This window comes from Hyla sarda, chromosome 7 (genome assembly GCF_029499605.1).
Source record: "Hyla sarda isolate aHylSar1 chromosome 7, aHylSar1.hap1, whole genome shotgun sequence".
NCBI lineage: Eukaryota > Metazoa > Chordata > Amphibia > Anura > Hylidae > Hyla > Hyla sarda.
In genome coordinates this window covers 139,463,077-139,535,165 of record NC_079195.1, presented here as the reverse complement: position 1 = coordinate 139,535,165, position 72,089 = coordinate 139,463,077, and the positions used below count along the sequence as shown (strand labels likewise).

The following is a 72,089-nucleotide window of genomic DNA, read 5'->3' as shown; positions in this document are numbered from 1 at the left end:
AGTACAAAAAAGCGTATTTTGGTCACTTTTTATACCATAAAAAAATGAATAAAAAGTGATCAAAAACTCAGATCAAAACAAAAATCATACCAATAAAAACTTCAGATCACGGCACAAAAAATGAGTCCCTGTACGTGGAAAAATAAAAAAGTTATAGGGGTAAGAAGATGACATTTTTAAACGTATAAATTTTCCTGCATGTAGTTATGATTTTTTCCAGAAGTGCGACAAAATCAAACCTATATAAGTAGGGTATCATTTTAACCGTATGGACCTACAGAATAATGATAAGGTGTAATTTTTACCAAAATATGCACTGCGTAGAAACGGAAGCCCCCGAAAGTTACAAAAGGGCATTTTTTTTCCAATTTTGTCGCACAATGATTTTTTTTTCCGTTTCGCCGTTCATTTTTGGGTAAAATGACTAATGTCACTGCAAAGTAGAATTGGCGACGCAAAAAATAAGCCATAATATGGATTTTTAGGTGGAAAATTTAAAGGGTTATGATTTTTAAATGGTAAGGTGGAAAAAACGAAAGTGCAAAAACGGAAAAACCCTGAGTCCTTAAGGGGTTAAAGGGGCACTCCGATGGAAAACATTATTTTTTAAATGAACTGGTGCCAGAAAGTTAAACAGATTTGTAAATTACTTAAGTAAATGGCTGTCCGGCAATACTGGGAGTTGTTGTTTTGCTACAGCTGGAAGCTCTGTTCTGGAAACAATGCCATATGAGACGTTTTTTATTTTGATTTGGGTGGGCAGGGGGTTGTAATTGTGTAGGGGAGTGTGTATATTTTGTGCTTTACTTTTTATTTTCTGTTAGTGTAGTGTAGTCTAGTGTTTTTAGGGTACTGTCACGATGCCGGCTGGCAGGTAGTGGATCCTCTGTGCCAGAGAGGGATTGGCGTGGACCGTGCTAGAGGATCGGTTCTAAGTCACTACTGGTTTTCACCAGAGCCCGCCGCAAAGCGGGATGGTCTTGCTGCGGCGGTAGTGACCAGGTCGTATCCCCTAGCAACGGCTCAACCTCTCTGGCTGCTGAAGATAGGCGCGGTACAAGGGAGTAGACAGAAGCAAGGTCGGACGTAGCAGAAGGTCGGGGCAGGCAGCAAGGATCGTAGTCAGGGGCAACGGCAGAAGGTCTGGAATCACAGGCAAGGAACACACAAGGAACGCTTTCACTGGCACTAGGGCAACAAGATCCGGCGAGGGAGTGAAGGGGAAGTGAGGTGATATAGGGAAGTGCACAGGTGTAAACACTAATTGGAACCACTGCACCAATCAGCGGTGCAGTGGCCCTTTAAATCGCAAAGACCCGGCGCGCGCGCGCCCTAGGGAGCGGGGCCGCGCGCGCCGGGACAGAACTGACGGGGAGCGAGTAAGGTACGGGAGCCGGGGTGCGCATCGCGAGCGGGCGCTACCCGCATCGCGAATCGCATCCCGGCCGGAGGTAGTAACGCAGCGCCCCGGGTCCGTGGAACCGACCGGGGCGCTGCAGTGAGGGAAGTGTAGCGAGCGCTCCGGGGAGGAGCGGGGACCCGGAGCGCTCGGCGTAACAGTACCCCCCCCCTTGGGTCTCCCCCTCTTCTTGGGGCCTGAGAACCTGAGGATCAGACTTTTGTCCAGGATATTGTCCTCAGGTTCCCAGGACCTCTCTTCTGGACCACAACCCTCCCAATCCACTAAAAAAAAAGTTCTTCCCCTGACCTTTTTAGAGGCCAAAATCTCTTTGACAGAGAAGATGTCCGAGGAGCCGGAAACAGGAGTGGGAGGAACAGATTTAGGAGAAAAACGGTTGAGGATGAGAGGTTTAAGAAGAGAGACGTGAAAGGCATTAGGGATACGAAGAGAAGGAGGAAGAAGAAGTTTGTAAGAGACAGGATTAATTTGACACAAAACTTTAAAAGGACCAAGATAGCGTGGTCCCAACTTATAGCTCGGGACACGGAAACGGACATATTTAGCGGAGAGCCATACCTTGTCTCCAGGGGAAAAAATGGGAGGAGCTCTTCTTTTCTTATCTGCGAATCTCTTCATGCGAGAAGAAGCCTGTAAGAGAGAATTTTGGGTCTCTTTCCATATGGTGGAAAGATCACGAGAAATTTCATCCACAGCGGGCAGACCAGAGGGCAAGGGGGTAGGGAGGGGGGGAAGAGGGTGACGGCCGTACACCACGAAAAACGGAGATTTGGAGGAAGATTCAGAGATTCTGAAATTATACGAGAATTCGGCCCAAGGTAGAAGATCTGCCCAGTCATCCTGGCGGGAGGAAACAAAATGTCGTAAATAGTCACCCAAGATCTGGTTAATTCTCTCTACTTGTCCATTGGATTGAGGATGGTATGCAGAAGAAAAATTTAATTTAATCTTGAGTTGTTTACAGAGAGCCCTCCAGAATTTAGACACAAATTGGACGCCTCTATCCGAGACGATCTGTGTAGGCAACCCGTGAAGACGAAAAATGTGTACAAAAAATTGTTTAGCCAACTGAGGCGCTGAAGGAAGACCAGGAAGAGGGATGAAATGTGCCATTTTGGAGAATCGATCAACGACCACCCAAATAACAGTGTTGCCATGGGATGGGGGTAAGTCAGTAATAAAATCCATACCAATCAGAGACCAAGGTTGTTCGGGGACAGGTAGAGGATGAAGAAAACCAGCGGGCTTCTGGCGAGGAGTCTTATCCCGGGCACAGATAGTGCAGGCTCGCACAAAGTCCACCACATCAGTCTCTAGAGTCGGCCACCAATAGAAGCGAGAGATGAGTTGCACAGATTTCTTGATGCCCGCATGACCTGCGAGATGGGAGGAGTGACCCCATTTGAGGATCCCAAGGCGTTGGCGTGGAGAAACAAAGGTCTTTCCTGGAGGAGTTTGCCTGATGGAGGCTGGAGAAGTGGAAATCAGGCAGTCAGGAGGAATGATGTGTTGAGGAGAGAGTTCAATTTCAGAGGCATCTGAGGAACGAGAGAGAGCATCGGCCCTAATGTTTTTATCAGCAGGCCGAAAGTGAATTTCAAAATTAAATCGGGCAAAGAACAGAGACCACCTGGCCTGACGAGGATTCAGCCGTTGGGCAGACTGGAGGTAGGAGAGGTTCTTGTGATCGGTGTAAATAATAACTGGAAATCTTGATCCCTCCAGCAGATGCCTCCATTCCTCAAGTGCTAATTTAATGGCTAGAAGCTCTCGATCCCCGATGGAGTAGTTCCTCTCCGCCGGAGAGAAGGTCCTGGAAAAAAAACCACAAGTAACAGCATGCCCGGAAGAGTTTTTTTGTAGAAGGACAGCTCCAGCTCCCACTGAGGAGGCATCAACCTCCAATAGGAAGGGTTTAGATGGGTCAGGTCTGGAGAGCACGGGAGCCGAAGAAAAGGCAGACTTGAGTCGTTTAAAGGCGTCTTCCGCTTGAGGAGGCCAAGACTTGGGATCGGCATTTTTTTTTGTTAAAGCCACAATAGGAGCCACAATGGTAGAAAAATGTGGAATAAATTGCCTGTAATAATTGGCGAACCCCAAAAAACGTTGGATGGCACGGAGTCCGGAGGGGCGTGGCCAATCTAAGACGGCAGAGAGTTTATCTGGGTCCATTTGTAGTCCCTGGCCAGAGACCAAGTATCCTAGAAAAGGAAGAGATTGGCATTCAAACAGACATTTCTCTATTTTGGCATAGAGTTGATTATCACGAAGTCTCTGAAGAACCATACGGACATGCTGGCGGTGTTCTTCAAGATTGGCAGAAAAAATCAGGATATCGTCCAGATATACAACAACACAGGAGTATAGTAGATCACGAAAAATTTCATTAACAAAGTCTTGGAAGACGGCAGGGGCGTTGCATAGACCAAAGGGCATGACCAGATACTCAAAGTGTCCATCTCTGGTGTTAAATGCCGTTTTCCATTCATCCCCCTCTCTGATGCGGATGAGATTATAAGCACCTCTTAAGTCCAGTTTGGTAAAAATATGGGCACCTTGGAGACGATCAAAGAGTTCAGAGATGAGGGGTAGGGGGTAGCGGTTCTTAACCGTGATTTTATTAAGACCGCGGTAGTCAATGCAAGGACGTAGAGAGCCATCTTTTTTGGACACAAAGAAAAATCCGGCTCCGGCAGGAGAGGAGGATTTACGGATAAAGCCCTTTTTTAAATTTTCTTGGACGTATTCAGACATGGCAAGAGTCTCTGGGACGGACAGAGGATAGATTCTGCCCCGGGGTGGAGTAGTGCCCGGGAGGAGGTCAATGGGACAATCATAAGGCCTGTGAGGAGGTAGAGTCTCAGCTTGTTTTTTGCAAAAAACGTCCGCAAAGTCCATATAGGCCTTAGGGAGACCGGTTACATGAGGAAGCACAGGGACACGGCAAGGTTTACTGGGAACCGGTTTTAAGCAGTCCTTGGAACAAGAGGGCCCCCAACTCTTGATCTCCCCAGTGGACCAATCCAGGATTGGGGAATGGAGTTGAAGCCAGGGAAGTCCAAGAAGGATTTCAGAAGTGCAATTGGGGAGGACCAACAGTTCAATCCTCTCATGATGAGATCCGATGCACATTAGAAGGGGCTCCGTGCGGAAACGTATAGTACAGTCCAATCTTTCATTGTTTACACAATTGATGTAGAGGGGTCTGGCGAGACTGGTCACCGGGATGTTGAACCTGTTGACGAGAGAGGCTAAGATGAAATTTCTTGCAGATCCAGAGTCCAAGAAGGCCACAGCAGAGAAGGAGAAGGCAGAGGCAGACATCCGCACAGGCACAGTAAGACGTGGAGAAGCAGAGTAGACATCAAGGACTGTCTCACCTTTGTGCGGAGTCAGCGGACGTCTTTCCAGGCGGGGAGGACGGATAGGACAATCCTTCAGGAAGTGTTCGGTACTAGCACAGTACAGGCAGAGATTCTCCATGCGGCGTCGTGTCCTCTCTTGGGGTGTCAGGCGAGACCGGTCGACCTGCATAGCCTCCACGGCGGGAGGCACAGGAACAGATTGCAGGGGACCAGAGGAGAGAGGAGCCGGGGAGAAGAAACGCCTCGTGCGAACAGAGTCCATATCCTGGCGGAGCTCCTGACGCCGTTCGGAAAAACGCATGTCAATGCGAGTGGCAAGATGGATGAGTTCATGTAGGTTAGCAGGGATTTCTCGTGCGGCCAGAACATCTTTAATGTTGCTGGATAGGCCTTTTTTAAAGGTCGCGCAGAGTGCCTCATTATTCCAGGATAATTCTGAAGCAAGGGTACGGAACTGTACGGCATACTCGCCAACGGAAGAATTACCCTGGACCAGGTTCAACAGGGCAGTCTCAGCAGAAGAGGCTCGGGCAGGTTCCTCAAAGACACTTCGAATTTCCGAGAAGAAGGAGTGTACAGAGGCAGTGACGGGGTCATTGCGGTCCCAGAGCGGTGTGGCCCAAGCCAGGGCTTTTCCAGACAGCAGGCTGACTACGAAAGCCACCTTAGACCTTTCAGTGGGGAACTGGTCCGACATCATCTCCAAGTGTAATGAACATTGGGAAAGAAAGCCACGGCAAAACTTAGAGTCCCCATCAAATTTATCCGGCAAGGATAGTCGTATTCCAGAAGCGGCCACTCGCTGCGGAGGAGGTACAGGAGCTGGCGGAGGAGATGATTGCTGGAGCTGTGGTAGTAACTGTTGTAGCATAACAGTCAGTTGAGACAGCTGTTGGCCTTGTTGCGCAATCTGTTGTGACTGCTGGGCGACCACCGTGGTGAGGTCAGCGACAACTGGCAGAGGAACTTCAGCGGGATCCATGGCCGGATCTACTGTCACGATGCCGGCTGGCAGGTAGTGGATCCTCTGTGCCAGAGAGGGATTGGCGTGGACCGTGCTAGAGGATCGGTTCTAAGTCACTACTGGTTTTCACCAGAGCCCGCCGCAAAGCGGGATGGTCTTGCTGCGGCGGTAGTGACCAGGTCGTATCCCCTAGCAACGGCTCAACCTCTCTGGCTGCTGAAGATAGGCGCGGTACAAGGGAGTAGACAGAAGCAAGGTCGGACGTAGCAGAAGGTCGGGGCAGGCAGCAAGGATCGTAGTCAGGGGCAACGGCAGAAGGTCTGGAATCACAGGCAAGGAACACACAAGGAACGCTTTCACTGGCACTAGGGCAACAAGATCCGGCGAGGGAGTGAAGGGGAAGTGAGGTGATATAGGGAAGTGCACAGGTGTAAACACTAATTGGAACCACTGCACCAATCAGCGGTGCAGTGGCCCTTTAAATCGCAAAGACCCGGCGCGCGCGCGCCCTAGGGAGCGGGGCCGCGCGCGCCGGGACAGAACTGACGGGGAGCGAGTAAGGTACGGGAGCCGGGGTGCGCATCGCGAGCGGGCGCTACCCGCATCGCGAATCGCATCCCGGCCGGAGGTAGTAACGCAGCGCCCCGGGTCCGTGGAACCGACCGGGGCGCTGCAGTGAGGGAAGTGTAGCGAGCGCTCCGGGGAGGAGCGGGGACCCGGAGCGCTCGGCGTAACAGGTACATTCACATGGGCGGGGGTTCACAGCGAGTTTCCCGCTGGGAGTTTGAGCTGTGGCGGAAAAATTTGCCGACTCTCAAACTTGCAGTGGGAAACTCATTGTAAACCCCCGCCTGTGTGAGTGTACCCTGTTGCAAAACACTGAGTTTGTTACTTAACTCAGTGTTTTGCAACCAGTGTGCCTCCAGCTTTGTAAAACTACAACTCCCAGCATGTACGGTCTGTCAGTGCATGCTGGGAGTTGTAGTTTGCAATGGCTGGAGGCACACTGGTTGCGAAACAGTGCGTTAAGCAACAAACTCTGTGTTTCGCAACCAGTGTGCCTTTAGCTTTTGCAAAACTAGAACTGACAGATGAAGAGCATGCTGTCAGTTGTAGTTATGCAACAGCTGGGGGCACACTAATACAACTCCCAGCATCACCTTTGGCTGTCTGTGCATGCTGGGAGTTGTAGCTTTGTAACAGCTGGAGGCACACTGGTTGCGAAACACTGAGTTAGGTAAGCAACTCTCAGGGGGAGATTTATCAATAATGGTCTTGGCTAGATCATTTTTGTAGTTTGTCTAGTTCCTTTATCATATTGTGGCAGTGACCATGATAAATTTCACGCAGATCTGCACCCAGATCATTTTCTACTCCGCTTTCAGATCATGGCTATCCTGCTTCTAGGGCTAGGATTTCACTTAAATAAATAAATAGATAAAAGGATGCATTATTGGTGGGGAAAACATTTTTGTGAAATTTTTATTTTTTATAACAAAATTTTAATTAATTGTTAATAAAGTATGTGTGTGTTTTTCACTTTTTTTCTCAATATTTTACATTTTTTAGGTAGTACCACTACTCCCAGCATGGAACATACTGTTCCATCATGGGAGTAGTAGAACCTTTACTAATAGACAGATCGCCCTGGGTGTGACACTCATGACACCCGTTGCGATCGTCCTATCTATTGCAGAGATGCGGAGCGGCTCTATAAAGCTCTCACATCTCGGCGCTGTACTCCAGCCAGCCAGTGATGTGAATAGAAATTCACATCACTCATTCTTATTTTCCACCAAGAGTGGAGATTGGCCAGATGGATGCAGCCAATCCCTGTACTCAGCGGGAAATATGAATGAGTGATGTTCTATTCATATCACTGGCCAGCCGGAGTATAGTGCAGAGATGCAAGTGCTGTACAGAGCCGCTCCGCATCTCTGCAATAGACAGGACGATTGCATCGGGTGTCAGGAGTGACACCTGCTGTGATCTGTCCTTAACTGCAGGTACTACTACTCCCAACATGGGGCACACTCTGCTCCATGCTGGGAGCTGTAGTACCTGCATTAATAGACAGATCGCAGCGACTGTAACTTCTGACACCTGTTACGATCTGTCAATTAATGCATGTACTACAACTTACAACATTGAGCATTGAGTGTGCTCCATGTTGGGAGCAGAAGTACCTGCAGTTAAGGACGATCACAGCGGGTGTCACTCCTGACACTCACTGTGATCCTCCTGTATAATATATAGATGAGTGCGGCCAGCTGCTCTTCTATGGTCCCCTGCACTGACGTATATATACACCTATTAATATATTTCCCACAGAGTTGTGATTGGCTGGAACCATCTGGCCAATCACAGCTCTCTGTGGGAAATATTAATAGGTGTATATATACGGCAGTGCAGGGGACCATATAAGAGCGGCCGGACGCATCTATACATTTTACAGAAGGATTGCAATGAACCCGGGGCGATCTGTCAATTAGTACAGGTACCACTACTCCCATCATGGAACAGTATGTTTCATGCTGGGAGTAGTAGTGTTGAAATTGATTATAATGATTCTGATTGTTGATCAATATATTAATACTTATATGCCATTGCTAATGCTGCAGAAAGATATTTGTTACCCTTAACCTATCAAAATATAACATGATGATTTTGACGTGATAACTAACTTCCCTTTTTGTCAACTGTAAAAAACAATGTAGAAAAGAAGGAGTGGTCCAGCGCAGGTAGGTGAAGAACGGAGTTACTTTATTGTAGGATCAACTGTGGTACATAAATGACATGGACAAAGGTGACACGTTTCAGCCCTGCAAACGGTCCGTAGTCATACTGACATATGACTAAGGCCCGTTTGCAGGGCCATAACGTGTCACCTTTATCCATGAAATTTATGTACCACAGTTGATCCTACAATAAAGTAACTCCGTTCTTCACCTACCTGCGCTGGACCACTCCTTCTTTTCTCCATTGAATCTGCAGGTGTAGCCCGTGCCAGTCTGAGCGCTGCAGGCTTGGGGAGTGAGCTGATTATTCTCTTGTATGCACCACTGTAAAAAAAACAATGTACTTCTGTATAATAAACAAAACTACTTGGGACAGCTCCTTAGCCAGTATGCTGAGAAGGAAATATATACCAACATTTTGTCTGGTGTTTATTTCTTGTGTCGACACTTAGCAGTATACAGCAGTCACTCACATTTTAAGGCCTAACCAGCAGACAACCTTAACATTTGATGTCAGAAGTGGGATCTGATCCCTGGACCACACTCGAGGGAAGAGCCAGGTCTGGTGGACCCACAACGCCGGCCACCCAGGGCGACCAAGAATTGTCCAAAACTAGGAGCCTGATTAGGTCCACAAGAACATGGCAAGTCTGCTGATTTCTTTATGAATCTGTAGCTTATCTGTGTCCTTTGGGCAATTTTGTGGGAGCCTGGGAGATAGCTTTTGTCGACCCTCTTGGACTAGCCCTTAGCGACAGGGAATCTCCCCGTTGTGTGGTCTCAATTCACGGAGGAGTTTTAGTCGCAGGTGACTGACTACTGCTGCTTAAATCTAAGTCCACAGTTTAGCAAATCGGGAGAAGTTGTGAGAAAACCAGTAAAATGCTCTTTTTGCCTTGATTTTTGGTTTTTGATTTTTTTATCTACCCAGTGGATACGGTCAAGGGAGTTAAAAGTGCTGTAGATTTTATATTTTAGATCTTTTGTGTGGTATGTATCCCTGATATCTTTTGTGTTTCTGTGCTTTTGTGTTCTATCAGAGTTAAAGCTAACTCGGATATCTTTTATATTGTATCAGTAAAGTATATTTTGTATTTATTCTACTGCTGGTAGCTTTTGTGTTGTATCAGAGTTATCTAATATCCTTTGTATTGAACAAGTCCAGTATCTTTCTGTATCAGAGGATGTTTTTTGTGTTTATCGTACTGCTGGTAGCTTTTGTGTTGTATCAGAGTTATCTGATATCCTTTGTATTTTACCAGTCCAGTATCTTTTTGTATCAGAGGACATCTTTGTTTTTATCGTACTGCTGGTAGCTTGTGTGCTGTATCAGAGTTATGGTAAGTGGTGAGACAGGTGAGGTAGGAGCGGATTGTTGTAAGTAGCTTGATAGGATTAGAGAGAGAAACAAAATAGAGACTAAACATTTTGATGGAAAAGCATGTGGATATTAAGGCAGTTGAAAGTTTGGAACATACTGATGGTTGATGGACAGAAGTATTCATATATAGCAGTGTTATATACAGTATTCATATACAGTTATAAGCTAAAAGGCAAAGAAACATGTAAAGGTGACTGCATGTTTAAGAGGATGAGAAACAGTATGTTACAGAAGGCGCAGAGGAAGGTAGGATTAGAAAAGGTGAGAGTGTTTATGTACGCTGCATAGTGAAAGTATTCGGCCCCCTTAAACTTTTCAACCTTTTGCCAAATTTCAGGCTTCAAATATAATGATATAAAACTGTAATTTTTTTAAAGAATCAACAACAAGTGGGACACAGTCATGAAGTTGAACGAAATTTATTGGATATTTCAAGCTTTTTTAACAAATCAAAAACTGAAAAATTGTGCATGCAAAATGATTCAGCCCCTTTAAGTTAATACTTTTTTAGTGCCACCTTTTGCTGCGATTAAAGCTATAAGTCGCTTGGGGTATGTCTCTATCAGTTTTGCACATCGAGAGACTAAAATTTTTGCCCATTCCTCCTTGCAAAACATCTCGAGCTTAGTGAGGTTGGATGGAGAGCGTTTGTGAACAGCAGTTTTCAGTTCTTTCCACAGATTCTCAATTAGATTCAGGTCTGGACTTGTAGACATTGTAGATTTTGCCTTATGTTTTGGATCATTGTCTTGTAGAAAGACAAATCTCCGTCCCAGTCTCAGGTCTTTTGCAGACTCCATCAGGTTTTCTTCCAGAATGGTCCTGTATTTGGCTCCATCCATCTTTCCATCAATTTTAACCATCTTCCCTGTCCCTGCTGAAGAAAAGCAGGCCCAAACCATGATGCTGCCACCACCATGTTTAACAGTGGGGATGGTGTGTTCAGGGTGATGAGCTGTGTTGCGTTTACGCCAAACATAACGTTTTGCATTGTTGCCAAAAAGTTTGATTTTGGTTTCATCGGACCAGAGCACCTTCTTCCACATGTTTGGTGTGTCTCCCAGGTGGCTTGTGGCAAACTTTAAACAACACTTTTTATGGATATCTTTAAGAAATGGCTTTCTTCTTGCCACTGTTCCATAAGGCCAGATTTGTGCAGTATACGACTGATTGTTGTCCTATGGACAGAGTCTCCCACCTCAGCTGTAGATCTCTGCAGTTCATCCAGAGTGATCATGGGCCTCTTGGCTACATCTCTGATCAGCCTTCTCCTTGTATGAGCTGAAAGTTTAGAGGGACGGCCAGGTCTTCGTAGATTTGCAGTGATCTGATACTCCTTTCATTTCAATGTTATCACTTGCACAGTGCTCCTTGGGATGTTTAAAGCTTGGGAAATCTTTTTGTATCCAGATCTGGCTTTAAACTTCTCCACAACAGTATCTCGGACCTGCCTGGTGTGTTCCTTGTTCTTCATGATGCTCTCTGCCCTTTAAACGGACCTCTGAGACTATCACAGTGCAGGAGCATTTATACGGAGACTTGATTACACACAAGTGGATTCTATTTATCATCATTGGTCATTTAGGTCAGTATTGGATCATTCAGAGATCCTCACTGAACTTCTGGAGAGCGTTTGCTGCACTAAAAGTATTGCCTTCAGATGATCCCAAAGATAAAAGTCTAAGGGGGTCAGATCAGGAGACCTTGGGAACCATTCAACTGGCATACGATGACCAATCCCCTTGGTGTGTTTTCCTCTTTATGCACTGAAGCTGGCACGTTCCCTGAGTTTTTCCAGCAAGATGGTGCACCACCACATTATGGGTGTCAGGTCCGAGCATTCCTAGATGAACAGTTTCCTGGAAAGTCGATTGATCGTCGTGGGCCAGTTGAATGGCCCCCAAGGTCTCCCCATCTAACCCCCTTAGACTTTTATCTTTGGGGTCATCTGAAGGCAATTGTCTATGCTGTGAAGATGCGAGATGTGAAGCACCTGAAACTATGGATACTGGAAGCCTGTTCTAGCACTTCTCCTGTGGTGTTGCTATCAGTGTGTGAAGAGTGGGAGGGGTTGCATTGACAATACAACACAATGGGCAGCACAGGGAACACATTTTTAAGTGGTCAGAAACTTGTAAATAACTCATGAAAGAATAAAGTTATGTTAAAACCAAGCACATTGTTGTTTTTCTTGTGAAATTCCCAATAAGTTAAATGTGTCACATGACCCTCTTCCTATTGAAAAAACAAAAGTTGGATTCAAAATGGCTGACTTTAAAATGGCCACCATGGTCACCACCCATCTTGAAAAGTTTCCCCCCTCACATATACTAATGTGCCACAAACAGGAAGTTAATATCACCAACCATTCCCATTTTATTAAGGTGTATCCATATAAATGGCCCACCCTGTATATATTTACAGTTTAAAGTTGAGTATGTTTATAGTACCTGCATATGCAATGTGATATACCTATATATTCTACATTGAATTTATTTGAATAATATCAATTTTGAGTGGATAACTTTATAATGATAATCTGGTGTAATCTAGGGATGCTGGAAACAAAAAAAACAAAAAAAGATAGCTTTTTTTCCATCTTCTTCCCCTTTGGTAGATTTGCTAATCTCTGATTATGATTAAATTGTTTTGAATTTATGAGGTTAAGAATTCAAGAACCATGATAAAATATCAGAGAATCCATGGTTAATGCTGAGTTATAAATGTAAGCTTGTTTCAAGTAATGCAAAGATGTAATACATAAGACAGTATATATTGTTACCCCCAGGACGAAGGTTCGCCGAAACGATCGTAGGGGTGGCATCGCTGCTGCTCTGCTGCTGGCATCATTCATTGTGCTCTCTACAAGTGGTATGCATGTTTGTATTTCTAAGTTATGTGCACTTTATAGAGGTCCTTCCTTGACCCTCAGATGTATGCACTTTATTAAATGCATCATGCACCTTTATTGAATTGTATTTCCTATGCACATGAGCAGGTAGTGTCGCCCCTTTTTGTCTAGTCTCCCCCAGTTGGTCTGCCTTTCCCTTGTTCTTATGTTTTTAATGTAACTAAGAAAAGTGATCATGTTTTAATCCTATCTAAATGACTCCGTTTTTCTTGGTGTTTTGTTACCAAATGCAGAATGAAGTTCAACTGCAATAAACCACTCGACCTGACTTTTTGGTTCTGAAAGTAGAGTTGAAGGTATTCACTGAGATGTGTAAGATATCTGAAGGTTTGACACAATGAGTAAGGGTACACTTTTGTTACCGCCCACAAGTATAGGCCTTTTGGAGTAAAGGTTTTCTTGAGTCCTTGGGCAAACCAATCTGTAGTTTGTAATTCACGTGTTTAAAGTCCTAGAGCTGCCAGAGAAGGTGGCCATCATAAAGATCAGACCCACATGAAGAAAACAACCTTAGAAGCCAAGATGACTGAATGGTGAAGGAAGCTGCCAAGGCTGCAGTGCTCCTGACCTCTCACAGTTATGGTGCAGAGTGTACAGGTTGATGTGGAGTGTGGATTTGTCTGGTTAGGTCTCTTACAGGAACCAGCAATGCATGCTGAGAGACCAAGGAAGAAGAAAGAGGTGGTACAGGGCAAAGATGGCATCTGGAGAGTTGGTAAGAAACTGTGTGGGCCAGCAGCCTTGTACCCCAGGGTAACATACATGGCCTCACACGCTAAACTGAAGGGAGCTATTTGTGTAGTAATGTTCGTATGTTGGGTGGCCTAAGGATTCAACAATGCAAAAAGAGGGTTTGTACAGACTTCATTATTTGCATCTGTTATGACCTAGGAAAAACAATAAAAGCTCCTGACCAATACACTAGAATCATCTTACCTGTTTCAGAGACTATGAGTAGACTTCATCTAACTGCTTAAGGTGGGCCAATATAAGTATGTCCTTGTCTAACTGTACTGATTACGTGACCATAGATACAATGAATATGAGAGTGTGAGGAAGGATAATAGAGGAACAATTTAAAATATATATTCTTTCTAAATAATTCCTGATAAAGTAAAAAATCTCCAATAGCAACATAATATTCAAGTTGATTACTAATTTGCTATCCAATGTTAGTGTAATCACATGTTCTTGCAAAGTTTTTTTGCATGATTCAAAGTTGCATGTAGAAGATTTGCTTATCCTCGGAAAGGGGGAGGTGTTTCTAATTTTGTCTATGTTTCAGAACCAAGTCCATAGTAGGTTCACCCATTTTAAGAACTCTCAAGCAGGTACCTGAGACCAGCCTGATAGTGTAAACAAGCGGCAGAGCTATATACTTTAACACTTAAGAGCCCTCTATAATCTAGGAAGCAAAGGAGGGGGGGGAAGGGATAGACTAAGAGCATTTTTGCAGCTTCATGTAAACATTTTCTTTTTACGCTCACTGTAAATGTCTTATCAGCATCACAGAGTAGAATGTACCAAATCAAGGTCAAATATACTTCTTAACAATAATAATTAGAATTGTAACTGAAGTGAAAAGTAGAAGCTTCCTTAACCCCTTAAGGACGGAGGGTTTTTCAGTTTTTGCATTTTCTTTTTTTCCTCATCACCTTTTAAAAATAACACTTTCAATTTTGCACCTAAAAATCCATATGATGACTTATTTTTTTGCGCCACCAATTCTACTTTCTAATGACATCAATCATTTTACCCCAAAATCTACGGCGAAACTGAAAAAAAAAATCATTGTGCGACAAAATGGAAGAAAAAACGCCATTTTGTAAAACTTCCGTTGTAAAATGCCATTTTTGGGGTCTTCCGTTTTTTTGGTAAAAATGACACATTATCTTTATTCTGTAGGTCCATACGATTAAAATTATACCCTACTTATATAGGTTTGATTTTGTATTACTTCTGAAAAAAATCATAACTACATGCAGGAAAATGTATATGTTTAAAATTGTCCTATTCTGACCCCAATAACTTTTTTATTTTTCCATTTACAGGGTGGCTTGAGAGCTCCGTGCGCCGTAATCTGAAGTTTTTATTGGGGCCATTTTTGTTTTTATCAGGCTTTTTGATCGGTTTTTATAATTTTTTTTATGGTATCAAAAGTTACCAAAAATACGCTATTTTGGAATTTGGAACTTTTTTGCGCGTACGCCATTGACTGAGCAGTTTAATTAACTATTTATTTTTATAGTTCAGACATTTACGCATGCGGCAATACTACATATGTTTATTTTTATTTATACAGTTTTTTTTACTGGGAAAAGGGGAGTGATTCAAACTTTTATTAGGAATGGGGTTAAATGATCTTTATTAACTTTTATATAAACTTTTTTTGCTTGCGCAATGTTATAGCCCCCATAGTGGACTATAACATGCAGTACATTGATTCAATACACTGATCTCTGCCATTGCATTCAATGGCAGGGATCAGTGTTATCGGCGGTTGATTGCTCAAGCCTGGATTTTAGGCTTGGAGCAATCAATCGCCGATCGGACACACAGGAGACAGGTAAGGCACCCTTCTGCTGCGTCCTAGCTGATCAGGACATCGCAATTTTACCCCGATGGTCCCGATCAGCCCGATTGAGCTGCAGGGAAGCTTTTATTTTCATTTTAGATGTGGCGATCAACTTTGATCGCCATGTCTAAAGAGTTAATGCCTGAAATCAGCCCGATCGGCGATGTCCGGCATTAGCCATGGGTCCTGGTTGCTTATAGCAACCGGGACCCACCGGGTATGATGCGCGCTCACCTGCTGAGCGGGCGTCATACCTCAGGAGACGCTTATGGAAGTTCATAAACGTCCATATGCGTTAAGGGGTTAAAATTAAATAGAGCTAAATCATACTATAGTGAGCTTATTAAATACCAAAAATGTTCCAGAGACGCGTTTCTTAAAAATCAATAAACGAGATATGTTCATCTAAATAATTGTTGCAATCATTAGCACACATATTCACTAATATCCACATTAACCCCTTCCCGCAGAATGTCATATATAAACGCCGGGTTGTGCAGTGCGTTCGCGCATCCCGGCGTTTATAAATGACATGCAGTTAACCCGGCGATGCGCAGCATCGCACGGGTTAACTGGCAGAAGTCCCGCTGTTTCCAGCAGGGGACAACTTCTGCTTCACCCCCAGGACCATCAATTGATGGTCCTGGTCAGCGATCACTGTGATTGGTCCCTGTGGACCAATCACAGTGATCTGGGGTGAAAGTTCAGATCCCCCGCACTGCCCGCCCCTGGAAGTCGGGCAGAACGGGGGACGAAGGCTGCGGGGGCTCGCGGGGACCTGCGGCACACGGGGGGGAACAGGAGGGGACCGGCGGACTTACCTGATCCAGCGGCGGGACCGAGGAGCAGCGCGGGACCGGCCACGTGGACGAGCAGCGACGGGTGAGTATATGGTCCTCAGAAGCAGCAGTGAAGATCTTCACTGCTGCTTCTAGGAGTCTGAAAACTACAACTCCCAGCATGCCTAGACAGCCTTTGGCTGTCTGGGCATGCTGGGAGTTGTAGTTTTGCAACATCTGGAGGGCCTCAGTTTGGAGACCATTGTATAATGGTCTCCAATCTGTGCTCTTCCAGCTGTTGCAAAACTACAACTCCCAGCATGCACTGACTGTCCAGGCATGCTGGGAGTTTTAGTTAAGCAACATCTGGCCCTTCAGATGTTGCCGAACTACAACTCCCAGCATGCCCTTCAGCTGTCTGGGCATGCTGGGAGTTGTAGTTTTGCAACAGCTGGAGACACACTGGTTGGGAAACATTGTTTCTAACTCAGTGTTTCCTAACCTGTGTGCCTCCAGCTGTTGCAAAACTATAACTCCCAGCATGCACTAAAGACCATGCATGCTGGGAGTTGTAGTTTTGCAACATCTGGAGGGCCCCAGTTTGGAGACCATTGTATAATGGTCTCCAATCTGTGCTCTTCCAGCTGTTGCAAAACTACAACTCCCAGTATGCACTGACTGTCCAGGCATGCTGGGAGTTTTAGTTCAGCAACATCTGGCCCTTCAGATGTTGCCGTACTACAACTCCCAGCATGCCCTTCAGCTGTCTGGGCATGCTGGGAGTTGTAGTTTTGCAACAACTGGAGACACACTGGTTGGGAAACATTGTCTGTTTCTAACTCAGTGTTTCCTAACCTGTGTGCCTCCAGCTGTTGCAAAACTATGACTCCCAGCATGCACTAACAGACCATGCATGCTGGGAGTTGTGGTTTTGCAACAGCTGATGCAAGCCCCCCCCGCCCCGCCACCCCCGTGAATGTACAGGGTACATTCACATGGGCGAGGCTTTTACAGTGGGTTTCTCGCATCTTGAGATGCAGCAAATTTTGCGCTGGGAAACTCGCTGTAATCCCCCGCCCATGTGACTGTACCCTAAAAACACTACACTACACTAACACAAAATAAAATAAAAAGTTAAAAACACTACATATACACATACCCCTACACAGCCCCCCTCCCCCAATAAGAACGTCCGGTACGCCACTGTTTCCAAAGCAGAGCCTCCAGCTGTTGAAAAACAACAACTCCCAGTATTGTCGGACAGCCGTTGACTGTCCAGGCATGCTGGGAGTTTTGCAACAGCTGGAGGCACCCTGTTTGGGAATCACTGGCGTAGAATACCCCTATGTCCACCCCTATGCAAATCCCTAATTTAGGCCTCAAATGCACATGGCGCTCTCACTTTGGAGCCCTGTCGTATTTCAGGGCAACAGTTTAGGGCGACATATGGGGTATCGCTGTACTCGGGAGAAATTGCGTTACAAGGTGTGGGGGGCTTTTTCTTCTTTAACCCTTCATGAAAAGGAAATGTTGGGGTCTACACCAGAATGTTAGTGTAAACATTTTTTATTTTTTACACTAACATGCTGATGTTGCCCTATACTTTAAATTTTCACAAGAGGTAAAAGGGAAAAAAGCCCCCCAAAATTTGTAACGCAATTTCTCCCGACTACAGAGATACCCCATATGTGAGCGCAAAGTGCTCTGGGGGCGCACAACACGGCCCAGAAGGGAGAGTGCACCATGTACATTTGAGGTGATTTGCACAGGGGTGGCTGATTGTTACAGCGGTTTTGACAAACGCAAAAAAAACAAAACCCCACATGTGACCCCATTTCGGAAACGACACCTCTCACGGAATGTAATGAGGGGTGCAGTGAGAATTTACACCCCACAGGTGTCTGACGGATCTTTGGAACAGTGGTCCATGAAAATGAAAACTTGTACAGCCCACTGTTCCAAAGATCTGTCAGACACCAGTGGGGGGTAAATGCTCACTGTACCCCTTGTTACGTTCCTCAAGGGGTCTAGTTTCCAAAATGGTATGCCATGTGTTTTTTTTTTTGCTGTTCTGGCACCTTAGGGGCTTCCTAAATGCGACATGCTCCCCGAGCAAAATTTGCTCTCAAAAAGCCAAATATGACTCCTTCTCTTCTGAGCATTGTAGTTCGCCCATAGTGCACTTCAGGTCAACTTATGGGGTACCTACATACTCAGAAGAGATGGGGTTACAGATTTTGGGGAGTATTTTCTGCTATTAACCCTTGCAAAAAGGTGAAATTAGGGGGGAAACACACATTTTAGTGGAAATTATTATTATTTTTTTTACATATGCAAAAGTCATGAAACACCTGTGGGGTAATAAGGCTCACTTTATTCCTTATTACATTCCTCAAGGGGTCTAGTTTCCAAAATGGTATGCCATGTGGGTATTTTTTGCTGTTCTGGCACCATAGGGGCTTCCTAAATGCGACATGCCCCCCGAGCAAAATTTGCTCTCAAAAAGCCAAATATGACTCCTTCTCTTCTGAGCATTGTAGTTCACCCATAGTGCACTTCAGGTCAACTTATGGGGTACCTCCATACTCAGAAGAGAAGGGGTTACAAATATTGGGGGGTATTTCCTGCTATTAACCCTTGGAAAAATGTGAAATTTGGGGGGAAACACACATTTTAGTGAAAAAAAAATATTTTTTTTTACATATGCAAAAGTCGTGAAACACCTGTGGGGTATTAAGGCTCACTTTATTCCTTTTTACGTACCTCAAGGGGTCTAGTTTCCAAAATGGTATGCCATGTGAGGGTTTTTTGCTGTTCTGGCACCATAAGGGCTTCCTAAATGCAACATGCCCCCAAAAACCATTTCAGAAAAACGTACTCTCCAAAATCCCCTTGTCGCTCTTTCCCTTCTGAGCCCTCTACTGCGCCCGCCGAACACTTTACATAGACATATGAGGTATGTGCTTACTCGAGAGAAATTGGGCTACAAATATAAGTATACATTTTCTCCTTTTACCCCTTGTAAAAATTTAAAAATTGGGTCTACAAGAACATGCGAGTGTAAAAAATGAAGATTGTGAATTTTCTCCTTCACTTTGCTTCTATTCCTGTGAAACACCTAAAGGGTTAAAATGATAACTGAATGTCATTTTGAATACTTTGGGGGGTGCAGTTTTTATAATGGGGTCTTTTGTGGGGTATTTCTAATAAGAAGACCCTTCAAATCCACTTCAAACCTGAACTGGTCCCTGAAAAATAGTGAGTTTGAAAATTTTGTGAAAAATTGGAAAATTGCTGCTGAACTTTGAAGCCCTCTGGTGTCTTCCAAAAGTAAAAACTCGTCACTTTTATGATGCAAACATAAAGTAGACATATTGTATATGTGAATAAAATTTTTTTTTTATTTGTAATATACATTTTCCTTACAAGCAGAGAGCTTCAAAGTTAGAAAAATGCAAAATTTTCAAATTTTTCATCAAATTTTAGGATTTTTCACAAGGAAAGGATGCAAGTTACCACAAAAATTTACTACCATGTTAAAGTAGAATATGTCACGAAAAAACAATCTCGGAATCAGAATGATAACTAAAAGCATTCCAGAGTTATTAATGTTTAAAGTGACAGTGGTCAGATGTGCAAAAAACGCTCTGGTCCTTAAGGCCAAAATGGGCTTGGTCCTGAAGGGGTTAATACACTGAAAGTGAAGTTGCATAACTATATTTGCACATTGGGTATGTGTTGTAAAAGTACACACAATTTGTGGTCCATTTATTTTAAATTAAAGGTATGTTCTCCAGTATATGATAATGTGGAGCACTTTACCTTTTCTTAATTTTGGTTCAGTCAACTTTCTGTTGACTCACGGAAATGAGGGGGGGGATGAATATGTAATGCATTCTGATTGGAACAGAATAAAGTGGAGAGACATGAGTCTCCATTTTGATCCTGACAGGCATGTTTAAGTAGATGCATTCAAAACTTAAACCTAAATACCAACATGATAAAGGTTATTTACCGTATTTATCGGGGTATACCACGCACCGGCCTATAACACGCACCCTCATTTTACCAAGGATATTTGGGTAAAAAAAGTTTTTTACCCAAATATCCATGGTAAAATGAGGGTGCGTGTGTGCGCGTGTATACCCCGATATACCCCCAGGAAAGGCAGGGGGAGAGAGGCCGTCGCTGCCCGCTTCTCTCCCCCTGCCTTTCCTGGGGTCTAGAGCGCTGCTGTCGGCCCTTCTCACCCCCTGGCTATCGGCGCCGCTGCCCGTTCTGTCCCCCTGACTATCGGTGCCGGCGCCGATAGCCAGGGGGAGAGAAGCGGCGCCGACAGCCAGGGGGAGAGAAGGGGCAGCGGCACCCATTGCCGGCGCCGCTGCCCCTTGCCTCCCCCCATCCCCGGTGGCATAATTACCTGAGTCGGGTCCGCGCTGCTGCAGGCCTCCGGCGTGCGTCCCCTGCGTCGTTGCTATGCACGGCGCGGCGCACTGACGTCATGCGCCGCGCCGTTCAGCGCATAGCAACGACGCCGGAGATGCACGCCGGAGGCCTGCAGCAGCGCGGACCCGACTCAGGTAATTATGCCACCGGGGATGGGGGGAGGCAACGGGGCAGCAGCGCCGGCAATGAGTGCCGCTGCCCCTTCTCTCCCCCTGGCTGTCGGCGCCGCTTCTCTCCCCCTGGCTATCGGCGCCGGCAATGGGGCGCCGGCACCGATAGTCAGGGGGACAGAACGGGCAGCGGCGCCAATAGCCAGGGGGAGAGAAGGGCCGGCAGCAGGGCTCTAGACCCCAGGAAAGGCAGGGGGAGAGAAGCCGGCAGCGACGTCCTCTCTCCCCCTGCCTTTCCTGGGGGTGTATCGGCGTATAACACGCACACAGACTTTAGGCTAAAAATTTTAGCCTAAAAAGTGCGTGTTATACGCCGATAAATACGGTAATTGGATATGAAAAAGTGCATTACACAAACATATATTTTATATTCACACTCTGTATATAAGCTGTACACTGTATCACCCATAACACATGTGATTCTAACATTTAATAGAGTTTTAGAGTTGCACACACTAGCTTCTATTCTCATAAACATTTCTTCACAACAACAAAATGTTCTCAAACACCATATCAGCTTTGTTTGGGGAATCTCTTAAGGTCCTAGCCACAATGCCTTTCATAGTCAGACATTAGCTATAAACAATATGGTGTTGTTAGTTGTTACGAGGTCAAATTATCCTCTTATTCATTCATCTCTTTCCCATTATTTAAAGTTAGAGGCCTCACATATATCTGGTGATGTACTAGTTCTTATTTGATTGTGATCATTTTAAATTGTGGATGAAAATTATTTGTAGTAAGTATGGTGAAAGATCCTTTCTAAACACCTAATGGGAGTATAGAAATAATAAATCATTGTGCATACCACCCCAGTCAGCAGGGTTTGTAGAAAGACATAATGTTATACTAAAAAGCAAACTGAGAGAAGCTATGGAAGAGACAAGGAAAAGTTGAATGTACTTTTTACTATGAGCTGCTCCGAGTATGCATATTACATCCACATCGGTGTAGCTGGACACAGGCCTTGCACTACAAGAGGGTTCCTACACCATGTTCCAAACAAAATGACAAAATAGATAATTTCATGGGTTAAAAGGTAATCAATATTTTCAGTAATACGTTTAGTAAATGTAAAATATTGCCGCACTAATGGAAATTCTGGAGTATGTAAGCCTGCTTATGTTATTTTCAAGGACATGTAATGGGGGGGGGGGGGGGGGATAAGCAGCCTATGTATATATATTATGGAATATATTATAGGGAAAGATGTCGTTTAACAAATATATTTAGGGGGGAATTGTTGAAATTGATTATAATGATTCTGATTGTTGATCAACATATTAATACTTACAGTGGGGATCAAAAGTTTGGACACCCCAGGTAAAAACTTGTATTAATGTGCATAAAGAAGCCAAGGAAAGATGGAAAAATCTCCAAAAGGCATCAAATTACAGATTAGACATTCTTATAATATGTCAACAAAAGTTAGATTTTATTTCCATCATTTACACTTTCAAAATAACAGAAAACAAAAAAACTGGTGTAGGCAAAACTTTGGGCACCCTGCTGAGTTAATATCTTGTACTGCCCCCTTTGGCAAGTATCACAACTTGAAAACACTTTTTGTAGCCAGCCAAGAGTCTTTCAATTCTTGTTCGAGGTATCTTTGCCCATTCTTCCTTACAAAAGTCTTCCAGTTCTTTGAGATTTTTGGGTTGTCTGTCACTCACTGCTCTTTTAAGATCTATCCATAGATTTTCAATTATGTTGAGGTCAGGAGATTGTGAAGGCCATGGCAAAACCTTCAGTTTATGCCAATTGATGTAATTTCGAGGTGTGTTTAGGATCATTATCCATTTGTAGAAGCCATCCTCTCTTTAACTTCAGCTTTTTCACAGATGGCATCAAGTTAGCATCCAAAATTTGCTGAAATTTTTTTGAATCCATTTTTCCTTCTAAACGTGAGAGGTTCCCTGTGCCACTGGCTGCAATACAACCCCAAAACATGATTGATTCACCCCCATGCTTAACAGTTGGACAGGGGTTCTTTTCATCAAATTCTGTTCTCCTTCTTCTCCAAACATACCTTTACTCATTTCGGCCAAAAAGTTCAATTTTAACCTCATCGGTCCACAGAACTTGTTTCCAAAATGCATCAGGCTTGTCTATTCGTTTGCAAAGTTCAAACAATGATTTTTGTGATGAGGACGTAGAAGAGGTTTTCTTCTGATGACTCTTCCATGAAGACCATATTTGTACAAGTATCTCTTTATAGTGGAATAGTGTACCACAAATCCAGTGTCTGCCAGATCTTTTTGGAGGGATTGTGCAGTCAAACGTGGGTTTTGAATTGTTTTTCTCACAATCCTGCAAGCTGTTCTGTCTGATATTTTTCTTGGTCTTCCAGATCTTGCTTTAACTTCCAATGTTCCTGATGACTGCCATTTCTTAATTACATTCTCAATAGAGGATATTGACATCTGAAAATGTTTTGCTATCTTCTTATAGCCTTCTCCAGCTTTGTGAGCGTCAACTATTTTCAGTTTCAGATTTCTAGACAACTGCTTAGAAGAACCCATGATGCTGATTGTTGGGGAAAGATCAGATGAGTCTGGGAATTTAAAACCTTTGAGAGTGACATCACCTGGTCTTCCCAGATGATGATTGAGAACAATCCATGACACTGGCAGGTCTCAGCTTTCCAAATGGGGCAGTGCATGCTTTAAATTCTGCAGGGTGCACAAACTTTTGCAGATGCCATTTTTTTTTTTGTTATTTTGAAAGTGTAAATGATGGAAATAAAATCTAACTTTTGTTGACATATTATAATAATGTCTAATTTGTAATTTGATGCCTTTTGGAGATTTTTCCATCTTTCTTTGGCTTCTTTATGCACATTAAAAAATTTTTTTTACCTGTTACCTGGGGTGCCCAAACTTTTGATATCCACTGTATATACCATTACTAATGCTGCAGAAAGATATTTGTTACACTTAACCTATGTCAGATCGCCACGGTCCCACTGCTGGGGAGCCCCGGGATCCCCGCTGCGGCACTGCGCTATCATTACAGCACAGAGCTAGTTCACTCTGCAAGTAATGACGGGCAATACAGGGGCCGGAGCATCGTTACGTCATGGCTCCGCCCCTCTTGACGTCACGGCCTGCCCCTTTCAATACGCTGTCACGCCCCCTGCCATAGACTTGCATTAAGGGGATGGGCCGTGATGCCACAAGGGGCGGAGCCATGACGTCATGCTGCTCCGTCCCCTGTATCGCCCGTCATTACGCACAGAGCAAACTCGATCTGTGCTGTAATGATAGCGTGTTGCCGCAGCTTGGATCCCGGGGCTCCCCAGCAGCGGGACCACGGCGATCTGACATCTTATCCCTTATCCTTTGGATAGGGGATAAGACGTCTAGGGGCGGAGTACCCCTTTAAAGGGGATATCCAGGAAAAAACTATTTTTTATATGTCAACTGGCTCCAGAAAGTTAAACAGATTTGTAAATTACTTCTATTTAAAAATCTAAATCCTTTCAGTACTTATGAGCTTCTGAAGTTAAGGTTGTTCTTTTCTGTCTAAATGCTCTCTGATGACACGTGTCTCGGGAAACGCCCTGTTTAGAAGCAAATCCCTATAGCAAACCTTGTCTAAACTGGGCATTTCCCGAGACATGTGTCATCAGAGAGCACTTAGACAGGAAAGAACAACCTTAACTTCAGAAGCTCATAAGTACTGAAAGGATTAAGATTTTTTAATAGAAGTAATTTACAAATCTGTTTAACTTTCTGGAGCCAGTTGATATAAAAACAGTTTTTTCCTGGAATATCCCTTTAAGGCCTTACCAGCAGCCAACCTTAACAGTAGTACTACCTAAAAAATGTAAAAAAAAAAAAGGGGAAAAACACACACACGCTACATTTTTATTATTTTTAGTGCCCTGAATGCACACATAAATTGATCCCTTTTTAAAATTTAATGAAAATTTTGTTATAAAAAAGATACATTTCGTTAAATAATTTTTTTCCCATCATTATTATATCTTTTTTATTATTTTCTTTTTTATGGTACCTTACAAAATTGGATGAATAAAGGTATCTTCATCACTTTTTTGGATCGTTAAAGTCCAAAAAAGAATGAAAACCGCCTGCAAAAACGCCAAAGGAGTAGTAATTTTCTTTAGACCTGGTCGGGAGGTGGTCTAGATTTGCGGGGTTTTTTTTTTTGCACCATTTGCAGAAAAATTAATCCCTTAAGGATCGGGGTTTTTTCCGTTTTTGCATTTTTGTTTTTTGCTCCTTGCCATTAAAAAATCATAACTCTTAAAATTTTGCACCTAAAAATCCATATCATGGCTTATTTTTTTGCGCCACCAATTCTACTTTGTAATAACGTCAGTCATTTTGCCCAAAAATCTACAGTGAAACGGAAAAAAAAATCATTGTGCGACAAAATTTTTAACAAAAAACGCTGTTTTGTAACTTTTGGGGGCTTCTGTTTCTATGTAGTACATTTTTCGGTAAAAATGACCCCTTATCTTTATTCTGTAGGTCCATGCGATTAAAATGATACCCTACTTATATAGGTTTGATTTTGTCGGACTTCTGGAAAAAATCATAAGTACATGCAGGAAAATTAATACTTTTAACTTATAACTTTTTTATTTTTCCGTGTATGGGGCGATATGAGGGCTCATTTTTTGCGCCGTTTTTAACGGTACCATTTTTGCATTGATCGCTTTTTAATCGTCGCATCGCATTGATCGCTTTTTATTCGTTTTTAAATGATATAAAAAGTGTCCAAAAATGCACTATTTTGGACTTTGGAATTTTTTTGCGCGCACGCCATTGACCGAGCGGTTTAATTAATGATATGTTTTATAATTCGGACATTTCCGCACGCAGTGATACCCTATATGTTTATTTTTATTTTTATTTACACTGTGTTTTTTTTTTTATTGGAAAAGGGGGGTGATTCAAACTTTTAATAGGGGAGGAGTTAAATGATCTTTATTCACTTTTTTTTTTCACTTTTTTTTGCAGTGTTATAGGTCCCATAGGGACAGCCCGACTGAGCTAGCCAGCAACTTTCACTTTCGCTTTTTAGCCGCGCGGCTCAGCTCTGAGTGCGCGGCTAAAGGGTTAATAGCGTGCGGTGCCGCGATCGGCGCTACACGCTATTAGAGGCGGGTCCTGGCTTCACTATGACGCCGGGCCCGCCATGATATGACGCGGGGTTATTTTGTAACCCCGCGTTATATCAGGAGAGCAGGACCAAGGACGTACCGGTATGTCCTTGGTCCTTAAGGGGTTAAAAACATGCAGACTTCAATCCGTCACTTCAAAAACTGGTCTAGCAGCACCAAAAGGTCAAAATGATGGAATTTCAAACTTGGAAGAAAAAAACGCAAAAAAAAAAAAAATGCAATTAGTGCGAAATTTTATAAAATTCACAGAATTAGACCAAAAAAAGGTATAGAACGCAAAGATAAATCCCACTCTCAGTGTTCTGCAATGAGTGTGCCTTCAGCTGTTGCAAAACTACAACTCTTGGCATGCACTGACAGCCAAAGGGCATGCTGGCAGTTGTAGTTATGCAACAGCTGGAGGCACATTGCTAAAACTCCCAGCATGCCCTTTGGCTGGCTGTGCATGCTTAGAGTTGTAGTTATGCAACAGCTGGAGGCACACTTTTTCAAAGAAAAAAATGGGCCTCCAGATGTTGCAAAACTATGACTCCCATCATGCACAGACAGCGAACAGGCATGCTGGGAGTTGTAGTTGTGCCTCCAGCTGTTGTCAAACTACAACTCCCAGCATGCCCTTTGGCTGTGCATGCTGGGAGTTGTTGCTTAGCAATATCGGGAAGCGACCAGGCCTCAACTCCAGTCGTATCCTGCCATCTCCGCTGCTCCTGCCTCTGCTAATGCCGCTGGCATCCCTATCCTGCCGCTGCCTGAGAAGACCCCCGCTGACCTCCACAGAGGTAAGTAAGTTCCCGATCGCCCCCCCCCCCCCCCAATCACGGGTGATCGCAGGTGATCATGGCACAGCAGGACAGTGATTGATCGGTCTTGGACGCCACCTATTACCCTTTTTTTCTGGGTCACTGGAGACCCATTTGACCCGGATTCACCGCTAATCGCCCGTCTCAGGACCCTTCCAGGGGTTTACATAGGGTGCTGGCAAGCAGCGGGGACTGGAATTCCCACGGGCGTATAGGTACGCCCTGGGTTCTTAAGTACCAGGACATCAGGGCGTACCTGTACTGCCTGTGTCCTTAAGGGGTTAAGATGTAGGGGACTTTGTATCTAGGGATGTTCTATTTACTATTTTCCAATAAAATGTTTACTTCAGCCTGCTGATTAACATTTACATCTCATAGTTTCAAGTTACTGTAATGTCATTAATACACAACTAAAATTCCAAGAACACAACAATTATATTCTTTATATAGAATCGAACAAAAAGATTTAAGTACTGGAATAAGATTTTGATATAGATTTAATTTACCAATCTGTTTACCTTTCTGGCACCAGCTGAATAGAAAAAAATAGTTTTCCACCAGAATGCCCTTTTAAAAGATTAAATCAGAAAAAAGCCAATATCAAAAATCAAAGTGTAAGAGCACACATTAGATGTCAGTCGGTCATGTATTGAGGGGCAAACATTTTTTGATTTTGTATGGAATTTTATCTATTGTTCTTCCTTTTTCTTATCTATTCCCAGTTCTCCTCCCCACCCAATTTCTTTTCCACAGTTAAACTCCTATTTGTTGGATATATATGGAAAAAAGATTGGAACAGAAAGCAGAATGGCGCTATCTAAGTGCCGTAAATGATGGTCAAGTCAAAAGCAAAGGCATAAAACAAAAAATAAAATAAAAATTGAATAAAAATAAAAATGAAAAATGATAAATAAAAATAACAACAATAATAATAATTAAAGAAAGAGAAAAAAATATATATGTAAATGAATAAAATTATAAAAAAGATCAGAATTGAATATACATGGAAATTAGAGCTTTTGTTTGGATTTGGATCAATTGGCAGTCACACATATATTTATATATATATATATATATATATATATATATATATATATATATATATCACATGGAAGTGGTAGAAATGTGATATCAGCTGGTATAGGTGAATGGTATCTCACTCATCTATTAGTGTTGTGCTGCAGGCACAGCACTGTTTAACACATGGAAGGAGTGTGGCAATTCTCCAAAGATCCTCTGGCAGCCTGGCATCCGGATCCGAACAACTGCTGTGTTAAGAAAAAGAAAAAGAAAAACTGCTTAAGGCAATGGAAAAGAGTGGTCCCAAAAGGAAGCTGCTCCAGCAGTTTCCAGGGAGGAAAAGTACAGATGATGTCTGTGGTGCCTTGAGAGTATATTGTAATCAAACAAGTATCCCGGGATTATGGGGTTACCTATTTATTCAATAAAAATTAGAAACCATACATTAAAACAAATAAATGGAATATAAAATCAAAGAAAGAGGGAGATAGCAACGCGTTTCGCAGGGTGACCCCTGCTTCGTCAGGCTAGTATGGTCTGACTTATATTTCTAATATATATATAGAAGCAGTTTGTTTGAAAGTTCTTGGGTAAAACAAGTCTCTGACATCATTCTTGTGACGGAAGTGAGGTAACTGCAGTGGTTGGTACACCTTCGTGGTGTACAATTTTGTTCCTGTTAAAATCATAAGGGCCTAGTTGCTCTGAAAGGCCAGCCAAAACTGCACACCTATTTTTGTAGCCTTATACAGTTGTAAGGCTATTGTCCTCCTCTCATAAGTGTAACATACGCACTCAGCTGGTGTATAAGTATGACAGGCAGAGAAATTCCAGGACGAGCACAGAGGAGTGGCAGAGGCCTAAATTCATCCGGTGCAGGCAGAGATCGCAGCAGACTAGGGGCGCGTGGCAGCAGGAGTCGCAGCAAGAGGCCTGAGCTCCCGGTATCAGCTAGTGGTGGTGTCTCGACCAGCAACCCATCTGCTGTCATTGATTGGTTATCTCGGCCATACACTTCATCCCAAATGACATCTGACACCCCCAGTCAACAGTCGGTGGGTTACAAATACACAACCCTCAGTTGGCATGGCCTAGGAGAAGTCCCTGTCCTCCAATTGCCTCTGTCGTATGCTGTTCCCTTCCCCACAGAAGTATCGTATGATGTGGGTTGAGCTGTACTATTTAGTGAGGATTGATCTAATATAGGACAGTCAGCAGCTACTGCCCATGCTACTGCAAAGCATTGGAGGAGAACATCAGTAACGTGCAGACACAACTCAATAATGATGAAGCCAATCGCACTTGGGAGCTGAGTGCAGAAGGGGCTTCATCATCATCAGGAGAAGAGGGTTGCAGGTTACCCGTGATGCAACAGCTGAACCAGCAAGGTGGTAGCATGGTTGGGAGTCGGCATGGTGGCAGCAGTGGGAAGTCTGGAGCCAAACATGCCCGGGATAGACCATCTGCTTTGCAGAAGCCCACTTGCCCGGGAGATAGTGGAACAGGAGTTCCTGGAGTTGGCGGCAGTAGCAGTCAGTCAGTGCAGACTGTTGGGGGGAAAATCAGCTACTCGGTGGTGTGGTAGATTTTCATCAAGCATCCGGAGGGTGTTAACATGGCCACATGCAAGATGTGTCTGCAGAAGGTGAAGTGTGGCCAGAGTCCCAATGTTGGCACCACGGCCCTGCGTCAACATATGCAGCATCACCATAAAGCAGCCTGGGAGAACCATGGCTCCGATGCGGTGGTACAGCCTGCTGCATCACCCAGTGGCATGCCGCTCCCTGTTTCAGCCAGCCAAGGCTCCCCCACCTCAGCCGAAGGGCCCTGTCATACCCATCTTCTGTCGTTCCAGATGCTCCTGCTACTCCTACTTCGAGTCAGTCATTCCGGAAGCAATCCATCAGCGAAGCCATGTCCAAGAGACAGCAGTAGCGCCCACTCATCCAACAGCACAAAAGCTGAATGTGCTCCTGTCCAAGTTGCTGGTGCAGCAGTCCCTCCCTTTTCAAGTGGTGGAATCTGCACCTTTCAGAGAACTGATGGCTTGTGCTGAGCTGAGGTGGAGAGTCCCATAGCCACACCAGCAACTTGGCTAGGTCATGCCGCTTCTGCCTCCACGCTCTCAGGCCGTTGGTCCAGCAACAGTGTGTGACACCGCTTCCTCATCCTCCACCGTCTCCTCAGTCTCCACTGCATAGACAAGTCTCAGTGCCCCCCCAGCATACCATGTGTGCAGGGCACGGCGGTGTTATGCTGTTTTTCACATGGTTTGCCTTTGCAAACGGAGTCACACAGGGGAGGAACTGCTAAAAGTAATTCATCTAGAAATCCAATAATGGCTTTCTCCAAGAAAACTGGAAATGGGAACCACGGTGTCAAGGAAGCCTGGGCCATGCGCCCTGCATGACACACATGTTCAATCTGGTTGTCAAGCGGTTCCTGAAGTGCTCTCCCCATTTGCTAGACATCCTAACAATGGGAAGGGAACTTTGCATGCACTTCAGCCACTCATACAGCACAAAGCAGACCCTCCTTGAGCTACAGCGTCAGAACGGTATCCTCCAACATAGTCTGATATACGACATTTCCACCTGTTGGAATTTGACCCTCCATATGTTGGATCAACTTTTTCTTGATGATTCAAGTGGATAGGGGTACTCCCCTGTGTAATTTCAATGTCAACCAGTGGCAGCTCACCTGCCGTTTGCTTAGGCCAGTTGAGGAATCCACACAGGATGAACAACATAATTTCATACAACAGATGGAAGCGATGGCTAGTCAGGGCACTGGAGCCGTGGCGCCTTCATCTCATAGGCACATGAGCTCTGTGGGGGCTGAATTGGAAGGAGGGGGAGGGGGACAATGGAGCATAGGTAATGTGTAGCGATATGGGTGGTGCTACAGGGTGATGAGGAAGACGAGACAGAGGACCCAGACACACCGTGGCAGTATGCAGTGGAAATGGAGGCAGGGAGTCTTTCCGAATGGCAGGGAGTCTTTGCACAAATGGCACGATACATGCTTCCTTGCTTGACTAGTGACTGCCGAATTGTCACCATTTGGCAGTGGAATTCAGGATCTCCACCTTGTTTGACCCTCACTACAAATGGGGGACTTTTTTACTCCCACTGAAAGGGAGGACAAACTGACTTACTACAGAGACATCCTACGTAGTCAGTTGGCTGATGCCTATCTGCGCCATCGTCCATCCTCTCACAGGTCTGACTTGGGGGGCTCCCTGCACTCACATTTCACTACCATGGCTGATTGGGAGGGGAGGGGTGGGGTGGCAGTACCAGCTCCATCAGCAGCAGCCTGAGTCTACAGTCACTGATGAGTAGCTTTCTTTACCCGCATAGTGAAGCAACTCATCAGCAGCAGGTAGACCTTGAGCAGGACCTGAACTAGCAGGTGATGGCATACCTTGACATGACCCTGCCAACACACTTTGAAGATCCGCTGGTCTTCTGGGCAGCCAAACTGGATTTGTGGCCGCAACTAGCAGAGTTTGCCCTGGAAAAATTGTCCTGCCCGGCAAGTAGTGTGCCATCAGAGCGGGTGTTTAGTTTGGCGGGGCCATAGTAACCCCAAGGAGATTTCGCCTGTCCACCAAAAATGTGGAGAGAATGATTTGTGTCAAGATGAATAAGGCATGGATCAGCCAGAATTTCCACCCACCAATGACTGATGCATCAGAGTAGATTAACCATGTGCCACACCAACACTTCATAAAAATGGATACTGCAAAAAATATTTTAGGTGCTGCTCTGCAGTTACAGAAATTCCTCAGCATTATACCACAAGTAACTATTGAAGATATAGATTAGCTGAAAACATAACTTTTCTTAGGATAAAATATATAGACCCAAACATATTTGGAAATCAAACAAAAGGAAAGGTGTGCAAAAAACACCACATACCACCTAGACCACCAAGTATTGATGTGATGCAAAGACCTCTAAAAGGTGGAATGGAACAACATATGGTCCATTGTAGTAGGTGGGGGTAAAAACTTCCCCTGTAAGGCCTTACTCTAGCCATATTAATTCCCTTCTGGGCAAGTGTTACTCGCCCTAAAAAGGGCAGCCCCACACAGGAACCTCTCCCTATTTCCACCTAAAAACCCTGGGAAATGGCGATGTTTTTAGGTGGAAATAGGGAGAGGTTACGCAATGCATATCCTCGATACTTATTTGTGCACACCAACACTGACAAAAGAGACCATTTTCTTCTGCCTACCTGCCTCAGCTAATATTCTTATCCTGCCACCTGCCTAATGCCACACACCTGATGCCAAGTGCTCCTTCTTTCCCCCACCTTCGTCACTGGGTACTGGTATTGCCACCCACAGTCCCACTCTGTCACCGGGTCCCTTTCAGGACTCCTGATGCTGCTGATGCCTCCTCCAGGCTGTGTCATTCTGTCACCATATGTTCTCCTCTTGCTGCCACCACCTCCAGGCTGTGTCATTTTGCCACCATATGTTCTCCTCATGCTGATGCCACCTTCCGGCAGTGTCATTCTGCCACCATATGTTCTCCTCATGCTGATGACACCACCAGGCTCTGTCATTATGCCACCTCCAGGCTGTGTCAGTCTGCAACCATATGGTCTCCTCATGCTGCAGCCACCTCCAGGCTGTGTCATTCTGCCACTATATGGTCTCCTCATGCTGCCACCACCTGCAGGCTGTGTCATTCTGCCACCATATGTTCTCCTCATGCTGATGCCACCTCCAGGCTGTGTCACTCTGCCACTATATGGTTTCCTCGTGCTGCCCCTACCTCTGGGCTGTGTTATTTTGCCACCATATGTTCTCCTCATGCTGATGCCACCTCCAGGCTGTGTCATTATGCCACTATATGGTCTCCTCTTGCTGCCGCTACCTCCAGGTTGTTTCATTCTGCCACCATACGTTCTCCTTATGCTGATGCCACCTCCAGGCTGTGTCAGTCTACAGCCATATGGTCTCATCATGCTGCAGCCACCTCCAGGCTGTGTCATTCTGCCACCATATGTTCTCCTAATGCTGATGCCTCCTCCAGGCTGTGTCACTCTGCCACTATATGGTCTTCTCATGCTGCCGCCACCTCCGGGCTGTGTTATTTTACCACCATATGTTCTCCTAATGCTGATGCCTCCTCCAGGCTGTGTCACTCTGCCACTATATGGTCTTCTCATGCTGCCGCCACCTCCGGGCTGTGTTATTTTACCACCATATGTTCTCCTCATGCTGATGCCACCTCCAGGCTGTGTCATTCTGCCACTATATGGTCTCCTCATGCTGCTGCTACCTCCAGGTTGAGTCATTCTATCGCCATGCAGTCTGCACATGCTTCTGGCACATTAATATAACATTTTTATGTTCACCATTTATTTAAAATCTTCAGTTTACTTAAAAAAAAAATAGCTTTAATCTTTTCAGTTGTAAGGCCCTATGGTCTCGTCAGGCTGTGGCCACCTCTTGGTTCTGTCATTGTGCCACCTTGTGATCTTGTTATATTGATCTTGTAGTTGTAAGTATACACTATTGGAGCTGGAATTACCGCAACTGCTGCTGCCACCTCCAGGCTGTGTCATTCTGCCACCTTTTGGTCTCCATTGGCTCATGTCAGTTTTTACTATGTGTTCGCCCCAAATAAATACGGATCAAAATTAATTTTGGGGGGAAATTCGGCTAATCAGACAAATCAAATTTTTCATAAAATTAAATCATAGCTTGTCCTCATATGTTATCACTGGAATTATCACAATAATCCAAAGAAACAGGATGGAGCGAGAAAATTAAACCATAACTGATTAAATGAAACATTCACAGTTTCATGCTCAGTTTCACAGTACCAGCCGTGTTTACTTACACGTGCATGGCTTGATATTTAAGACAAGCATATGATACTGGCAGGATCTACCCCTCCCGGGTCAGGCCTGTACCACTGAGATGGAGTACAAACTGACACACTACTTTTTCATTGTGCCGCTCTGTGGCCTGCATAGGCTGCCGCCGCCACCTCCAGACTGTCATTGTGCCGTCATATGGTCTTCTCATACTGCTGCCACATCCTGGCTCTATCACAGTGCTGCCCTATGGTCTACTTATGCTGCTGCCACCTCCAGGCTGTGTCATTCTGCCGCAATTTGATCTCATCTGGCTCATGTCAGTTTTAAATAGCTATCTGATGCAAATAAATTCAAATCGAACCAAATTTTTTCAGAAAATTCAGCTAATCAGACAAATCTAATTTTTCATAAAATTCAATCATCTCTAGTCATCATATATTATTTCTGGAATTACCACAAGAATCCAAAGAAACAGGTTGGAGCAAGAAAATGAAACCATAACTGATTAAATGAAACATTCACAGTTTCATACGCAGTTTTGCAGTACCCGCCGTGTTTACTTACATGTGCATGGCTTGATATTTTAGACAAGCATATGAAACTGGCTGAATCTACCCAGTAGCCTGCCGGCACCACTGGGAGACAGGACAAACTGACACACTACTCTGTCATTGTGCCACCATGTGATCTCCTTGTTATATTGATCTTTTAGTTTGACAGTATTTTTTCACAGTAAATGCTTCAGGCACCCGGGACACTCAGTCATGAGCAATTGGGTGGGGGGGGGGGCTGAGAGGCAGGAGCTGGGACAGGAGGTCACTGGCTTCACAGCGGACCATCAGCTTGGTTTTAAGATACGAGTGTGAGCTTTTTCACTGCAGCAACTAATAGCAGTATGCGCCCACTCATCCAACAGCGCAGAAGTGGAATGTGCTCTTGTCCATGTTTCTGGTGCTGCAGTCCCTCCCTTTTCAAGTGGACACTTAGTCATGAGCATGGCGGTGTGCTGAGAGGCAGGGGCTGGGACAGGCGGTAGCTGGCCCCGCGGCAGACCACCAGCTCTATTTTAAGATACAATTACAAGCTTTTTCACTGCAGCAACTTATAGCAGTATGCACCCACTTATCCAACGGTATAGAAGCTGAATGTGCTCCTGTCCAAGTTGCTGGTGCTCCAGTCCCTCCCTTTTCAAGTGGACACTCAGTCATGAGTATTGGGGTGTGCTGAGAGGCAGGGGCTGGGACAGGCGGTATAATGCCTTGCGGCGGACTGCCAGCTCGATTTTAAGATACAGGTATGAGCTTTTTCACTGCAGCAACTTATACACTGCCGCAATTATACACTATTGGAGCTGGAATTACCGCCACTGCTGGCACCAGACTTGCCCTCCAATTGGTCCTCAAAAAAGTTACCAGGCTCTGTCATTGCGCAGGTGTGTGGCAGTGATTCTAATAGCAATGCCTGTAATCTGCCTGTCAAACTGAATATCAGTATTATTTCACTAACACAGCATGCTCCATATGCGTGTTACAACAAGGCAAAGTGTTCTACACCCCTATTGAGGCTCTCTGTAGCCCGGACATTTTTTAATAGCGATTCACTGCAAATATATTTGGACCGAACCAAATTTTTTCTGAATATTCGTTGAATCGGCCAAATTAAATTTCTCAAAAATTCTCTCATCTCTATAACCAATGTGTTGCTTATTCACCTTCTTCCCAATGTCTCTCTATCTTGCTGTCCTTTCTTCTTTTCTCTCTGTTTCCTGTTTCAGATAGGCTATTGTGTATTTACAAGGATTAATCACTTCCTCTCCAGTGGATTGTATGCTTCAGGCATTTTTAAGAGAAAGGATGGAGATTGGATGCTTCTATGAAGCAGAATAACACTGTATCAGCTACCCTGCTCACAGCCTACAATGAAAGTGCATAGATTTACCAAAACAGTATGAAACACTGTTTAAACAAAATATGTAGCAGAATATAAAGCATCACAGTCCTGAAAATACAGGGGACAATATCCTAAAACCGGCATTACCGGCATTCTGTATCAACACGCAGTGGGACACTGCAGATAAGTTACATTATGGTGGAATAAAAAGCATTTCCAAGACTAACAGGAGTAGTAGAAGAGATGTGGTACACCTTCCCAGTGAGAGTAATCTGAATGATGAAATAATTAAAGGGACAGCACTTCTCTTATAAAAAATCAATTCTCTTTATTTTATCACATAAGGGAATTGTTCCAGTAATGAATAATTTGCTAGGGAGGCAAATATCAATGAACAAAGACTCCTTTGCAGAGGCTTCTTATCCTAAAGTGTAAACGGAGCCAAAAGTAAAGTTGCTTCTAAAAGTAGAGCAGATGTAACAAATCTAAATACAGGGTGGGCCATTTATATGGATAAACCTTAATAAAATGAGAATGGTTGGTGATATTAACTTCATGTTTGTGGCACATTAGTATATGTGAGGGGGGAAAACTTTTCAAGATGGGTGGTGACCATGGCAGCCATTTTGAAATCGGACAGTTTTAATCCAAATTTTGTTTTTTCAATAGGAAGAGGGTCATGTGACACATCAAACTTATTGGGAATTTCACAAGAAAAACAATGATCTGGTTGGTTTTAACATAACTTTATTCTTTCATGAGTTATTTACAAGTTTCTGACCACTTATAAAAAGTGTTCAATGTGCTGCCCATTGTGTTGGATTGTCAATGCAACCCTCTTCTCCCACTCTTCACACACTGATAGCAACACCGCAGGAGAAATGCTAGCACAGGCTTCCAGTATCCTTAGTTTCAGGTGCTGCAGCATAGACAATTGCCTTCAGATGACCCCAAAGATAAAAGTCTAAGGGGGTCAGATCGGGAGACTTTGGGGGGCCATTCAACTGGCCCACGACAACCAATCCACTTTCCAGGAAACTGTTAATCTAGCAATGCTCAGACCTGGCCTGTTCTCTTTGTTTTTCCAGCAAGATGATGCACCACCACATTATGGGTGTCAGGTCCGAGCATTCCTAGATGAACAGTTTCATGGAAGAATAAAGTTACGTTAAAACCAACCACATCATTTTTTTTCTTGTGAAATTCTTGATAAGTTTGATGTGTCACATGACCCTCTTCCTATTGAAAAAACAAAAGTTGGATTCAAGATGGCCAACTTCAAAATGGCCACCATGGTCACCACCCATCTTGAAAAGTACCCCCTCCTCACATATACTAATGTGCCACAAACAGGAAGTCAATATCACCAACCAATCCCATTTTATTAAGGTGTATCCATATAAATGACCCACTCTGTAGAACAAAACTATTGAAGCAACAATAGCAAGCATATGGGGGGGGGGGATTTATCATTGTACGTATAGATGAAGCATTTTGTACACCTTTTTTTGTGCTGGTATGTGTGGGTGGACCAAATTTAAGCTAGGTAATGGCTGGTGTATTTTTGTGAAATTGTGAATTAAAAAAATAAATAATCACAGTTGATAAATTCATTACCACTGCAAATGACTAACCTTAAAGCTGGTCTGTACTCTTTTTTTTTCTTTTCTTTTTTTTTTTTGAGTGCAAACTAAAAAGAGCCCTTAACATTGCGTAGCACCAACTGTGCGACAAATATACAGTACACACAAGGACAGCTCTTAAGGCAAAATTATAAATTGCCCTGTTTTTTCTATGGCCTATAGATTACAATATGGGGAGGTTACAAAGATAATCCACAAATATATGCCCATTATTATGTGATCCAGCTTATTGCCTTTAAGGATAGTTATCAATGTGTGGCCAAAAAAACACTTTTCCATTCACAGAAATGTGATATGTGATCATATTTCTCAATTACTAAATTATCTATTTGTTCGATTTTGTATAAGGGGAAAAAAGCAAAGAGGTGCTCTCCTAGTGTAGCCCACGGCATAGGTAATATAACAGAAATAAGAGGGCAAATTGTGGTTACAAAAATTAGTTGTGCTAAGAGCACTTCACCTCCTTAGGCATAAAATAATCCAAAGGTTCAGCAGCCTCTAAGTCCATTTGTTTCCTGCAGCTTCAGACCGTTAATGTAGAATCCAAAGTAATAATGAAGGTAAGTGACCTGAACAGTGGACATCAAAAAGATATTCCTCCTGGAAAATGGTTGGATTCAGAAGAATTGCACAACAGATAATCAATTGTAACTATAGAAACACATTTTGAATCTGGAATAAATCCTTCACCAGGCAAGTCTTCATCCGAATACTTTTGAATCCAAATGCTTCCCTAGAGAAGCTCCTTGCTGATGTTCACCATTTAGGTCGTTCAACCGCATTACCACTTTTATTTTGTTTGATTTGGTTCTCTTTATTTATTTTTTGGACTTTTGTGAAAACCTAATGTAGTTTTAGGTCAAATTTATTTAGAAATAAAGAAAATGTATATAGAAATATTAAAAATGTCCATACTTTAAAGCCCCACTGTATACATTCATTTATCGAATATGTCGGAGCAATGTTTTTTAGCTACTTGCATTAGTAGGAGAATTTTTACTTCATAATTTTAGACCTGTGCCAGAGAATCTAGAATTTAGATTAACTTTTTTTTTCACTAAAGAACTGATGTGAGCAAATAATACAAATGATATAGATGAAAACTGCCATTCATTTTATTTAGTAGCACAATATGATGCAAACAGAAAAAGAAACAGAGTTTAGGTTAGGAATTTAAAAAGAATGATTATTATAGGATTGTGGGCAAGGAGAAAACCATTCCAGTATAGATTTTAAGGACTGACATCTTCATTTATTACAGCAGTAGCTTGCTTGGTCCTGGCAAGGATCAGAACAGCAGGGATTGCAGGGATCTGCAAGGACAAAACCACATATTAGAACATGGCACAAATAATCAGTATTGTTCAATTCTATTGGTGTTCCTGTGTTTTTAATAGTGTTGAGCGGGGTAGGCCATATTCCAATTCGCGATATTTTGCGTATATATGGACGAATATTCGTCATATATTCGCTAAATTCACATATTCGCAATATTCGCGTTTTATTTAAAAAAATTAGCATATACAAAATTAGCATATGCGGAAATTCGCACACCAGTCTCACACAGTAGTATTAGAGCCTTCTTTACACCACACAAGCTGGAAGCAGAGAGGGATGATCACTGTGATGTGTACTGTGAAAAAAAAAACGAATATTCGCAATTGTGAATATATAGTTCTATATTCGCGAATATTCGTGAATTCGCAAATATGCGATATTCGCTAATAAAATTCGCATTGCGAATATTTGCGAGCAACACTAGTTTTTAAAAGCAAAAAATAATGTAGTCTGCTAAGCTATTCTTGTTAAAAACAGTGCACCTTTCATGACTAGATATATGTTATTGAGATTTGTCAAGATTCATCGATTTGTGTGAAAACAAATCAATTATTCTTGTTTTGGCTTGTTCAGTATGAGAAGCAGCTGACCATGTGTCCCCTTTTTAGGATCATTGATTGGTAGTGATTTTATTGTAGTTTTCTGTGTTCTACAATCATGTATTAAAGGGTTTTATTTTGGAGTTATGTTAATAATGCTTAATGGGGTACTCAAATTTAGAAAAATGTAACAGTGTTTATAAGTATCTGATCGTGGGGGGCCCAATTGGCATTGAATATGGTGGCTAAAGGGTTAATGACGGGCAGTGACGGGATCACTGCTGCCCATCACTAGCAGTGAGTGTCCGGCTACTGATAGTAGCCGACAGTTCCCATGATGAAGCGAGTGCAGCTCAGGGCATAAATTTACGAACACAAAATATGTTAATACCTACAAGATATTTTACATATGATCAAATAATTCATTTAAAATCGATTTTTTTCCCCTATTCTGTACAAATTACATTGAGCAGCAATGTGGGACTACCTTGTTTGTGAAGATGGTAGTGCTGACCATGATGATGGTGGGATCCATGATATTGAAGTCCTGCTTTACATGCTGACAACAAAAAGAATGAAATTAAAGTGAGCAGTAAAGTCTCTTCTTAAAAACAGCAGCACCTAATATTTGAAGCTCTAAAAGCTAAATAAATACCTTATGCTACTATTCTAAACCCTTAGAAAAGTTATTTTATAGTCAAAACTTTGCCATCTGCCTTGTTCTTGCTTTGGCGCAGAACAGTGTATTGGTCCTTATCTTTCTAACTGCTCCTATAAAGGGATGCACCCTATGCATCTGCTTAAGTTGTACACATGATATGTCTGCTCTCAACTATTTTCTGTTTTCATTAATATGACTTATATTACATTATTTAGACAAATAATAAAAGATATCTTATGGTCTATGAAGTAATAACTTACGGTCTTGGCATGGATCTACACAGACAGATATTTTTTGACAAGGGTCCTTGCATGAATTGTTGCAAGGATCTTGGCACTGGAACTTTTGGCTGCATTGTCCTCCTTTGATTCCAGACATGATCAGATTCTGGGAAGATGTTATGTAGCTTCAGAGAGGGTACAGAGTAGGAATGTTACCAATGATGTATATGGTCTGTTTATATAGTACATCTGGAATCAGGAAGCATTCCTTATACGGCTGATGACGGCAACATTAAGGTTATTAAACATACACCTGACTGCAATAAAACCTGATTAAATGTAGATGGATTACATTTTATGGAGATACATTTTTTTAATAGGGATTAATAGTTAGATCATGAGTACAATGAAGGAATTATAACGTAACAATAATGTATGAGTACGTCATGTCCTAAGAAGAAAGGTGTTTGTAGTTATAAATTTGTGTATATATATATGTATATATATATATATATATATATATATATATATATATATATATATATGTATACACACATACACACACACACACACACACACATATATTTTTTTTTAAATGAACTGTTCCCATACCACTAGCACTGGCTATTAGCTACAAGGTCCAAAGAACTATAATTAAGGGTCACTTAAACCTTAGATGCCATGATCAACAACAACCACAACACCAAAATAGAGATGGGGCTCCCTTTGCTTACCCATTAGCATCCCTGTGACTAGATCATGGGTCACATATGGTTGCCAAGGCAGCTCGGGCTTAACATAGTCCCACAAGTATGCTTGAATACAACACCTAACATGTTATTTATGCTGCATAGTAAATGTTGTAAACAAAAAAGCAATATCATAGAAATAAGAGACTATTTATAGCAATCAATAGATTGTAATTACGAATCACTGCTATGCATAGGCATAGCACTGATCAGTAATATTGCTGATCTACTTCTCTTGTCTGCTAGAAGGCAGGGCAGGTGGCAGGTGAGGGGACCTTCACCTGCAATTTTTACTGACCAGACACCCGCGATTAAGCCACAGGTGGTCTGATCAATCTCCCTGAGACCCAAAAATTCCACATTTACAGTGATCAGTATTGATCATGGCATCTGATAGCAGACAGGTCCACCCGTGCAAGAAGAGAGTACAGCTCCTGTACTCATTTCATGTACAGGACATAAATGTACGTTCTAGTGCATTAAGCACAAGGGGATCAGGACGTCCAATGAAGTCCGATGCCGTGAAGGGGTTAAGTGAAGTAAAAACTAAATTTATCAATGGATATTCAGTTGTTTTGTGAGTCTTGTGATCAGTCAAGTTTTGTGGGACTTTCATGGGTGGTAAAATATGGATAGTCTGGGCCCACCAGAGCAAGAGCAGGTCTTTTCTAGAGACTCTCTACATGGAACATAAAGGAATGGCTCTAAGCAAAGTAAAAATGCGGAGTTATAATAGCACAATCAATACTTCATAATAGCCAAATAGACAACATCTAGACACACTGCAAGTTATATACTGTGAATGTTGGGACTGTGCAAAGAAATGAATTAAGCCGTATCCAAGTTAGCATATCCCATGAATGCTGGGACTGAGCGAATATTAAAATAGTACATGCTCTACATACAGTATAATGGCAGTTGAATAGTAAATATATATATATACATATATATATATATATATATATATATATATATATATATATTATCTATCTAGCATTTTTTTACAAATAAAATCTATAAAAGTTAAGTTTAAAGATGTTTCCTTTAAACTCTATGGTGGAGATTTATTAAAGCTTGTGCAGGGGAAAAATTTCTAAATACCCTACCATCCAGTAAGAAGAAATCTTTCAGAGAGGAAGAAAATAGATTAAGAGTAAATGTCAGGTTAAAGGAGGATGAATTTACTTAATCACATAATTGTTCCAAAATTAGCTGAAAAAAAACTTGTCAAATATTTTGTGGAAACAATGTAAAAAAATTACTTTTTTCAGAGATCAATATTTTTTTGTTGAGTCCGGTAGGCTTTTTTTTTTTACTGTGCAGAGGAATTAGGCAATTATCACCCCTGCTTTTTTCATTATATATCGAGCTCTTAGGCTATCAGGAAAGGTTATAATTTTAAGAGATTTGAGCTACATAGTGGATTAGATTGGATCGCAGTATGCAGATGATATCTTACTTTATTTGAAGGCTCAATCTAAGGGTCTACCAAATTTAATGGAAGTGAACAATGTTGGCAGACTATCAGACATATGAACTGGAGTAAGTTCTACCTTATGTCTTTGGGATCCTTAAGTGATTGTACCAAATTTCCCCTGCAAATAGTCAAACAGTGAATTTCTTTATTATTTAGGGATAAGGATATAAAAAATTTTACTACCTTTAATTTTCAAATACGAAGATGTATGAGGGCCATTTATTGCACTGTGACCTGTAGTTTTTATTACTACCATTTTTGTTTTGATGTCTTTTTATATATTTTTTTCTGATATATGATGTGGTTAAAAATCTTAATCTGTATTTTGGGGTTTGGTATTTTTTTTTACGCTTACACTGTTTACCGTGCAAGATCATAAACATCATATTTTAGTTGTTTGGACAATTACACACACCACGATACAAAATATGTTAAGTTGTTCTGTAAAATGGGAAAATAAGGGTTATTTTATCTTTTATTAGGGAAGGGGTTTTATTTTGCACATTTAAGTCTCTATAGGGGACTTTTATATACAATCATTAGATTGCATTCACTGCATAGTGGTATGCCTATGGCATGGCATTATACAGAGTGATAGGCAATCCACTGATATAGCCTGGCTAAGCCAGGAGGCAGCAGGAGACAGGTAAGGGCCCCCTCCTCCACCATTTTAGCTCATGGAACCTTGCTATCTGATCACGGAGGTTTGTAAGCTCCATTAAGTTACGTGCAACTTTCATTTTTACTTTAGACACGGTGGTCGGCATTGTTCACAGTGTCTAAAGGGTTAAAAGCTGTCCAGGGGCGGGATCGCTGCTGCCTGTCATAAGTAACTACTGATGGTAACCAACACTCACTTAAGTACCATGGGACAAAAGCATTGGGGACAAAGGCTTTGGACATTACAAATTCTTTACCGTGTACCTCAAGCTCTGGTCTCAACTCTTTAGGAAGAGGACAAGATATGGAGTCTGCAAGAGGAGGAGGAACAGAAGAAAAAAAGACTAGAGAATCCTCCACGGAGAATGAAAAGGAAAAAGAGTGTCACATGGAACCATTAATAGAATCATTGGTTGTCAATCTTATGGACACAACATTGTCAAAAACGTATACCACAGCCCTGAATAAGGGGTTAAATTATGGGTTGACTGAGTTCTTTAATTATGTGGAATTTGAAATACAGTAGATTTTTTTTAAAGCTGTCCATGGATTGAACCTTAAAAAAGTCTTCTCTAATCCTAATAAAAATATCACTGCAAAAGAAAAAAGAATGTGATGCCTCTTGTAAAATTGGCCCTTTACGTTATTCTGTTTTTAAAAATTCACGCACTGTGGCCAAGATTTATCAAACTGTGTGAGAGAAAAAGTGGAGAGATTTTTCCACAGCAACCAATCACAGCTCTGCTTTCACTTTACCAGAGATCATTAGCTGAGCTGTGATTGGTTGCTGTGGCAAAATCTCTCCACTTTTTCTCTCACACAGTTTGATAAATCTTGGCATGTGTGGTTGACAGTACTCATATTCTGGCTGAATTGTCAGGGCTATATTTGACTCCCCGCAGAATACTGAAAATTTAGGAACCCCCCTTTTCAGAGGTAACAAATCTACATTCAATCCCCCTGTCACCTGGGGGAGTCCCCTTTATATATTTAGCAAGACAGTTCTAAAAGAAATTAAAGCTCTCATATACCCCAGCCTGAAACCTAATTTATCTAAGCAGTAAATCTCAGCATTAAAAAATATACGGATTGCTATCTAAAAATCCCACCAGTAAAATTATGGAGAAGTTGCGGCATTGTTGTGTAAATATGCAGATAAAGGGGTGCTGTCTGAAAAAATAGCAGAAAGATGAATACCAGCTCAACCAAAATTTACTTATTGGTCCTATTTACCAAAAATCCATAAGTCACTGAGCAGACCCCCTTGCCACCCTATTGTGGCCCTATTGAGTTCCTATCCAGCTATCTCAATCGGTTAATGTTGCCTATGTTAAAATAGATGCATTCCTTTCTAAGAGACACAGGGGACCTCTTAAATTATTGGAAGAATTTGATTGGAAAGAGGAATACTCATTTGCTTCCATAGATGTAATAAGCCTGTATACCCGCATCCCTCATCATGCGGGTGTACAGGGAGTCGAGGAGTGTTTGCAGTATACAGATAAATCTGAAGAATTTGTGCCATTTTTTTGTGAGTCCCTCAGATTTGTCCTGTCCAAAAATGCTTTACAATATAACAACAAATTGTATGTCCAAAAAGAGGTGACCACAGTGGGGACCCCTCTATCATGTGTTTATACTAACATATTTCCGGCTATGTTTGAAGGCAACTACATCTTCACCTCCAGGAACCCCAATGTTAAACATATTAAGTTATTTTTGAGATTTGTCGAACACAAATTTCAGAATATGGGATGGAGGTGAAGATGAGTTTGCAAGATTTGTGGATTATTTGAATTCAGTTTTTAATGTTAATATGATGTTTACATATCAGTTTGGGGTAAGCAACTTGAATTCCTGGATGTTCTCGTAATAGCCTCAGAATGGCCTCAGAGAAAACATTAATTATTACGTTGCTTCATAAAAAACCTCTAGGAACACACTGTTTCATTTTCAGAGCTCTCACCCTATTCACATAATAGTATTCCCAATAGTCAGCTTGTTAGATTAAAAATAATTAATAAAAGTCACCTTATATATTAAGATGAGGCTAAAGATCTTACCAACAGGCTAATAGCATGGGGCTACCCAAAGAAAATTGTGACAGATGGTTTTAAAAAAGTTGAAACGAAAACTATAAGGGATTTACTCAATAAAAATAGAATTAATGATTTAAATAAACAAAAAAAGAAAAAAAAGAGTAGATTAATGTTTTTTTTAATTCACCCATGAATAAAATAATTAATAACAAAAAAAAAAAGGATTTATATTAGAAGAGGACAGTGATTTAAAATCTGAAACAGCTTGAAAACCCATTAGAACTCAGAGACGAAACCGTACATTTGAATCTATAATAAAAACTTTTAAAAACCAACAATAGCAAATTGGGGGTAATTGGCTACTAGATAGTGTTCTGAAAGGAAATTTTAAGTGTCATAACTGTTCCATTTGCAGTCAGAATATTGCAAAACAGGATTTTAGACTGGGTGATTATCAAATAGTAGAAAAGGAGTTGATCACATGTCAAACTGTCTATGTGGTATATTATCTTGTATGTCCTTCTGGACATTACTACATAGGCAAGACTAAAAGACTCGTTTTATTACCCATATTTGTGGTACTCACAAATGTGTCCACTATTAAAGGGATACTCCGGTGAAAACCTTTTTTCTTTTAAATCAACTGGTGGCAGAAAGTTAAACATATTTGTAAATTACTTCTATTAAAAAATCCAGTACTTATTAGCTGCTGAATGCTACAGAGGAAATCCCTTTCTTTTTGGAACACTGATGACATCACGAGCACAGCGCTCACTGCTGACATCTCTGCCCATTTTAGCAACCATGCATAGCAGATGTATGCTAAGGGCAGCATGGTGGCTCAGTGGTTAGCACTACTGCCTTGCAGTGCTGGGGACTTGGGTCCAAATCCCACTAAGGACAACAATAAATAAAGTTTTATTATTATTATTATACCGTCAGCAGAGAGAACTGTGCTCGTGATGTCATCAGAGAGCATTCCAAAAAGAAAATAATTTCCTCTGTAGTATTCAGCAGCTAATAAGTACAAGAAGGATTAAGATTTTTTAATAGAAGTAATTTACAAATATGTTTAACTTTCTGCCACCAGTTTATTTAAAAGAAAAAAGGTTTTCACCGGAGTACCCCTTTAAATTCACTGGTATTGAGAAAGTTGAAATTCCCTCTATAGCTGGAGACAGACACCTTATTCTCATGGAAAAAGAAGCCCACTGGATAATCCAGCTGAATGCACTAGGTCCACTGGGCTCAAATGAAAATAATTGGTGCCTTCCTCCACTAAGTCTCCTTGCTGTGAATGTAAATTGGTACTGTTTTTATGGATATTTGCACATGCACGTAATTTGCACTTTATTGTTGTCATTAGAGATGGGCGAATCGAAGCTGACGAAGTCAAATTCATTCAGAATTTCATGAAAAATTAGATTCTGAACTAATCCGAATTTCCTCGCGCTTCATGGTAACGAATCACTTCATTCACTGCATTTTGTGCGGGATGGGGGGGGCTAAAATGGTGGCTACACGTGTAAGGACATGGGGCAAGGAAGTCTGGGAAAGCGGGTAGGCGGGATTACTCTGAATCACATGGCGGCCACAGCCTCTCAGCAGCAAGCCAGCCCTGTGATGTCACAGCCCTATATATTCGGCAGCCATTGCCAAAGACAGGCATTTGCTGAGAGAGCAGAGAATTTGTGTGTGCACTAATCACTGACAGTACAGATTTTTACAGCGGCGAATCCATTCACCTCAAGCACGATTCGTTCTCGCTAGAGAGAGAGCAAACACTGTGTGGTCACTAATCAGCATTACTGACAATACAGATTAGCACAGGGGAAATCCATGGACCTCAAGTCCGCATCACTGCAGGCAGGCAGGGAGAGTTTAGAAGTCGTTTGATAGTCTGCCAATTGAGATCATCACAGGAAGCATATGGTCTCCCAACCCTGCTGCCACATCCAGACTCTTTGATTGTGCCGCTCTGCGGACGTGATTCTAATAGCAACGCCTGTAATGTTCATGTCATACTGACTAACAGTATTATTTCACTATTCCAGCACACTCCCCATGCTTGTTATGGCAAGGCAAAGTGTTCTACACCCCTATTGAGGCTCTCTGCAGCCCGTAAATAGACGTTTTTAATAGCCATTCACTGAAAATATATTCGGACTGAACCAAATTTTTCCGAAAAATTCAGCGAATCGGCCTAATCGAATTTTTGAAAAAATCACCCATCTCTAGTTGTCATGTTAATATGGTAACGCCCGACAGGTAATACCAGAAGAACCTCACCTTGATGCATCAACGTCAGTACGAACAGACAAAGAGCAGCAGTGCGCAAAACATGTCGCCGCCCCTATGAACACCCCAGCCTCACCTGTTCCATCATGGATACATGATTGTTGGACTGCTTTTATTCCATTGATGGAAGCACCCCCGGATCTTAGAGTCTATTACAGGCAGGTACACTAGGGGTGCCGAAACTTTTCATTTTGAGGAAGTGTGTCCTGTATATAATCACTTATATGGTAAAGAGATTCAGTGTACAGCTGGTATCTACCTCTATATGGTCCTTTATATAATCACTTATATGGTGTACAGATCCTGTGTACAGTTGATATCTACCTGTATATAGTTCTGTATATACTCACATAATGTAAGTAAATGGAGTCTTGGTTTGCAGCCACTTCTGGGGCCATTAAAGTCCTCAGTACCAGGCCCATAAAGTTCTTTATCCAGCCCTTCCTGTACCTATTAGTGGATATGTGGTATCTTTTACAATAACAAATAAACAACACTCCTTAAGGTTTTAGAGTACAAATTGTATTACACTTACTGTTAATGAGCATTTTTATCAGACAGATTAAGGAGGAGAATGGCACGCCTTGTGTGATGAGCTTATTTCATAAGCCATATTTTATACAGAATTTTTGCATCAGTACAGTTTCAAATGTATGAACTAAAAAAATCAGGCATACACCGGAGGGCTTTGTTTTTTTTACTTATACTCCAAACATACATTGTAGGGGTGGTACAAGGGAAGGCTGATAAGTGTTGAGCCTTACCAAGACAAAATTGAGCTAGGAAGCTGAAATATGCAGGGTGTACTGGATTTTTATTTATTTTAATTTTTTTTGTGCCACCAATTGGACTTTGTAATGACATTAAGTCTATGATATAACAAAAAAAAAATTACTTGTAGAGCATAATTGAAAAAAACACAGCCATTTTGTAACTTTTTGGGTTTAGTTTCTCCGCAGTGCACCTTACGGTAAACAATGACACATTTTATTTATTCTGTAGGTTGTTACGTTTATGAAAATACCAATTTATTTTGGTTTTATTTAGTTTTATTACTTTAAAAAAATTATAACTTTTTGTAGTCAAATTAGTATGCTTAAAATTGTTTTCTTCTGACCCCTATAACTCTTTTATTTTTCCATTATTTTTTAAATTTTTTGTGACAGGATCTGTAGTTTTGTTTTGATTTTACATTTTGATCGCTTTTATTTAAATTTGAAGGAATATGAAGTGACCAAAAATAGGCTAATTAAACATGCGGTTTAATTAGCATTATTCTTTAATAGTTTGGACATTTAAGCAAGCGGCCCATATCACATGTTTTAATGTTTATTTTTGTTTACATTATTATTTTTTTTTTTTATTGAAAAAGGGTGATGAATCCAACTTTAATTGGGAAAGGGCCTTATTCACATGTAACTTTTAGGTAGCTATTACATACAATCTTTTAATTGCAAAACTAGGAAAAAGAGAACTTCAGCTCACCCCCACGCCTTGACTGCTGTAAGAAACAGTCATGTAATGTCCCCAAGTTTCATTACTTTGTTTTAACTGTGTTAAAATTCAATGTTTATGCATTTCTGTATTACTCTGATACTGTTCCTTTAAAGCAGCAGGTTCAACTGCCAATCTCAAGATGGCCCCCTCATCAACTGTTTCCATGGCAGCAGCTCAGTGTTGAAGTGACACTCCCCCTACAATGTCAGCCTGCCTCGGATGCAGAAGGTGTGAGCAGAGAGAAGGAGTAACTGAAGAGAATTGAGCAGCAGTTGCCGCCATATTGGCCAGACACAAAACAGGTTTTGTGTTGTGTTAGAAGTGTGTGGAGATGTGGAGATACTAAAGGACTTCCTTGTGCAGCCAGGCTGTGTGAACTTCGGTCTAAAGGCGCGTGGGGTACAAAGAAATAGTGCATTTAGCGGAGCCACGCTGAACAGGTCTGTGTGTAACAACTGATCAGTGGAGCTGACATTGGGCTGTGTGAATTTCTACCAACCGTAAGAGACTCACAGTGCTGTCGAGGTACTGGACAGTGGGGGAGATTTATCAAAACCTGTCCGGAGGAAAAGTTGCTGAGTTGCCCATAGCAACCAAACAGATCACTTCTTTCATTTTTGAAAAGGCCTCTGAAAAATGAAAAAAGTGATCTCATTGGTTGCTATGGGCAACTCAGCAACTTTTCCTCTAGACAGGTTTTGATAAATATCCCCCAGTTGTACAATCCCGGATTACATCACACTCCAGTATATACACTCTGCAGGATGAACAGAGTGCCAAAGAACATCTGCTATTGAACTCCATTATATCCAACTGGTTTTCCCACCTGCTGGGGAGGACTTCATTGTTGTGGATCTTGCGATACTGACAGAGAAGGATGACATTGGGCCCCACCATGCACTTCTACAAACTGTAAGAGGTCCACTTGGACCACTGGGATAAGGGGGGTGCGCACTCAATTGTGAATATTAGGGTCAGTTAGGGACAGTTTGTAGGACTATTGTTTATTGAGTGTCCATATAAAAAATGGGGAAGCAAGTGCTCAGGATGTGCTATAAAACTTAACTTTTAATGTCCTTAAATAAAATTACTTATTCTAAATCCAGTGTCCAAGTGAAATATTGTTATATACACAACCTCGGTCTAAAATGTGAAAATCACTGCGCACTCTGGGTTTTGCAGGGACCAACCAGCCCAGAGGAGCCACACACCAGCGGTCAAATTAGTATACCGCCACTCTGAGTGAATGTAATGTGTTATTCTACCATGCGTTTCTGCCAACAGGTCAATGATGGTGTCATCAGGGGGTATATAATTAGACAATGTAGAGACCAAACTCAAAACACAAGATATCAAAATAATAACAAATTTAGAACCTGTAATATACTTCCATAATGCCTGCCAGTAGAAATAACGTCACATGTAACAAGCACTGTTCACATAGTCGGAGAGGCTCTCCATCACAATTTATTGTCAATTTATTGTCATAGCAATATGCAGCAATAATTGTGACCTGGGACCTGCAAGAGAGAGCTGACCCTATGTCACCTGCAAAATAAAATATGGCTCAGTAAAGAGCCTTAATGCATAATGGTGTTCCTGTAGGGTGAGATACTGTACCTAATGGTCACATATACTAGATCAACTGGATCAGTGTGCTCAATGTTCAACTGGATCAGTGTGCTCAAGATCCACCTGCAAAGTCAAACAATAGGATGCTATTCAATACTTGGACCTGTTTAGCAAAAGGTATAGAGCTGTGCTAAAGCAGTTCTATATACTCAGGTTAACTGAACATTCCAACATTCCAGGCTAACAACGCGATCCTGCTGCTGCAGGGGGCCGGAATTGTCCGGCTCCACTCGCTCGATGTAGCGAGGAGTTGGCATCTGATGTCATATTCGTCCAGCGGGCAAGCTTATATAGCGCAGGGGAGGGGGTGCCTCCCTTATGAGGTCACTGCGTCCACACTACAAATACGGACATGGATGAGGTAAAACATTTTGTTCAATTTGACTCGAACTGTTTACGCTATTCTGAAGGTTTTGCTTGTCTTTACCTCTGTTATCTCACCATTAACCTGCCTTTTTTAATCTGTAGTAAATACCGTTTTCTTAAATCATCAAAGGTATGTAGAAAATAGGGACATCACTCACCGGGATGATGTGCCAAATATTCTTTTATTTCTTAGGTGCGCTTATATGTGGTGTGCATGGACTCTCTTCCTAGGACTCAGCTAGTCAGCATTGAACTGGGTTACAGCTGTTGCACGTGCGTCATCATGCTTCATCAGACCCTGATGAAGCGTGATGATGCACGCGCAGCAGCTGTAACCCAGTTAAATGCTGACTAGCTGAGTCCTAGGAAGAGCGTCCGTGCACACCACATGTAAGTGCACCTAAGAAATAAAACAATATTTGGCACATCATCCCAGTGAGTGAGGTCCCTATTTTTTACATACCTTTGATGTTTGAAGTTGTCTGTCTCCGAGGGACTCGGAACTCGAGGGAATATAGTGCCTGCCAGCACTAGAGGGTAGCTGATTTATGTTGGGGGGATTTAAAGGGGTAGGAGTGCCAACTGCTTGTTTTCTCATACCCTTGACAGTTTTCTTAAACTTGACCACTCTTTTCTGGTTGCTGAGCCAAACCACCTGCCTGGCTCTTGGTTCACACTGCGACCCAGACTTGTGTAAGGCAGCACACTAGCGATGATAGAAGATATAGGATTGTCCAGCGCAGGTCACATGTAAAAAATATTCCTTTTTTGTTTAAAAGCCGAAACAGGAGACATCCACTGAGAAATGCTGTGCCATAGCACAGCATTGAACAGTGATATTAACAGTGATATTAATAGCTTCCTGCAGAATGGGAGTGCCAGACAGGACAGAGGCAGGTAGAGACCCTCCGTCTGTCCTCTCAGTTGATCGGGACTCTACGATTATATTGCAGGTGTCCCAACAGCTCTGCTGCATTTAGGCGTTGTGATCAATTTTGATCATGGCATCTTAAGAGATCACCCTGATCTGTGATGGCTGGCATTAGTCAAGGGCTCAGGCTGCTAAAAGCAGTCAGGACTATCTGGCTTTGATGTACGCTCAGCTTCAAAGTGTGCTTCATAGACCGAGAGCGGGCACAGGGCGTATATATCCTTAAGGTATTATATTTAAATATGAAAAAAATTTACTATCTATGATTTTAACTTAACTTTATTTTTTCCAGTTGAAAGAGAACATGGCAGCTGGAAGAGCATAGGACCATGATCAGGTACCTGTTTCTCCAAGGGAAAGGTGTAAAGCAGATCCATGATGCAAAACAGTCACTAGTAGAAATCGCCTCGACACCACCAAACAAAGTCAGCAATATGGTATGATCTCCCACAGCAACAATGGAGACTCGACTTTGGGTGGTTGCATTCAACATGTAAGTAACCAATACAATTGTAGAGAAATGAAATGCAGACCACTCACTACGAAGTGTCTTGATTAAAATGCAGCTTTATTTCTTACATCAACATTGGGGGAGAGAGAGATGGGCGCCGGTCCGTTATCACGCTACCAGCGCTTTGTTAGGTCCTAATTAGCACACATACAAGTGTGCTTTTAACACCCAGCCCATCACCATGGTGACAGAATAAACAAAAGGCAGGTTAAAATGCAGGCAGTTAAAAACAAAAACATGTATGATATGTGAATCATGCAGCAGCTTGCTAGGTGACAACTATTTCATTCCTATCATTTAACCCTAAGGGTCCGGTTGCATTCAGCCTATACTCTTTACCTTAAAACCCCTGATGTCTATCTGGGAATTCTGAATATGGCTCAACACGTTCTATAGCAGCAAACTTGAATGTTATGTGCATTCTTTTTTTGGCTATCGTTGAAAGGAAACTCATATTCTCTTCATTAAACCCTTTTGAGACCAAAAGCAAGACACTATGCAGATTTGTAGATGACTTGTTTCTAATTCGGGAAGGATCTGAGGTTGACTTCAATGCCTTTGTTCAGTATCTGAATCATATTAATGCTGTTAATATGTTTTTTACTTCCCATTTTGGAAACACCTCACTCGAATTCCATGATGTCCAAATACAAGTTACAGACAATCATGTTATTACCTCCGGCTATAGGAAGCCCACCTCCCGAAATGCCTTGTTACACTACGAGTCCTCACACCCACTCCACATTAAAAACAGTATTCCGTTTAGCCAGATGGTAAGATTAAAAAGGATCACTAATGATACAAACACCATAAATAAGTTGGTGAATTGGGACAACACTTACTGGGACGTGGTTATCCCCTAAGGTTATACAACGGGCAAAAGAAAAATAGAACACATACCTAGATCTGAATTATTAACAGAAAAACAAAACAAAAAAAAACGATAAACAAATGTACCTTCTCATTTGAGAATACCCCAATGAACTATGTTATTAAAAAAAAAATCCACTGGTGCATGTTACAACATGATCAAGATCTATTAGACATAGTAACAAACCAATTGTCATGTATAAAAAAAAATCACTGTACATGATTACTTAGAAAGAACATCTAAAAGAATATAGAGAGATAGAAAAAACACACTGGTTGTCACAATCCAGACCTGTGGGAAATTTTCCCTGTGGTTACTGTTCTTGTTGTAAGATGAATTCAAAAAGTAATGAAGTAACACTCGGAGGTTACACTATAAAAATCAGACAACTCATAATGTGCAGATCGAGTTTTCTGTTGTACGTTCTGTTTTGTACATGTGTATTTTTTTATGTTGGCCAAACAAAAAGACTCCTATTCCACTGGGTGCGGGAACATGTGAGGTCCCTAAGGACAGGGATAGGAGCTACAAGATTTATTTCACACATTAATAGCATGCATAGGGATGAGGTTAATCCATTCAAGTTTGCTGCTATAGAACGTGTTGAGCCATATTCAGAATGCCCAGATAGAAATTGAAAAAGATTTGGAGGTTATAGTTATGTTTTTGGGTTATTTTTTTCACTTACGAAGAGGCAGCGAAACCAAGAAAATACACGTAACTTGTCCTACATGCCTATTCCAGGTTCACTCATAATGCTTTTAAGGCACATATATGTTATTATCAGCCACAAATACTACATGTTTGATTAAACCCAGAAGTTATGTGTAACTTGGCCACTCTCAACACTTTAATTGCAGTTTAATGTTAAACCCAAATAGAAATGATGTATGTTTGATTAAACCCAGAAAATGTAGGCAACTTGGCCTAAGATGCCTATTCCATGTTCACTCCCAAAGTTTTTAATGTGTATTTATGTTAAAATACAGGTCAGCCCACTGTTTGCTCAACTTGCTAGGTATTATAATGTTCTAGCTTTTATGGACCTGTTCTGCAGTAACACTGGGATTTGTAGTGCACCAACTAGACACAGTAATGCAAGTGACAGGTTACTGTCTGAGATAAGCTTACTGCTCAATGCATTGCTCAGCTTGCTTTGTATTTAAATGTGCTAGCCTTTATGTGCTTGTTCTGCAGTAACAATGTGTAAAAATGCATTCACGTCTTTTTTTTGGTGAGCACATTTCCGCAGATTGCAGCTTTACACAGCCTTAGCAAAAATAAGCTTGGCAAAACCTTTCCTAGAAAAAGGTTAGTAATGCAGGTTTTTTTCATCAGAGGAAATACTCTTGACTCTTCTTACCTGAGTCAAACACAAAATTCATTATGTAGCAGTAAGTTTGCGACATCAATGGACGAGATAGTTGAAAATTAAAAACTAAGGGGGAATTCATTAGACCAGCATTGCACAAAGGTATAGACATGGCCACAACTTATTTAGGAAAATTTGAGAAAATACAAACAAACCAAAAACAATAAACATGTGCACGCATTTAGAATCGTCATTGACAAAAGCATTTCTCTTCTTAACATAAACTACTTATACATAGCATGTATGTCACACATGTTATGTCAGTACAGGTTTCCACATTGCAATCATGACCCTAATATTAATCCCCTTTAAATAATGTATGTCTGTGAAAAGTATAATCCACCTACATTTAATCAGGTTTTATTGCAGTCAGGTGTATGTTTAATAACCTTAATTTGCCGTCATCAACCATATAAAGAATGCTTCCTGATTCCAGATATACTATATAAACAGACCATATACATCATTGATAACATTCCTACTCTGTACCCTCTCTGAAGCTACATAACATCTTCCCAGAATCTGATCATGTCTGGAATCAAAGGAGGACAATGCAGCCAAAAGTTCCAGTGCCAAGATCCTTGCAAGAATCCATGCAAAGACCCTTGTCAAAAAATACCTGTCTGTGTAGATCCATGCCAAGACCGTAAGTTACTACTTCAACTACTTCATAGATCTTAAGATTAAGATACATTTTAAAATCTGCATATATATATATATATATATATATATATATATATATTTATATATATATATATTTATACACATTGATAAAATCAGTTAATAGTAATGGGCACACATACTCTATGTGCAGCTGCATTGGTGCCCAGCCATGGATAAAAAAATAACTAGAGAATTGTAAAGACTAGTGAGGAATTGTCGGGTGAGCCCTGAGAGGGGCCCCGCTATCATCATAGAAGCCTTTGGAAAGATTGTGAAAATAGTAAAAAAAATAAGATGTTCACACCAGTAAGAGTACAATTAAAGTAACAGATCAAAATCAAGGGTACACAGCAAGTGGGAAATTTTTTAACAATGATAAAGGAAAATTAAGATGAGTAGCATAAATTGTTTATTAAGTTTTTGATGCTGCCAGTAAACTTATGTACATCTAAAAGAAGATTTTACCACTCGCATTATATCTTGGTTTTTGTTTTGTCAGTATGTAAAACAGGACTTCAATATCATGGATCTCACCATCAGCATGGTCACCACTACCATCACAAACAAGGTATTTATACATCCCAGTCTGTATAGGGTAGTTTCAGTGCTTGGAAGAATAACTTAATCCTGTGTTAAATCAATGATCTGAGATGAATGGAGTAACGATGATACCTTTATTGGCTAACTGAGAGGATATAGATTGCAAGCTTTCAAGACCTCTTAGGTCCCTTCATCAGGCATGTTACCTAGGTCTTGAAAGCTTGCAATCTATATCTTCTCCGTAAGACAATAAAGCTATACAAACTTTCATCAATTATCTGGAAACATAACTGGAAAATCACATAGGTATAGATAGATTCAGTGTTGCTTGGAAATCTGATGTTATTGATTTAATTATAAAAATTATGTATTCAAGCTTTAAATGGTGTTTTTGTGAGATATTAAGTTATATTGCTTTGTATTTAGAATATGAAAACTTTGAAAGGATTTCCTGGTTTTATATGATAATGCTTAGATGTATATTCCATGATTTGTTTTTTCTTCACCCTTGGAGTTCTTGATGCCAAACTGTAATACAGTGTAATATGCTTTTATTATTTCTGTGCAACATATTGTTCAATTTTTATGCACAGAACCCACACCCTTTCTGTAGTGCAAGTTTTTTTTATTTTACTGTTTTCTGTTTTACAGTTACTATAGACCGAGGGGGAGATTTATCAAAACTTCTGCAGAGAAAAAGTTGACCAGTTGCCCATAGCAACCAATCAGATCGCTTCTTTCATTGTTGAAAAGGCCTCTGAAAACAGCAATCTGATTGGTTGCTATGGGCAACTGGGCTACTTTTCTCTGCACAGGATTTGATAAATCTCCCCCAATTTGTTGTAAGTCACATGGTCTACAGGGGGCATGGGGGTTGTTTAGAATCTTTTCAGTAAATCCCTTTCACTCTGCTATCTATCCAACCACTGCAGCATAGCCATGCTTCCCTGGAGACTATGTGACTTATTGGCCCAGATTTATCAATCTGCCTGAAACCCAAACTGTTGGGTTTTTCCCACAAGAAAAATACAGACAGTTTGGGTTTCAGGTGTATTGATAAATTTGGGCCCTTGTCTCTTCCCATTGAAATTTTGAATAAGGTCAGAGAAAACAACAAAATAAAAAGACTTGTACTACAGCACTTTTAGGTGTGGGTCCTGCATGAAATAAATCCTGGAATATCCCTTTAATCACTGTAAAAATTAATTATATATAGCTTTTTAATATACTTTATATTTCTTCATTTGCTTTCCATTTCATGGATTGTTAATGAATGTAAAGTCTGTTTTTATTCCAAGGCAACAAATACATACATAGTTAGTCCTGTGTATACAGTAACATCCTGTCCAAGCAATACACTGTAAGCTAAACAGATAAGACTCTAGACTTATACATTGTAGTAATCTAGCATAGAGATTCGGGCAGCTAAAGCCATGTATTTACACAGATGGTTGTTTAACCTAGATACAAGTGTATTTACTTCTTAGGCCCCTTTCACACTACAGGTATTATCCTGCTTTTTACTGTCGCTATTTTACAATAACAGATGAAAAAAAAACGGATGCAAAAACTGGTAATAACGGATGATAACTGATGACCATCATCCTTTATTTTTAATGTTTTGTTTTCTTAAAAAACCTGATGTTGTTCATCCGTTATCATCCGTTATTACCAGTTACATCCGGGTTTTTTTAAATCAGGTTCTTAACCCTTTTTTGTAAAGCTGTACTGAGCATGTCCGTACAAAAAACCTGACAATAACTGATGATAACGGATGTTTTTTTTTTTGAACATCCGGTTCTCATAGGCTTCAATGTAAAATTTTAACGTCCCGTTTTTCACCATTTTTTTTGCCGGACAATAAATTAGTACATGCACTGTCTTTTGTGCGGCAAAAATAACTGACATTAGTAAAAACGGACATGCCTAATGCAAAAGGATAGTCAAAAAAGGCCATTGACATGAATAGGATTTTTTGTTGGCCTTTTTCAGGAATTTTTGCAGGGAGTAATAACGGAGGTTTTTACAGGATGATACCTGTAGTGTGAAAGGGGCCTTAGCTGAGAGCAGTACAAGGTTTGTGGGTTTTGCAGCCTATGAATATAAACAACAGTATACTCACTAACAACAAACAACATTCACTAACAGGCAAATATCTTTGAGGACTTGTAACACAAGATATGTTAGACAATTAAACTTATCATAAATACAGTAATTAAGTATAAATGCCTAAACCTTAAGCAATAACCCTAAAAATCATAATACATGATCATATACCGTATTTTTCACCGTATAAGACGCACTTTTTCTTCCCCAAAACTGTTGCATCTTATACGGCGAATACACCCCTATCGCGGCGGTCCCTGCGGCCATCAACGGCCGGGACCCGCGGCTAATACAGGACATCACCGATCGTGGTGATGCCCTGTATTAACCCTTCAGACGCAGTGATCAAAGCTGACCGGCGCGTCTGAAGGGAAAGTGACACTAACCCGACTGTTCAGTCGGGCTGTTCGGGACCACCGTGATTTCACCGCGGCGGTCCTGAACAGCCTGACTGAATAGCCTGGTTAGTGCTTACAGGAAACCGGGGGGACCTTACCTGCCTCCTCGGTGTCTTCTCCGTTCAGGGATCCCCTGTATGCCGGCACTCTCCTTCCTCGTCATCACGCCGACGCGTACGTGCGTCAGCGTGCATAACGACGTGATGGCGGCGACGGAGAGCGAGGATACCAGGCCAGCAGCAGAGACGTTCCAGAGCGACGGGGACACGGCGACAGCGATGGAGCATCATCCAGGGCAGCGGTGACGGGTCCGGAGCGGCCGGGACACGTGAGTATTACCTCCTCCTGCAGTGGTCTTCAATCTGTGGACCACCAGATGTTGCAAAACTACAACTCCCAGCATGCCCAGACAGCCAACGGCTGTCCGGGCATGCTGGGAGTTGTAGTTTTGCAACATCTGGAGGTCCGCAGGTTGAAGACCACTATTGGGTTCAAAATCTTAATTTTTTTAGATTTTGCCCCTAAAAATTGCGTCTTATACGCCGGTGCGTCCTATAGGACGAAAAATATGGTACTTCTATACTTACTGGAGCTATCATACATAACATGGAATAGTTTTCAAACCAATCCCAATAAATTGACAGATCCCAATAATTTAAAACTAGGCCTGTATTTTTGTCTGTTGTTTGCAGTGTTTTTAACAACAAGAATAGCACTGTAGATTATACTATTTCTGCTGCTATAATATCAGAATCCATATAGAATGTTTGTGCCATATTCTAACATGTGATCTCTTCCTGGTAGATCCCTGCAATCCCTGCTGTCCTGTTCCCTGCTGTCCTGATCCCTGCTGTAATAAATGAAGATGTTCATTCTTACAATCCAGTTTGGAAAGCTTTTTTTTTCTCTTACCCACAATCTTATATAATCATTCTTTTTAATTGAATGCCCTTAAATTCTGTTCCTTTGCTGTTTGTAATACAGTCTGCTAATAAATAAAATGTGTGCATCTATGTATTATTTGTATTATTTGCTCATTTTAGATTCTGAATTCTCTGGCATGGGTCAAATTATTATGTCTTAACCCCTTAACGACGCAGGACGTAAATGTACGTCCTGGTGAGGTGGTACTTAACGCACCAGGACATACATTTACGTTTTAGACATGACCGCGCGCATCGCAGCGATGTTCGGGTCATGCACGGCAGGTCCAGGCTGCTGATAGCAGCCAGGGACCCGCCGGTAATGGCCGACATCCACGATCGCCATTAACCCCTCAGATGCCGTGATCAATACAGGTCACGGCATCTGCAGCGCTGCGGTCACTAAAATGGATGATCGGCTCGCCCGCAGCACTGCCACAGAGATCTGATAATCCAGGACGGCAGACGGAGGTCCCCTCACCTGCCTTTACTGCCTTCCACGGGTCTTCTGCTCCGGTCTGAGATTGAACAGACCAGAGCAGAAGATGACCGATTATACTGATCAGTGCTATGTCCTATGCATAGCACTGAACAGTATTAGCAATCAAATGATTGCTATAAATAATCCCCCATGGGGACTATTGAAGTGTAAAAAAAAAGGAAAAAAAAGGAAAAATCCCCTCCCCCAATAAAAATTTAAATTGTCCCATGTTCCCAATTTCACCCCCAAAAAGTGTAAACTTTTAAAGCACAACAGAAATAGAAAAGTATGCAATTATGGGTATCATTTTAATTGTATTGACCCAAAGAATAAAGAACACATGCATGCCATTTGTGCCGTAAATTGTACGGCGTGAAAATGAAACCTTCCAAAATTTGCAAAATTGGGGTTTCCTTTTAAATTTTCCCACACACAGAGTATTTTTTTGGTTGCACCATACATTTTATGGTAAAGTGAGTGATGGCATTAAAACAGACAACTGGTTGCACCAAAAACAAGCCCTCATACTAGTCTGTGGATGAAAATATAAAAGAGTTATGATTTTTTGAAGGTGAGGAGGAAAAAATGAAAACGTAGAAATAAAATTGTCCTTAAGGCCAAAATGGGGTTAAAGAAGGTATTATCTAAGAAATGAAAATATATTTATTATTCAATATTTTCATATTATGTTTGGATATATTGTGACAGAGACATAAATGTCTGTCAGGGAATTCTATACTTTATTTCTGCAGGATTCATCATTTATGTCAATGAGACATGGTGAGGGTGAGATAAAAGCATTTAAGGAATAGCAGACCATAACAGCTAAGAAACTTATGGGCCAGTCCAGGTTTTTTAATATAGCTTTAATCAGCACAGGTGCTGAAGACTGCTCATTACTGGTCTTACAAGAGATGTGTACCTCAGTATTGACTGAGAGGCTGTGAGGAAACTGAAGCTCTACTTGGAGTTTCAATCCTGAAGTTTATAGGCTCAAAGGTAGTGGTTCATAGTAACATAGAAACATAGTTCATAAGGTTGAAAATAGACCAGAGTCCATCAAGTTCAACCTAAACCTCTAATAAGTCCCTACTGAGTTGAGTTGATCCAGAGGAAGGCAAAAAAAAAAACTTATACTAGAGGTAAAAATTCCTTCCCGACTCCAAATATGTCATCAGAATAAATCCCTGGATCAACATTCTATCCCTATAAATCTAAAATCCATAACCTGTAATGTTATTACTCTCCAAAAATGCATCCAGACACTTTTTTAACTCTTTCATAGAGTTCCCCATGACCACCTCCTCAGGCAGAGAATTACACAACCTCACTGCTCTTACAGTAAAGAACCCCCGTCTGTGCTGGTGTAGAAACCTTGTTTCCCCAAGACGTAGAGGATGCCCCCTTGTTATTTTATTTTTTTTTATAATCTTTTTATTTAGAGAAAACGTTACAATATCATCTTTTACAGACATAAAAAATAGAAAACATAAAAAAAAGAGAAACTTTTTTCTTTTTTTTATTCGTTTAGCCCCCTTATTCTCCCACCCTTACCTCCCCATGTCGACCAAATGAAAAAAAAAATAATTTTTTTTTTAATTCTCCACGGTTTCCATTTCTCTTGCCATCTTTGAGATTGCTTTTTAGATCTTCTGCATTTGATTTCCTCGAATTTGTTAACCCTTTCAATCTCTTTTATCCATTCTATCAGTGACAGTGGCTCTCTTGCCATCCATTTTCTCATAATTATCAGTCTCCCCAGTATTAGGATGTTATTTAATAGATTTTTCTTATTTTCCTGCACTGAGGGCAGTACTCCAAATAGGAAAGTCTCTGGTCTCCTTGTCAATTCTATTCCTAGCCTGCTCTTTATCTGGAATCGTATCTTTTCCCAAAAATCCTGCACCTTCTCACAGAGCCATACCAAGTGTATCAAATCTGCTCCTTCTCTCCTACACTTTGGGCTTCTATCCTTTTCTGATATTTGGGGGTATAAAACAATCTATGAAGTAACATAAATTGTGATAGTCTAAGTTTTTCATTATCGGACATTCTAGTTGTACTTTCGATCATTATCTTCCACATTCCATCATCTAACTCCTTTATATCCTTCTTCCATTCTTTTTTGCTAAGGAATATTATTTTTCCAAATTTTTATTTTGCTATAATTTTGTATGTTGTAGAAATCCTCATCTTTCTTTGTGTATCTAGTGATACTATCAAATCATGATCTTGTACTTTCAACCTCTCTTTTTCTTTTGTGTACTTTGTAGCATGCTCATTTTGCATATATCTACATTTGTGAATTTTTTGAGTGACACACTCTTTTTGTAGTTCTTCTAATTTAATTAACTCCCCTTCATGAAAAAAACTGATAAACATATTTAAGACCCTTCTGCACCCGGTATTCGTACTCTTCCATTTTATTAAACTCTATTCGCCCATAGTGGTGAAAATTTTAAACTACCTTTAATATTAATACTTTTTTTTTTACCTTTTTCCAAATACCCTTTATTTGCGTAATTAATTCATCCTTTCCTATTTCTTTGTTTAATTCTAGCCATTTGAATATTTGTTTTGTGTTTAGTTTATACTTAAATTTCAAGTCTTCATGCAATACGTTACCATACACCCCTGTGAATTGTGACATTTGAGAGGCTAAATTATATATCCTGAAATTTGGCATCCCCATACCTCCCTCCTTTTTGGGGATCGTTAGTACCTCATATTTAATTCTTACTTTCTTTTTCCTTCAAATTAATGTATTTATAAGGCTATCTATTTTCTTGAACCATATCTCTCCTATCAGTACTGGAGATGCTGTCAGAAAATATAATAGTGGCGGAAGCACCACCATTTTCACCAGTGCCAAGCGATCTGCCATCCCCAGAGGCAGTCTTGTCCAAATCTCTATCTTTTTCCTTATTTTTTTCTAATGCCAGGACTATGTTTATTTTAATATAGTCTGAGATAATACCACTAATCCCTATACCTAAGTATTCAAATTTTTCTTGGTAAGATATTGTTCTTAATTCCCCATAGTCTTCATCCAGTAACATTAGTGAAGACTTGTTCCAATTAATTGATAGCCCTGATAGATGCCCAAATTGTTTTATCTGTTCCATCACTGTAGCCAGGTGTATCTGGGAATCACTAATAACAAGTAGCAAATCATCCGCATATGAAGCTATTTTATCTATTGTTCCTTTCAAACCAAATCCCGAAAACTCAATTTTCTCCCTAGTGTAAACTGCAAGGGGTTCTATAAATAATATAAATAAAAAAGGGGATAGGGGGCAACCCTGCTGGGTACCTCTTGTCAGTGGAAATTGCTCTGTGATCCTATCACGTGATCAGCATTCTTGCCCTGGGATCCTGGTAAAGCATTTTAACTAACTTAATATATTTTTTGCCCAATCCGAAATGCTCCATTGCCTTCCATAGAAAGGCCCACTCCACCCTGGCAAACACTTTTTCTGCGTCTAGTGACAGGATGGAGTGGGCCCCTCCCTCTTTCTGTTGAATGGTCGAGAAAACCCTCCTAACGTTGTCTAATCGGTTTCTATTTTTCATAAAACCTGCCTGATCCTGGCCCACCAGGTCATCCATTACCCCTTTAATTCTTAATGTCAATAATTTTGAGAATATTTTTGCATCTGTATTTATTAGGGTGATGGGCCTGTAAGAGCTCACCTCCTTAATATCCGTATCCTTTTTAGGGACCAGTACTAACAGGGCCTCTCCCATCGACTGTGGGAGGTTCCCCTTTCTACAGGATTCATTAATGACTTCCGTCAATTTGCTAATTATAGTCTGTCCCAGTTTTCTATAAACCTCAAAAGGGAATCCGTCTGTCCCCCGAGAGGTATTACCAGAAAAAGATCTAAGCGCATTTTCTATCTCTAGGGTAGTAATGCTCTTTTATAATCCCTCCCTTTGCATCTCACTAGTCTTAGGCAAATTAATTTTCCCCAGGAATTCTTCCATCTCGTCTTCCTGTCTATTTAAATCAGACCTGTATAACTGTATAACCGAAATATTTCAAAAAAGCACCTTCTATTTCTCCAACCTGCTCTTTGCGAGTCCCGTCTTGGTCCCTTATAACTTTTATAAAATTACTCTTTTTTGATTTTTTATAATTTGACCTAATAGTTTACTGGGTCGGCCCCCTTCATAATATTGCCTCTGATTATGGAAAAATAGCCTATGTGGGATTTTTTCTTCTATGTATTTTTTTCTGCTCTCTTTTTTTCCCTTCTAACTCTTGCAATTTTTGGGTGGTGGGATTTAAAGATAGTTCCTCTGCTATTCGCTCTATTTCTTTTTCTATTTTTAATTATTTTTCTCTAAAACTTCTCTTTTTACGTCTAATTTCCCTATAGAGGATGCCCCTGATATAGGCTTTTAGAGTGTCCCATACCACCCCCAAATCAGCGGTCCCCTTGTTAATCATCCAGAACTCATCTATTTCCACTCTGATCTTATCATCATCCTCTAATAGGTCCAGACAATATGGATTAATTTTGTGTATCCCGCTTCTCTTTTTCTCTTCTTCTACTCCTATTGTCAATTGCATTATTACATGGTCTGAAATGGCCTTATTTTCATATTTTAGTTTTCTTACTTGTGATAATGCTGATTCATTGCATAATATTAGATCGATACGGGATGCGGCTCTGTAAGATGTGCTCATACAAGAATATACTTTTTTTTTCACCATAAAGTGCCCTCCAGACATCTTTCCATCCCACTTTTTCCATAAATTTACCTAGCGGTGAGGACCAGTTACTACCTTGGTTATTACGTTTCTTAGATATTTTATCCAATCTTAAAACTAGGACACAATTAAAGTCTCCACAAATACACAAATCAAATGGTACTTTATTGTACTGAAAAGCAACTAGTACTGTCAGCACCTGACTATTAAATGGGGAGGGGGGGGGGGATGTAAACAAAGGCGAGAATTACTAGTCTCCCTTACAACTTCCCATAAAGGAATACATATCTGCCTTTGCTGTCTATTTCTTTAGAGCATACTTCCCAGTCTATTCCTGTGTGTGTTAGGACCGATACCCCTGATGAGTATGTTGAACCAAAAGAATGATATTCACTTGCTACCCATTTTTTGTGTACTAGTCCCACCTGTTCTGCCGATAAATGTGTCTCAGTAAGGCATATTATAGCAGGAAGATGTCTAGATATATTATCAAATATCCCAGGAGAGCAGCACAACCAAAATAGTACTTCAGGTAGCTGCGCCATATTATCAAAGATGGTGCATCTTTTGTTTTTTTCTTTTAAACCTCTAATGTTCCATGTTATTATTTTTACTGTCCTTTTAAAAAAGAGGGAGAAAAAAAAAACATTCCAGTTGGTCGACCCCCCTCCCCCCCTTCTTGTCTTCCGCAACAGTTCGCGAACCGGGCGAACCGCCATTGACTTCAATGGGCAGGCGAATTTTAAAAGCCACAGGGACTCTTTCTGGCCACAATAGTGATTTAAAAGTTGTTTCAAGGGGACTATTACCTGGACTATGGCGTGCCAGAGTGGGATCCGTGGCAAAACTCCCATGGAAAATTACTTAGTTGATGCAGAGTCTGGCAGTCTTGGCAGCACAGTGGATGGGAGACCACCACGGATTCAAGTCCCGGGGTGGGACAGAGTTTTACATTGTTGTGGTTTAACTTTACTTTCCTGGAAATGCTGCTGAGTTGCCCATAGCAGAGATTGCTTCTTTCATTTTTCAAAAGGCCTCTGCAAAATGACAGAAGCAAACTGATTGGTTGCTATGGGCAACTCAGAAACTTTTCCTGGAAAAGTTTCTGAGTTGCCCATAGCAACCAGACTACTTCCTTCATTTTTCAGAGGCCTTTTCAAAAATGAAGGAAGCAATCTGATTGGTTGCAATGGGCAACTGCACAACTCTTCCTCTACACTGATTTTCCGCATATGCGCATATTCGCGAATATTGAGCCCTCCCTCCTTTAATGGTATAGGGAACTGTGATCGGTGCATTAACACAGTGATTTTTTGCCCATTGAAACCAATAGGCCCATTGTGGTCTATGGGGATCTCACAGCATTTAAAACAGTAAGCTAAACAGGATGGGAGATTATCACAGGTTTGAGTCCTGGGGTGGGACAGAGTGTTACAGTACTGTGGTTTAACTTTACTTTCCTGGAAAAGCAGCTGTGTTGCCCATAGCAACCAATCAGATTGCTTCTTTCTTTTTTCACAAGGCCTCTGCAAAATGAAGGAAGCAATCTGATTGGTTGCTATGGGCAACTCAGAAACTTTTCCTCTGGACAGGTTTTGATAAATCTCCCTCTATGGGGGAGATTTATCAAAACCAGTGCAGAGGAAGAGTTGTTCAGTTGCCCATAGCAACCAATCAGATTGCTTCTTTCCTTTTTGAAAAGGCCTCTGAAAAATGAAGGAAGCAATCTGGTTGCTATGGGCAACTCAGAAACTTTTCCAGGAAAAGCTGCTGAGTTGCCCATAGCAACCAATCAGATCGCTTTTTTCATTTTGCAGAGGCCTTGTGAAAAATGAAAGAAGCAATCTGAGTGGTTGCTATGGGCAACTGCACAACTCTTCCTCTACACTGGTTTTGATGAAAACCTGTCCAGAGGAAAAGTTTCTGAGTTGACCATAGCAACCAATCAGATTGCTTCCTTCATTTTGCAGAGGCCTTGTGAAAAATGAAAGAAGCGATCTGATTGGTTGCTATGGGCAACTCAGCTGCTTTTCCAGGAAAATAAAGTTAATCCACAGTATTGTAACACTCTATCCCACCCCAGGGCTCAAACCCATGATGGTCTCCCATCCACTGTGCTGCCAAGACAGTCCTGCTTAGCTTACTGTTTTATATGCCGTGAGAGCCCCATAGACCACAATGCACTAGTCACAGTACCCTACACCATGAAATAAGGGAGGACTCAATATTCGTGAATATGCGCATATGTGCATACATTTTCACATATGCGAAAAAAACAAATATTCGTAATTACTAATATATATAGTGCTATATTCGTAATATTCGCGAATTCGCGAATATGCAATATTCGCAATTAAAATTTGAATTGCTAATATTCGTGAGAAACACTATTGAACATCAGCTGCCACTTCCCAGCACAAACGTCCAACCTATCCAGATCCATTTGTAACAGTGCACTGTCCTCTATAATGTTTACCGCTTTACAGAGTTTAGTATCATCTACAAAGATTGCTTCTTTACAATTCAACCCCTCTACAAGGTCATTAATAAATATATTTAATAGAACAGGACCCAAGACTGACCCCTTTGGTACCCCACTAGTCACAGTCACCCAATCAGAATAAGAAACATTAATAACCACCCTCTGTTTCCTACCACTGAGCCGGTTACTAACCCAAGCACACACATTCTCCCCCAGCCCAATCCCTCTAATTTTTTGCACCAACCTTTTATGTGGAACCATATAAAATGCTTTGGAAAAATCCAGATTTATGACATCCAGTGATTGCCCCTGGTCCAGTCTGCAGCTCACCTCCTCATAAAAGCTGATCAGGTTAGTTTGACAGGATCGATCCCTCATAAAGCCATTCTGATATGGAGTCATTCATTTATTTTCATCAAGATATTTAAAAATAGCATCAACCCTCAAACAATTTACATACAACAGAGATTAAACTAGCAGGTTTATAGTGGGGATCAAAAGTTTGGGCACCCCAGGTAAAAATTTGTATTAACCCTTAAGGACCCAGGATGTACGGGGACATCCCCGCACCCTGGGCTTTAAGAACCCAGGACGTCCCCGTACGTCCTGGCGTTTTCCAGTCCCTGCCGCGCGCCGGGCAGGGATCGGAAGCGGATGCCTGCTGAAATTTTTCAGCAGGCATCCAGGGCAAACGCCGAGGAGGGCCATGTCTGCCCCCCGATGTCGGCAATTGTCGCAAATCGCGAGGGAAATCGCCCCTACGATCTGCGGCGTTACCGGGCTGATCGAGTCTCTGGGACCTGACCGCCCGGTAATTTTGCATAATCCCGATTGTCACAGACAGCCAGGACCATGCAAGCCTGCCACCTCCTCCTATCCCCTGCGATTCCTTGGTTAGCTAACCGACCAATCACAGGGGGGGGTGTGTTACTTCCTCCCACCCTGCCCGGCCCCTGGAAGTCCGGTGAGAACGGGAGGAAGCCGGAGGACGCGACGGGGGACGGAGGAGTGCTGGGGCCCGGCCCCCTGTACTTACATCGTCCCTGAAGACCCAGATCCCGGCGGCGGTGGCGACAGGTGAGTGGATCTTCGGCGGCGTTGCGGGACCTTTGCAGCAGTCCAGACCGCCGTAAAGCGATCTGGACTGCTCTATCTGGTCCCCTTATACTACAACTCCCAGCATGCCCAGACAGCCCTTGGCATCTGGGCATGCTGGGAGTTGCAGTTTTGCAACATCTGGAGGTCCACAGTTTGGAGACCACTGTGCCCTTCCAGATGTTGCAAAACTACACATCCTCAGCATGCCCTTACTGTCCAGGCATGCTGGGAGTTGTAGTTCTGTAACATCTGGCCCTTCAGATGTTGCAGAACTATAACTCCCAGCATGCCTGGACAGTTTTGGCATACTGGAAGTTGTAGTTTTGCAGCATCTGGAAGGGCACAGATTGGGAACCACTGTATTAGTGGTCTGCAAACTGTAGTCCTCCAGATGTTGCAAAACTACAACTCCAAGCATGCTGGGAGTTGTAGTTCGGCAACATTTGGCTCTAAAGATGTTGCCGAACTACTACTTCCAGCATGCCTGAGAATGTTTGGGAGAAGTGGTTTTGCAACAACTGGAGGCTTACTGGTTGGGAAACATTGTCTGTTTCCTAACTCAGTGTTTCTCAACCCGTGTGCCTCCAGCTGTTGCAAAACTATAACTACCAGCATGCACTGATAGACTGTGCATGCTGGGAGTTGTAGTTTTGCAACAGCTGGATGTCCCCCCCCCTGTGAATGTACAGGGTACATTCACATGGGCAGGGGGCTTACAGTGAGTATCAGGCTGCAAGTTTGTGATGCAGCAAATTTTGCACGGCAGCTCAAACTCGCAGCGGGAAACTCGTTGTAATCCCCCGCCCATGTGACTGTACCCTAAAAACACTACACTACACTACACTAACACAAAATAAAATAATAAGTAAAAAACACTACTTATACACATACCCCTACACAGCCCCCCTCCCCAATAAAAATGGAAAACGTCTGGTACGCCACTGTTTCCAAAATGGAGTCTCCAGCTGTTGCAAAACAACAACTCCCAGTATTGCCGGACAGCCGTTGACTGTCCAAGCATGCTGGGAGTTTTGCAACAGCTGGAGGCACCTTGTTTGGGAATCACTGGCGTAGAATACCCCTGTGTCCACCCTTATGCAAATCCCTAATGCAGGCCTCAAATGCGCATGGCGCTCTCTCACTTCAGAGCTCTGTCGTATTTCAAGGCAACAGTTTAGGGCCACATATGAGGTATCGTCGTACTCGGGAGAAATTGCCTAACAAATTTTGGGGAGCTTTTTCTCCTTTCACCCCCTATGAAAAGGTGAAGTTGGGGTCTACACCAGCATGTTAGTGTAAAAAAATAAATTTTTGTAGTGTAGTGGCTGGTGTTGCCCTATACTTTTCATTTTGACAAGATGTAAAAGGGAAAAAAGCCCCCCCAAATTTGTAATGCAATTTCTCCCGACTACGGAGGTACCCCATATGTGGGCGCAAAGTGCTCTGGGGGCGCACAACAAGGCCCAGAATGGAGAGTTCACCATGTACATTTGAGGTGATTTGCACAGGGGTGGCTGATTGTTACAGCGGTTTTGATAAACGCAAAAAAACAAAACCCCACATGTGACCCCGGAAACTACACCCCTCAAGGAATGTAATGAGGGGTGCAGTGAGAATTTACAACCCACTGGTGTCTGATAGATCTTTGGAACAGTGGGCTGTGCAAATAAATATTTTGTACAGCCCAATGTTCCAAAGATCTGACAGACACCAGTGGGGGGTAAATGCTCACTGTACCCCTTGTTACGTTCCTCAAGGGGTCTAGTTTCCAAAATGGTATGCCATGTGGGGGTTATTTTGCTGTCCTGGCACCAGAGGGGCTTCCTAAATGCGACATGCCCCCGAGCAAAATTTGCTCTCAAAAAGTCAAATATGGCTCCTTCTCTTCTGAGCATTGTAGTTCGCCCGTAGTGCACTTCAGGTCAACTTATGGGGTACCTCCATACTCAGAAGAGATGGGGTTACAAATTTTGGGGGTTATTTTCTGCCATTAACCCTTGAAAAAATTTTAAATCTGGGGGGAAACACACATTTTAGTGAATTTTATTTATTTATTTTTTTACATATGCAAAAGTCGTGAAACACCTGTGGAGTATTAAGGCTCACTTAATTCCTTGTTACATTCCTCAAGGGGTCTAGTTTCCAAAATGGTATGGCATGTGTTTTTTTTTTTTTTTTGCTGTTCTGGCACCATAGGGGCTTCCTAAATGTAACATGCCCCCCAAAAACCATAGACATATGAGGTATGTGCTTACTCGAGAGAAATTGGGCTACAAATATAAGTATACATTTTTTCCTTTTACCCCTTGTAAAAAATCAAAAATTGGGTCTACAAGAACATGTGAGTGTAAAAAATGAAGATTGTGAATTTTCTCCTTCACTTTGCTGCTCTTCCTGAGTTTGGAAATTTTGTGAAAAATTGGAAAATTGCTGCTGAACTTTGAAGCCCTCTGATGTCTTCCAAAAGTAAAACACGTCAATTTTATGAAGTGAACATAAAGAAGACATATTGTATGTGAATTAAAAAAAATTATTTGGAATATCCATTTTCCTTACAAGCAGAGAGCTTCAAAGTTAGAAAAATGCTAAATTTTCAAATTTTTCATAAAATTTTCGGATTTTTCACCAAGAAAGGATGCAAGTTACCACAAAATTTTACCACTATGTTAAAGTAGAATATGTCACGAAAAAAACAATCTCTGAATCAGAATGATAACTAAAAACATTGCAGAGTTATTAATGTTTAAAGTGACAGTGGTCAGATGTGCAATAAATGGCCGGGTCCTAAGGTGTAAAATGGCTGGGTCCTTAAGGGGTTAATGTGCATAAAGAAGCCATGGAAAGATGGAAAAATCTGCAAAAGGCCTCAAATTACAGATTAGACATTCTTATAATATGTCAACAAAAGTTAGATTTTATTTCCATCATTTACACTTTCAAAATAACAGAAAACGAAAAATGGCATCTGCAAAAGTGTGGGCACCCTGCAGAATTTATAGCATGCACTGCCCCTTTGCAAAGCTGAGACCTGCCAGTGTCATGGATTGTTCTCAATCATCATCTGGGAAGACCAGGTGATGTCAATCTCAAAGGTTTTAAATGCCCAGACTCATCTGACCTTGCCCCAACAATCAGCAACATTTGTCTAGAAATCTGAAACTTAAAATAGTTGATGCTCACAAAGCTGGAGAAGGCTATAAGAAGATAGCAAAACATTTTCAAATGTCAATATCCTCTCTTCGGAATGTAATTAAGAAATGACAGTCATCAGGAACAGTGGAAGTTAAAGCAAGATCTTGAAGACCAAGAAAAACATCAGACAGAACAGCTTGCATGATTCTGAGAAAAACAATTCAAAACCCACGTTTGACTGCACAATCCCTCCAGAAAGATTTGGCAGACACTGGAGTTGTGGTACACTATTCCACTATAAAGAGATACTTGTACAAATATGGTCTTCATGGAAGAGTCATCAGAAGAAAACCTCTTCTACGTCCTCACCACAAAAAATCAGCGTTTGAACTTTGCAAATGAACATATAGACAAGCCTGATGCATTTTGGAAACAAGTTCTGTGGACTGATGAGGTTAAAATTGAACTTTTTGCCCAGAATGAGCAACGGTATGTTTGGAGAAGGGGAACAGAATTTAATTAAAAGAACCTCTGTCCAACTGTTAAGCATGGGGGTGGATCAATCATGCTTTGGGGTTGTATTGCAGCCAGTGGCACAGGGAACATCTCACGAGTAGAAGGAAAAATGGATTCAATAAAATTTCAGCAAATTTTGGATGCCAGCTTGATGCCATCTGTAAAAAAGCTGAAGTTAAAGAGAGGATGGCTTCTACAAATGGATAATGATCCTAATAAAACCTTGAAATCTACGGGGGATTACATCAAGAGGCGTAAACTGAAGGTTTTGACATGGCCTTCACAATCTCCTGACCTCAACATAATTGAGAATCTGTGGATAGACCTTAAAATAGCAGTGCGTGACAGACAGCCCAGAGATCTCAAAGAACTGGAAGACTTTTGTCAGGAAGAATGGGCAAAGATACCTCAAACAAGAATTGAAAGACTCTTGGCTGGCTACAAAAAGCATTTACTATCTGTGATACTTGCCAAAGGGGGCAGTACAAGATATTAACTCTGCAGGGTGCCCAAACTTTTGCAGATGCCATTTTTTTGTTTTCTGTTATCTTGAAAGTGTAAATGATGGAAATAAAATCTAACTTTTTTGACATGTTATAAAAATGTCTAAGCTGTAATTTGATGCCTTTTTGAAAATTTTCCATATTTCCTTGGCTTCTTTATGCACATTAATACCAATTTTTTTCTGGGGTGCCCAAACTTTTGATCCTCACTGTATCCCCTATCCAAAGGATAGGGGATAAGATGTCTGATCGTGGGGTTCCCGCTGCTGGGGA

The 72,089-nt window shown here is 41.6% G+C and overlaps 1 protein-coding gene across 7 annotated transcripts; it reads left to right on the top strand.

Annotated features, from left to right (window-relative positions):
* The first annotated feature begins 48,694 nt into the window (after positions 1–48,694).
* Positions 48,695–58,968, top strand: LOC130282527 (proline-rich protein 9-like). Of its 7 annotated transcripts, none has more exons than XM_056530821.1 (6): positions 48,778–48,876; positions 50,386–50,567; positions 51,796–51,996; positions 54,758–54,903; positions 55,420–55,488; positions 58,769–58,968. In XM_056530821.1, the coding sequence occupies exons 3-6, from the start codon at positions 51,962–51,964 to the stop codon at positions 58,825–58,827; spliced, it is 309 nt and encodes a 102-aa protein (XP_056386796.1). In that variant the 5' UTR covers positions 48,778–48,876; positions 50,386–50,567; positions 51,796–51,961; the 3' UTR covers positions 58,828–58,968. The 7 variants fall into 7 exon arrangements, with proteins under 7 accessions (XP_056386797.1, XP_056386795.1, XP_056386799.1 ...); XM_056530819.1 differs by having other exon boundaries at positions 48,788–49,014; XM_056530822.1 differs by lacking the exon at positions 50,386–50,567 and having other exon boundaries at positions 48,695–48,802.
* Positions 58,969–72,089: the final 13,121 nt, after the last annotated feature.

Coding starts and splice junctions, on each gene's coding strand:
- LOC130282527 (XM_056530822.1), top strand. CDS start 51,962: ATGGAGACTCGACTTTGGGTGGTTGCATTCAACAT. Junction 51,997..54,757: donor TGGGTGGTTGCATTCAACAT/GTAAGTAACCAA, acceptor CCCTCTCTGAAG/CTACATAACATCTTCCCAGA. Junction 55,489..58,768: donor CCACTACCATCACAAACAAG/GTATTTATACAT, acceptor TCTTCCTGGTAG/ATCCCTGCAATCCCTGCTGT.